This window comes from Trichosurus vulpecula, chromosome 8 (genome assembly GCF_011100635.1).
Source record: "Trichosurus vulpecula isolate mTriVul1 chromosome 8, mTriVul1.pri, whole genome shotgun sequence".
In the NCBI taxonomy this organism is placed as follows: domain Eukaryota; kingdom Metazoa; phylum Chordata; class Mammalia; order Diprotodontia; family Phalangeridae; genus Trichosurus; species Trichosurus vulpecula.
The window spans coordinates 52066368-52127315 of record NC_050580.1 but is presented as its reverse complement, the minus strand read 5'-3'; the positions used below and the strand labels follow the sequence as shown (position 1 = coordinate 52127315).

The 60948-nt window shown below is 46.8% G+C and overlaps 3 protein-coding genes across 7 annotated transcripts in view; 1 reads left to right on the top strand and 2 right to left on the bottom strand.

Annotated features, from left to right (window-relative positions):
• The first annotated feature begins 4798 nt into the window (after positions 1–4798).
• Positions 4799–40020, top strand: MAN2C1 (mannosidase alpha class 2C member 1). Of its 4 annotated transcripts, none has more exons than XM_036737019.1 (26): positions 4799–4955; positions 9583–9708; positions 14375–14498; positions 15460–15530; positions 17823–18000; positions 18692–18881; positions 25295–25401; positions 25933–26043; positions 28271–28363; positions 28580–28696; positions 29226–29321; positions 29491–29636; positions 30040–30163; positions 31691–31812; positions 32054–32139; positions 33572–33745; positions 34081–34163; positions 36323–36417; positions 37053–37157; positions 37249–37405; positions 37582–37725; positions 37874–37983; positions 38228–38307; positions 38711–38856; positions 39159–39268; positions 39323–40020. In XM_036737019.1, the coding sequence occupies exons 1-26, from the start codon at positions 4849–4851 to the stop codon at positions 39474–39476; spliced, it is 3156 nt and encodes a 1051-aa protein (XP_036592914.1). In that variant the 5' UTR covers positions 4799–4848; the 3' UTR covers positions 39477–40020. The 4 variants fall into 4 exon arrangements, with proteins under 4 accessions (XP_036592914.1, XP_036592915.1, XP_036592912.1 ...); XM_036737020.1 differs by having other exon boundaries at positions 4800–4955; positions 39350–40020; XM_036737017.1 differs by having other exon boundaries at positions 4810–4955; positions 37874–37941.
• Positions 40021–43280: 3260 nt separating this feature from the next.
• NEIL1 (nei like DNA glycosylase 1) lies at positions 43281–53934 on the bottom strand. Of its 2 annotated transcripts, none has more exons than XM_036737021.1 (10): positions 53875–53934; positions 51750–52184; positions 48772–48891; positions 48465–48528; positions 47672–47771; positions 47065–47189; positions 45390–45417; positions 44933–44994; positions 44336–44555; positions 43281–43903 (listed from the first exon to the last, which is right to left on the bottom strand). In XM_036737021.1, the coding sequence occupies exons 2-10, from the start codon at positions 52181–52183 to the stop codon at positions 43791–43793; spliced, it is 1266 nt and encodes a 421-aa protein (XP_036592916.1). In that variant the 5' UTR covers position 52184; positions 53875–53934; the 3' UTR covers positions 43281–43790. The 2 variants fall into 2 exon arrangements, with proteins under 2 accessions (XP_036592916.1, XP_036592917.1); XM_036737022.1 differs by having other exon boundaries at positions 43281–43900.
• Positions 53935–55312: 1378 nt separating this feature from the next.
• The window catches only part of COMMD4 (COMM domain containing 4), a 6337-nt gene continuing 701 nt past the window's right edge, over positions 55313–60948 (bottom strand). Inside the window, exons 2-8 of the mRNA XM_036735522.1 lie at positions 60067–60138; positions 58986–59051; positions 58435–58474; positions 57504–57623; positions 57196–57276; positions 56180–56356; positions 55313–55648 (exon numbers count right to left, since the gene is read on the bottom strand). Of these exons, the coding sequence (XP_036591417.1) occupies positions 55608–55648; positions 56180–56356; positions 57196–57276; positions 57504–57623; positions 58435–58474; positions 58986–59051; positions 60067–60138 (597 nt within the window). The 3' untranslated portion in view covers positions 55313–55607. The remainder of the gene's footprint in view (positions 55649–56179; positions 56357–57195; positions 57277–57503; positions 57624–58434; positions 58475–58985; positions 59052–60066; positions 60139–60948) is intronic.

Genomic DNA, 60948 nt, shown 5'->3' with positions numbered 1-60948 from the left:
AGATCCTGGCCAGGGTGCTTTAGTATTTGTGTGACTTATAGCATCCTAGCCCATAACAATCCTCCAAGAACTGGGGTTAGTGGGGGGTTCAGAATAGGATACAGGCCTCTGTGCACATGAGACTTTCCTGTTTTTATTTTATTTAAAATATCTTTTGTCTTAAAAACGTGGGCAAGGGTGCAGGTGGAAAGAAGATGAAGTGGATCCACAGTGTGGAAGACCCAGCCCTTCCCTAAATGCCTCATCTGGTGGAAAGGTTTGACAAAGGGACCTGGATTCTGTGTTTGGGGGTGGACTGGAGAGCCTCCTGCAGAGAGAAGAGAAGGGTGGTTCAGGGAGGGGGAGGGCAGTGGTGCAGAAGATCATCAGGAGCGACTTGGAATAAGGCCCTACATCGACTCAGGAAAGGGCTTTGGGGATGTGGCATCTCCCACACCTCCAAATTTTTTTATAAGAACATTTTATTTTTAAATATGTAGGTAACATGAGGAGGCCTTGTGCAAGCAAGGGTGGGTAATACACTTGACTTTTTCATTCTTCCTGAAGTCTGACATTGGAGCTCCAAGCTCTGTTCCCAGCCTGTAAGATAGCAAAACTTTCCTTTTATTTTAAATTGCTTTTTGTATTCTGTATTGTGACTTTGGCCACCTTTCCATGTGATTTCTATAAAAAAATGTTGTAAACTTGACTGTAGTGCAGTATTTCCATTAAAATATCAGGGCTAAGTGTGGTGTATAGATATATTTTTTTCTTTTGGTTTCCTAGTAGGCAGAGAAAACTGAGGTTACCTTCATTTCAATTCAAGTGAAGCTGAAGATTTGTATTGAAAAGCTTGCCATTGAATGGCCACTTCTTTTCCCAGACAGCCTTATTTTTTTTGGTTAGGAAAACACAATTGTTCATGTAATATGTATCTAATATGACGTTTGGATTGTTCCTTAGAATTTCACACTCTTGTTTTATTGTTTTGGATAGGAGTTGAGACACACATAACACACATTAAAAAAAACCCAACAAAAAAAAATATACTTCATCAATTTCTATGAAGAAAAAAGTACTGTCCTGCTCCCCATTCACACATGGAGGGTGTGAGGCTGAGAGATCCGTTTTGTTTAAAACTAGCTTTGTTTCGGCAAATCAAGCGAGAAGGGGTTCTGTTTTTATGGTGAAAAACCTGCATTGCTTAAACATGTGTGATTTTCATGAGTATGGTTACTTCTGTTGAAACAAAGAAGCGTCTCCTTGAGTTTTAACGGTTAGGGGCCAGCCTTTGTGAACTGATGCCAGCTGGTTCTTACTCAGCCTGGCCCGTATTCATAGTCCATTTTGGAAAGACTTGACAGAGGTTGTACTCTGTTGGCAACAACAAAAAAAAAACCAGTGTCAATTTTCCACGCCGTGGTCAATGATGTTAACGAAACACTTTTCTAAAATGAAGAGATTTGTTGGACAAAGAATGAAAATTAGATATATACCAGGTATGGTATGTTTGCTTGAAATAGCATGGGAAATAGGTGCTCCAACTTAGGTGGAGTCTTATTCAGGCCCATCTGCAGATCATGTGTTTGGCATTACGTAATCTGTTTTGAGTTACATAACACCATCCATACATAGATAATACCACCATAACATGAACAAGATGTTGTTTTTGAGCTAGAAATTCCTATCAGGTACCAGACACTTGTTGCATGTACTGTTGTGCATTGAACCTTGTTGGAGAGGTATTCTCATTCTCAAGTGTATCCTCAAGCTTCTTTGACCTGGGACTGAGTTACCCTGTCAAAGCCAAGGTAGAAGGACTGAGCGATGAGGGGCCAGGCTAGTTTTGAGAGGACTAGTGTTTCAGTAAACATGGGAGAAAAGGCAGTTTGTCTGGGGACATGATTATGGTTGCCTTCAGTGCCTAGCATAGGAGGAACTTAGATTTGAGATTTAGAATTACAAGTGTGGGGAGCTGGATAGGACCTTTAGTATCTCCTACCCTTACAAATTAAGCAACAGGATTAGATTAAGTAACTGATTAATAGGTCATATACATCTATAGAGTGACAGAATAAGGGCTAATCTAGGCTTGGCATATAGTAGGATATGGATAAAAGAAATGTTGGCCACTTGTTAAACACTAAGTATATGCAAGTAGATTGTTATCAGGCCCTTAAAGATTGTAGGCCCCTAAAGACTGTAGAAGTGTAGAGATGAAAAGAATCAGTAATAGAAAAGTCTTATTTTCTTACCAATCATCTTCAACCTTCAATAGCCTTTTGCTTAAAGACCTTAACGCCTAGGTTACATTAAACCATCTCCTGGCTCTGCCCTGTCCCAGGTACTAATATGAAGAAAAGGCTGCCCAAGAAGAACAGATTTTCATTTCCACATTTGACCTTTGCTAAAACTGACATAGGCATCCAGAGAGAAGTCAGGACAACTTAGGACCTTTTCCTAGAGACTGGCATACTTCAGTGAAAAGACTATGAGATGTGGGTCAATAAACCTGCCCAAGGCATTTAAATACTCCCTGAATTTAGACCATTTAGTCCCTCATCTGTAGAATAAGAATAACTTTAATCCCTGCCTGTCTCTGTGGGGATGGTGGGGGACAAATGAGATCATAGATTGGAAGGTGTCCTGCAAATAGCAGATATTGTTACAGAAGATTATCCCCTTAGAGGTTTAAATACTATGTGTAATGAAGCTTTAGAATGCTTGGGGGGGGGGGGGGAAGGGGAGAAGGTTGGAGAAATACATCCATTACTGAATTCGTATAATGATACTTTACACTTTTTACTTTACACAATCTTAGAATTTTAAGTACTCTTCCTGGTCATCTAGGCCAGCTGTCTAGACAAAACATTAGCTATCTCTCACAATTCTTGTGTTGGAGAGTTCTGATTATTCGAAAGGTCATTTTTAACGTTGGCTATGCAGAAAACAAGCTATTCTGCCTTGTTCTCACCCTCTGGGGGGCCCCATGGCTCTAAATGCACATTTGAAGACAACTATTCTGTGTAAACCTGGCCCTGGCCTCTTCCCCACCAGCACTTAACCTCAAATTAACATCTTCATCTACTGTTGTGCAGTGGAAAGAATGCAAGATTTGGAGTTGGAAAAATCTGGATCTAAATCCTGAGCTCTTGTGTGAGAAATTCACTTCTCTGGTTCTTTTGAGCTCTAAGCCTAGGATTCCAACACATGAGCAGGATTATTCCTGCCCTTTCCATCTCACAGAGGAGCTGTGAGGACATATGCTCTCACTGCTACTCATCTCTGCCCATTCCTCCTGTGAAAGTTTGTCCTCTTGCAGCATGGAGTGGATGATGCTGTGTCTACAATAAGGGATTCCTTTCTCCCAGCCCCCATTCCCTACTTTTGGGTTGACATGTTACACTTTTACTCTGAAACCCCCAGTCCCTCCTGCCCTGAAGTTGCCATGTTCACAATAAAAGGTTCCTCCCTCCCCATCCCCAACCTTTTGGATCCCTGACATCCCATACTTGTACTCTTACTCTCAAACCACCTGAATAACTCATTTTGACTCACCAGCCAGAGCTCTGACAACCTAAGGGGAGAAAGAGAACAGTGCAGTTTTTAATCCAAGGAGCCGGTGGTATAGGTGACAGGTTTCCGTAGTGTCACCCGTGCATTGGCTCCCGCTCACTCCTTGGGGATCTGATACCTTCATCTCATGGATGAGAAAACCGCCGCCTGAGGGTGACAATGAACCCTGGCCCTTGGGCTCTGGATGGAGACTCTGGAGGAAATGGACATTTCTTGGAAGAAGCGTTTTCACAACATGAGAGAGGTCCTGCAAAGAGATGGTGTGTGTACATGGTGGAGATCCAGTGGGCGGGTTAAATGAGGCCACCTTACTGCCCCGAGTTCTGGAAGAAAACAACTCGGCATTTAAGATAGGTCGTGCTCTAAGCACAGGGAAAATGGAATATCGAAGTGCTTCTTCGGAGTGAGCCAGCCCCGCCAGTGCCCATAAAAACGAGGGATTCAGACAAATCACAACCATGTCACGCTTTGTACCTTACGAAACCTTTCAGGCATGGCCTCCTGGAAAATGAATTGGACTTAGCAGGAAGATGGGATTTGGATCTCACTTCGGAACTTAATAATTGTGTGCAACATGGGCAAGTTACATCAATCCATATTAAGCACTTAATATGTGCCAGGCACAGGGGATACAAAGAAGCAGCAAATGTCCCTGCCCTCAAGGAGCCCCCAAAGGAATGGCGTACAAAGAAGCTTACCCCTACCGGGTAAGTGGGGAATAATTAACAGAGGGACCGAAAATGGGAAATAAGGGGGTCGGGGAAGGCTTCCTGCAGAGGGCATCGGCCGGGTCGCAGTGCCTCGGTTCCCAAAGAACGCTGTAGGCAAGTCCACTCAAGAGCTGCCCACGTGTAACTTCGGCTTCGGGTGGACGGCCATCGCGAATGCGCAGCCTGGGGTCCGAGCTGGGGTTCCACCCGCCCAGCTACCTGGGGAAGCAGGACCACCTGCCCCTGGCTGGTGCGAGGTGAACTGCAGACCACGCACAACCGCGGAGGGAAGCAGCTTCGTGCTTCGAAGGAAGCACACCTGGTTGTGAATCCACTCGCGACGCTTCCACGGGTGCACCGAAGGGCAGCGTACCTAGAAGGCCCCGGCGGCCTTTCCCGTTCCCTGGTTCCACCACCTACGAGGAGCGCCGAAGGCTCTCGGACTCCTCGAGGGTGGAGCCCAGGTAGCGGCGGGGCGGGGCGGGGCGCGGCGCGGCGCTCACGCATGCGCGCGGGTGCCCCTCCCTCCCCCCCGCCCCTGAGCGGAAGGAGCCGGCTGACGGCGGCCATTGCGGCTGCGGCGATGGCGGCGGCCCCGGCCTTGGTGCTGAAGCACCGCCGCACCACCTTGGAGCGGGTGGAGAAGTTCCTGTCGCCCCTCTACTTCACCGACTGCAACCTGTGGGGCAGGTGAGGGCCCGGACGGGCCTGAGGGCGGGCGGCCAGAGGCCGGGGAGGCCCAGGCGGGCTCCGGCCTGCCCTTCCGGGGCGGGCGAAGCTCCTGCCGCCCCACCCCCATCCCCGGGCGCCCCAGAAATGCGCGTAGTCCTGGAGCAATTTCCGCCTAACGACCCCGGCTGCCAGTGACGTCAGGATCGCCACGTCCCGCCCCCTCCGGCACGAGATGGGGACGGAGGTGGGGGCAGGCCCCGAGAGAGGGGAAGGCGCCGAACCGGGGCTGTGACCCGCGTCTGCGGACCGGCCGGGGGGCGGGGCGGAGGGCCGGCTCTCTGCTACCGGCCTCAGTTTCTCCTCCTCTAAGGCGCGGGGTGGTCCAGGCTTCCCACCCCAGCGCGGTAGACCTGGAGGGTGCTTCCGAGGGCATCGAGGACCCCTCGTGTCTTGAACCGCCGAGCTTGTGCCTTGTCCAAGGTCACGCTAGCGGCAAGCAGAGGCAGCCCAAGAGCGGGGGTCCTGTCCTGTGGCCCCCAGGGCCCCATCCCTTTCTGAGACCCAGAATGCTAGAGCCAGGTGTCTGGGAAATCAAGTCCAATGGTTCCCAACAATTTCTGTTTCAGCCATTTTCAACCAAAAAATATGATGTTAACCCCATGAATAATTTAATACTACTCTTAATTTTCTTTCATTCAACAAGTATTTAAAATAACCACAATCGTAAATCTTGCACAGAAAACTCCAAGTTAAAATTGTACATCATGTAATTACAAAATTTTAATTCCACCTGTAATTATGAAAGCCCTAACTATAAAATTTAAGTTGTTATTTACTACATAAAGTGCCGTTAAAGAATTTTTAACTCGAATACCTCTTACCGACTTTGCAACCCCATAGTGAACCACTAAATGGATGGGTCCAACTCTGTTGGCTCCCCTCCCAAGGGTCTGGCGTTAAGTGAAGCAGCAATGACCCTATAATTGAATAGTATTGTAGCATTGACGGTGCTGTATGAATATCTCATTTCATTGGCATCTTGACAACTCCGAGGAAGCCATCATGATCATTTCCCCTTCTTTATATTTCAATACTTGCCCAGATCCATTATATCATTGATACAGATATGGCCGTCAAAGACAACACCGCCTGCCTATGCTTTCTCATTCTGTGACTTGCTTCCATATATTTCCACAGATTTTTCCATAGGCATCGTATGCAACGTGCTCAGGGCCTTCCTCTAGGTATTTTCACATTCTGTGAACATAAGTTCAACACTCTAGCCGTCCATTTGTTATACCTTGCTCTGGATCCATGATGAACAAACAGCCTGTTTCCTTTGTTGGTCATACATCTTCTGGATGATAGCTTTACCTAGCTTCTGACACAGACTTGTTTATTGTTCCTACCCTGCAACCCACTTAGACCCATCACTCATGTCTCCGTGGCATTTTGAACCATGCATAGTGTTGATTGTTCTATTCCATGAAGAGGCAGCATGTATAGTGGAGAAAGTGACAGGCTTGGAGGCTCCCCTACCCCCAGATCACAGGCTTGTTTTTTTCTTCTGTAAAATGAGGATAATAAAACCTTTTTTGCCAACCCTACAGGCTGTTATGAGGATTCAAATGAGACAAGTTTGTGAAAGTACTTCCCAAACGCTAAAGCACAATACCAGTTATTCTTATTTCTTGGTTTGCAAAAGCTCTAAAACAACAATGGAAGAATCTTGGGGTTAAAATGATAGGTTTGGGATTATTGAGGAGGTCTCATGGTACAGCAGAAAGACTGCTGAATTTGGAATGAGAGGACCTGGCTCTGTCACCATCTGCTTTGTGAATTGGGGTATGTCAGTAATTTCTCCTGGACTTATTTTCCTCATCCACAAAATAAATAAATAGAGGGTGGAGTGGGTGGGAGGAATTAAATGATTTTGAAGGTCCCTACCACTTCCAAATTTATGATTTCTATGAGAGTCCTGCCTAATTTCCCAAAAGCAGTCCACTGTCTGTCTGTCTCTCTTAAAGATAACTTCTGGGTCCATTTCATTGCCCAGATCCTGACTCTGTCCATTCAGCTGCGTGTTGTGAGTCAGGCAATGAGTGGTCTTCATCAAGTTAGTTTTTCCTGTATATACTGTTAAGGCGAATGCCTTTGAGGAGTTGGGGATCTCATTTAGGAGGCTTTGTAGATTCCAGGGACTTAATATCACCCACAAACAGGAACATCTGGAGGAGCTTACCACCCATACAAACGTCCTCTTCTGTTTGGACTTTGTATTGAATGTTCTCCATGACAGGGAACATGGTTTGGTCCAGGATATTACTTTCTAGTATTGTGTCTTGTTGGCACTGATAATCAGAGGATCCTTAAGCAAAGTTATTTTTGTTGTTGCTTCTTCAAGGAATCTTCTATAACCTTACCATAGGAATAAAGTGACACCTTGGGGAGGAAGAACATTTAAGGCTGTATTTTGCTCTACTGAAACATATTCTTTGACAGACAAACACAATGGGATCTTAAATTCTAGCATCTTGGTGTTGTTTGTGTGACTGATGATATCTGTTGTAGAGTGTTGTTTATAAAAGCCTACTTGTTCTCATATTTGAATTGGATACCCTTGACATATGTGTAGATAATGCTCACAAAGATTTTATCTAGATGAGAAAATAGGCATATAGGTCAGTTATTATTGATGACAGTACCAAACTTGATTTTTTTCCAGTCATTCAGTATCTTCCCCTTGTTCAGATCCCTCAAAAGTTGATCCTTCAGCACTCTCAAAATTGTGTTGCTTCCAGGATGGAATTCCTCTCTGTACCTGGTCTGGTCCCGCTGTTCTTCATATCTTTGTCATAGGATTATAAGATCCTAAACTTAGAACTAACGGTAATTTATAGGCTAGGGTAAGTGGGAGCCAGCTCGTGTTGGCTCACAAGGGCTGGTAAATTTTAATTCAGTAAACATTAACACCTAGGTGCTGGGCACTATGCTAAGTGCTGGGGCTACAAATAAGAAAAAGACAGCCCCTATCCTCAAGAAGCTTACTGTCTGATAGGGGAAGACCTTACACAAAAGGGAAGCAGAAAGGAGGGTAAAAAAAAAAAAAGCACCATGAGGTCCCTGATGCTGGGGGCATGATATTTTGTGGAATTGAAATAAAGCTGAGCTGCTCTTGGAAAATGGAGAGTTCCCTGGGAAGTTCAGAGCCCTCCATAAAGGAAGGCTTTGGAAGGAGTTTGTTGCTCTACCCTTCAGCCCGCCAGGCAGAGAGGAGAGTTGAGAAGGTGTTCAGTATCAAAAACTGAGTCAGTCTGCATAGGGACGAGATTTCAGGAGATCGCCTTATCCTGGAGGAGACAGTTGCCTAGAGGGAAAACTAAGCAGAGGCACTTGATGGATAATGGAGAATTTCCTGAAAAAAGGTACATTTTCATTGTGGGCATTTACCTCAGCAAATGCTATAAATCAGGGCTAGAATTACTGTTTTGTTGATTGTCTAGACTTAAGAAAGTGATGGAAACATTACTGATGAGGATTAAACGTAAGTGTGTCAGGTATGCGTTTTTTTCTCCAAACAGCTGGTCCATAAGCACTTACCAGCACTTCCCTACTTCTGGGTCATCTTATCAACCCCCTCATTTGACAGATGATCCCCAAAAGGTTTGGTGACTTGTCCAGGCCACACAGGGTCATAAGCGGCAGGATTCAGTGACTTGAACTCCAATGTTCTTTACACTCTCCCCTTCCTCAGTCCAAATGTGGTATTAGTACTGTCGTTAATAAAGATAAGAATTTGTCACCAAAATGGTTCATTCTCATTTGTTGTCTTCCTAGATTCATCTTTCAGTGCTCTTGTGATGATCTATCTTAATTTGGTCTTATGCCAACCTTTCATCAAACTTTTTTTTTCCTCAAGGATCAAAATGAGTGTGGGTACTGAATCCATGGTTATTTCTTTCCCCTTACTTCTATAACTTCTCACTTTTATGAGATGATTCTGTTTATAACTTTACCATTTTGCTTTGTATAGTTTCACAAATGAATTTATATTCTAAACTAGCTTTGCCCTTGGCTTTCATGTTCTCTTCTTGGCAAGGAGATCGATAACCACACAAAGGAAAATAGAGGAAACTGAAAAGATTAAGAGACTTGCCCAGGGTCACACAGCTAGTCAGTGTCTGAGGTAGGATTTGAACTCACCTCTTCCTGACTCCAAATCCAGTACCCCATCAGCTGAATTGAATTTGATGATCCTATTCATACTTCCTTGGGACAGCAAGCATGTTGTGTTGTCTGGTCTATATTCTTAATCTTGCTAGTGTGATAGAACTTGCCAGAGGTGAGTACTCAGGGTAACTGTTGTGTCAGAATGAGGCATCAGAATAGGTCTTTTATCCTAACTTTATAGGTGAGGAAACAGTCTTGGAGAGGTGAAATGGGTGTTCAGTGCTCATTTCTACCACACCCCCTCCTGTGCATGAACGTGCATGTGATTGTTTGGAGAGGGGCTTTCTGTCCACGCGCCCCCATTCCCCTGCACTCTTGTCAGAGCTGGAAAGAGCTCTGAATTTTATACAGGCCCACAAATGTTTGATTACATACATACATACATACATGCACATGTTTGTGTCTCTTTTCCCAGGCTCTACGGAGACAGTTGCCCTGTGACTTCACTGTCTTGCTTCACGACACCGGAACGGATGCCATATGAACAGGCTATTCAGCAAAACTTCCACAAGGTCAAAGTTGGTGATACCTTTGGACCCACGTAGGTAACAGGGTTTGGGGACAAGGCAAAGTGGGGAAAACATTTTAAAAAATCAGAAATAACCAGTGGAGCATACAGTAAGCCCCTTTTTCTCTAGTGATGATGAAGAATGATTGAGAAAAAATGAAAGAATCTGAGAAGCTCCATTTTATGTCTTTGATTATCCATTGGTTAGAACAAAGATCATAGAATTGTAGATTTAGAGCCAAGATGGACTTAGAGATCATCTGGTTCATTTTTGCTTTTTATACTCAGAGCCTACAATAGTGCCTTGCACAAAACAGGTGTTTATTAAGTGTTTGTTTAATTGAAGTGAATTTTATTGATGAGGAAACAAGGCCAGAGAACAGGAAGTGATTCGCACTCGGTCACATGGGTGGCTGAGCTGGCGTCCAGATTCTCATTAGAGAATTAGAATTAGAACCTGTGACCATAAAGGATCCATTTAGTCCATCAAGTTAAGCACCTTACCTGATGCATGAATCCCATCTAAAGCTTCTTTTGCTCACTCCCACACAAATCAGCCCATTTCAGTATTAGGCAGTTCTAATTGTTAGCAAGTTTTTTCTTATCTTGAACTGAAATCTATCTCCCTGTCACTTCTCCTGATTGTTCCTAGTTCAGCTATCTAGAGGCACCTAGAATGTGGCTAATCCCACTCCCCTGTGAGAATCTTTCCAACTTTTGGGAACAGCAGTATCTTCCGCTGGTTAAACTTCATTGGGTTCTTCAAACACATCTGACGTGGTTTTGAATTTTCTCCCTGCCTCGACTTATGGCAGCGTTCCTCCTAAATTGGGACACCCAGATTGGGGCTCATATGCTTAGCAGCTGAATATTGGGAAATGATCACTTTCCTTGTTCTACATGTCCGACTCATGTTCAGTGGGTTGCCTGCATTCTACATAAGTGCAGTTTATTTTTTGAGTCTCAATATATAGACCTTTATATTTGTTCTTTTTAAAATAATAGGTCTTCATTGCTGTATTTTGCTTTTATATTGCTTGCATTTCCCCTTTATCCTTCCTATAAGCCATTTCTTATAACAGATTTTTTTTAAATGAGGAAGAAGAGAAGAAAAATTTCAGCAAAACATTCTACACATTGAAAAAATCTGATTCTATATGCAGTGTTCCATACCAATGACCCCAACCTCTAGGAGTAGGGCAGGGGGAGATTTATAGCTTTTCATTGGGGTTAAACTTGTTCTTTATAATTTCATAGCATTTATTTTCAGTTGTTTTGTAGTCATTCTTTGTAGTTATATAGTCATTGTACATAGTGCTTATATTTATTCTTGTTAAATTGCATTTTGTTGTTCTCACATTATTGTTCCAATGTGTCACAAATCACTTTGAATTTGGATTCTCCCTTTCAGTATTTGCTGTGTCACTTAGGTGAGCTAATGAGGTGGAGCAATGCAGCAGAAACATTTTCCTGGTCTATCACCAGGCCTGGTCTCTGCTCTCAAAGCAGCCTCAGTCATTTATCAGAATGTCTTCCTGAATACTTATATCCATTCCTGAATGTCAGATGGCATGACAAAAAGGGCTCACATTTTCTGACAGCTTGAGATGTCATGCCTACCTGTGAAATGGCTAGGTCAAGAGAATTGAGAGCTTTGTGCAAGGTCGTAGGGCAAGGGGCCAAATAGGATATCAATACCTGTGTTTCACTCTCAGGACTTTGTGTCTTGTTGAGCAGCTCAGGCTAACAGACATGAAACAGAGAGCAGAGATTGTCCCTGTCGGTTCATTCTCCTCATGCACTCCTCTAATCACATCATTCCATTGCTTAGTAACTTTTAAGGGCTCTCCACTGGCTTTGCATAAACTCCTTCAAACATTTGAGACCTCCACAGCCTAGCTCTATCTTACTCTGACTCGGCTGGCTTTATCCCATGCTTTTCTTTCCCATTCTCTGTGATTCAGCCCAACTGGACTGTTCACAGTTTGATGAACACACTGCAGGCATCCTTGCCATTGCTTTTGGAAGCACTGTTCTCTGTGTCCAGAGTGACCTCCCTTCTTCCCTCCCTCCCTGCTGAAATCATCTTTGTCCTTCAAGACCTTGCTCAAACCTACCTTTCCTGTGAAACTGTGTCCCCAGCTGGAGGGGACTTTCCTCCATTTTATTCTTGAGCATTTTATTCACCTCTCTCTTAGAGAACATATCATATTCTGTTTTCTATGTATGTTCATCCCCTCCATTTGAAGACTGTAAGCTGCTTGTGGGCAAGGGCTTTGTTTCTTTTACTGTCCTTTACCAGTCTTACGCTTATTAGACATTTGTTAAATTCAAGAGAATAGTACAAGATTTCTTGTTCTTTTCTCTCAAACTCTTATTTGAAGTAGTCAGGAAAGGGCTCATGAGAGGAGGGAGTGTGTGCTTTTTAAAAAAAAAATAAAATATGGTTAAATTGCTTGGAGAATTTTTGAGACATCCCTTAAGATCACAGTAGAGATCCATCCAGCATCATTACCTCCTTGGGTTGGGAATCCTTAGAATCTCTGGGACAATGCTTACTCAAATTCAAAAGTCAAAGACATGCGGACCACTGAATGGAAATCATTTGAGATTCAAAGCTAACGCAGATCACTAAATTCCAGGGCCTGGTGATAGACCAGGAAGATATTTCTGTTGGAAATATCTGGGGGAGAGGGACTCCCCCAAGTGACACAGTAACATAGAATCCAAATTTGAAATGATCTTTGAGAGACTAGAACAATAGTGTGAGACCAACAAAATGAAATTTAACAAGAATAAATAGAAGCAGCATGCACAATGACAATATAACTATAAAGAATGACTACAAAATGTTCAAAACTAAATAATCTCTGTGTATATATCATAGTTCATAGAAAGAGTGAAGGCCATTTTGGGGTTGTGGGCATGAGGAACAAGGCTGGCTGCTGAGCTTCAGTGTTTAAGTTTGTCAGCCATTTCACTACTCCAGACCTGCTCCTTTCTGCACTCTGCTGCCAGGTTATCCTCATGGATCCCTGGTCAGTTCCTTACTCATAAACTTTCCGGGATTCCTTATCACCTCCATTACACTCCTGAATCTGGTGCTCAGGACATCCCACAGTCTAGGCCTCCTGCCTTCCTTTCCAGTCTTACCTCTTATGTAGGAAGCTTCTTTTCTAGTGGAGTCATATTCCTAACGACATTTAGCATAGTGCCTTGACATAGAAGGTGTCTAATAAATGCTGGCTGATTATTCCTCTCCTTCTTTGAGTATGATGCCTTCTCCCCTTCTTTCCACTTAGGGTTTAGAACTGGGAAAGGCTTTAAAGAACATGCAGCCCCTTCCTTTTTGGATGAAAAAATTGAGGCTCATAGAAGGGACTTACCCAGTCATAGAGACAGTAAGGAGCAGAGCCTGGATTCAGACTTACCCCTCTGATTCTTTCTGCTGTGCTCAGCTCCCAGATTGCTGCATCAGAAGGCAGAGCTAACTTCAATCCCTTTTTTCCTTCCTAAGGGTGAGGCGATAACTTCTATGATTTGAGTAGGAGTGCTGGACTAGCCGGGGCAGGCAGCACTTCTCAATCTGAGCTGTTTTAGACCTGTATGCTCAGTGTGATTATTGTTGGGGAATTAGACCTGTCAAGGGATTTCTTCTCACTTATCTCCCTTTAGCACAGATTTTAATGTTGCAGACTTAGTGATCTTACACTTCTTATGCCTCTGGGACCACCATACTGTATCACATTTTTAAAGCCTGTTCCAGAGAAGCCCCATGGCAATCACATTTGAAGCTCAGAAAATGAGCACAGACTTACTAAGTGAACTTATTTTATATCTGATGCTCTGTCAGTCCAGTGATGACCCTGAACATTTCACCTGTCCAAATACTGTTCAAGGTTCAGAAACTCTCTTAAATTTCTTTTTTATCCTTCGTAGCATCCAGCACAATCCCAGATACTACACTTTTTCCCACATCAGCCTTTGTTCACACTCTTCCCTCAAATTTATGTTTTCTTTCTCTTTGTGTGCCATGGACTCTTTTGTCAGTCTAGTGAGACCTGTGGACCTCTTCTCAGAATCTTGTTTTCAAATGTGCGCGCATGTGTGTGTGTGTGTGTGTGTGTGTGTGTATAATTACAAAGCGAAGAAAAGGTTAGGGAAAATAAAGATGTCACTTTTTCCCTTCCATAGGTCCCCGGAACTCTCACTGTGCCTTCATTTCCTCCATGCTTCCTCTCCCAATTTTCAGATTTCAAGTCTTAGCTCCTTCAAGAATCCTTCCAGGGCTACTTGAGCTAAACTCATCAGACACTATCTGGTCCTTATCACCCTAGCCATGCACTCCACATGTTAGCATTTGACTGTTTTCTAGTTGTTTTGTGTGTGAATCTTCTCTTACGGACTCCAGAAAGAGTATTATTTATGACTTTTTTCATTTGTCCTTCCCAGTACCCAACATAGCCCTAGAATGCACTCAATAAATCCTTAGTGATTGTGCTGACCTGATATGGTAAACTCCTTGAGAGTGAAATTTACCAGCTTTTTCTCCATGCTCTGCAGTCTTGGTTTCATTGTGCCTGGAAGAGAAGCAGGTCTCTATTGACAATTTAAATTGAAATTGACTTTATGTTTCCCAAACCAAAGTCTCTTGGTCCTGTGCTCTCTCACCCTGGCCTCTCCTTTGTGTCTCTTGTAGATGGTGGACTTGCTGGTTCCGAGTGGAGCTGACTATCCCCAAAACTTGGATCAATCAGGAAATTCACTTTCTCTGGGAGAGTGATGGAGAAGGCCTGTTGTGGAGGAATGGGGAACCAGTCCAGGTGAGACAGCAAATATGAATCCTTCCTAGGCTTGTTTCCATAACTGAGTACTGCCAGAGGACAGTTTAAAGCTCCTGTCTCCAAAGAACATGGGAACTGGGAGGCCCAAAAGTCTTGCCAGTCCCCTCCCTGGTGGGGAATGGTCTGGATTTCTTTTGCCCTGTGGTTCTTGAGAGTCTGGAACGCAATCACTTTTTAAACACCATTGCTCAAACTGGCCCTCCTGAGACTGGGAAGTTAGGGAACTTAGTGAGCTCAAGGTTGGGGGACGGGGTGGCTCAGAGCTGTGGGTTCTGTACCCAGGCCTGCCTCTGACTGGCTGAAAGTCATAGACTGACTTTCCTTCTCTAATCTCCAGGTCTCCACTCCTTAGGGGAATAATGATTACAAACGATTGGGTATTGTCTCCATCAGTTAGCAGAGTCTTTGGTCTTTGACTTTTCAAAGGTTTCAAAACTGCTCCTAAACAGTTATCCTATTTGCTTCTCATAACCTTCCTGTGAGATACACAGGCCTGGGGGTAATTTTCCTATTTTATGGATAGAAAAAGTAGGACCCAAACCAGTTAAGTGACCTGCCAGGTCTCACAAAACATCAGTAGTAGATTTGGGACTAGAGCTAAATTCTCAAGATTCCTGGGACAGGGTTCTTCCTGTCATTACTACCACTTAGAAAGGCCAGTTGGTTTCCTTCTAATAAACTCTGACTTTTAAAGATGTAGAAACTTGCTGCTCAAGGGGAAGGTTAAGTGGCTAAGGAGACTGTGTGCATAGGTTCCTTGTTAACCACAGCCCCTGACTCTTGAGAACTACTGATCTAGAGCTGGAGAAAAGATGGATGGAAACACCCTATGGGGAAGAGGTGATAAAAGGACTCCCAATCACATCTGGGCCCCTGTCCAGTCATCTGCCTAAGTTGGTAGCTGAGGGGACTCAGGACCAGATCTCTCCTCCCCACTCAGGGTTTGACCAAATTGGGTGAGAAGACCAGCTACGTCCTGACTGACAAGATGAAGGAAGGAGACCCCTGGAGGCGAGTGTGAATCCCTTGCGGGGAGGGAGGGAGTACCTGAGGGAATCAGCCCCCAAAAGTAGCAAAGCTAATGGAATTTGGGGTTTGGCATTGCCAGGTAGGAATGGAATACCTGCTAGTTGAAGTTATAATAAACCTATGTGGGCACAAATTAACATACATGTATCCATCTGCATGCACAACAATACCAACCAAATTAACATTTCTTCAGAAATCTTCAGGTTATCTAACCTTTGCTCATTACCTACGAAATAAAATTCACATTGCTTAGCTCGGCATGCAAGGCCCTCTGTGGTCTTGCTCCAGTCAGTGTTTCCAGGCTTATTTCATACTACTCATCTTCACCTACTCTGCATTGCCAGACTAAACAACTAGGTATTCACCAAATCCATGCCACCATTTCCCACTTCTTTACATGTGCACACATCACCCCTTGAGCCTGAAATGAACACTTTCTGCATCTATCTGACTCTTCAAATCATTTCCTTCCTTGAAAGCTGCCTCAGCTGCCACGTCTCCAGCAAGGCCTTCCTGATTTCCTCAGCTACAATTTCTTGTGCCTCTCTGGCCTCCTCTTTGTTTTTTCTTATACTCACTTTTAGTATTCCCTGTAGGTTTTAGTCCCCTGCTAGATTGCAGATTCACTGGGGCAGAGCCTGGGAGCATAGATGTTGAATTACATTTGGAACACAATATGAAGTCACACACAGCCATCCCTTCAATCAGTTAAATAATGAACAAGCACCTACTAAGTACTTGTTATGGTCCAGACATCTGGATGATGTATAACTTGGATAATTGAGAAATGGACTAGATTTTTAGGCAAACATACAGCATAGATCACTCCCTGTGCCAGTGTCCACAGTGAGCAAGAACAACTAGAAAACTCACTAATTATACCTTTGTGCACATGCCTATTCTCAAGGCCACTTATTGGTTTAATCAGTGCCATCTGTTTTGGTCACATGAAAATGGTTGAACCTTGATTACTAGTCTAAAACATAAAACTCATGAAACCCAAACATCCTTGTGAAATACTGACGAGCTCACTCACTAGAACATAAGTGCCTTGGGGGTGAAGACCAAGTCTTATCTAAATGATCTATTTGTCTCAGCATCTAGCACAGCGTATTTTACACAGTAGGCATCCTTTAAATTGAATTAAAATACAAAGGTCTGTCTTTTTGTGGAGGGAGGAAGAGCAGTAATTTCAGCAGCCACTTAGGCAGGTGCTTCAGATTTCAGTGGGCTCTTTCTGCAGTTAGATGGTTCATGATTCTTCCAGGCCAGCTCATTTGTTTGACTCTTGTCCATGTCCTCTCATAAATCTTCCATAAAGAATCTGTTCAACTTCTAGAGCTTTGCTTCCTTTCTTTGAACATTCTATACCTTCTAGTGCCAATCTTAGACTTTCTCTTCATTAACCCTCCCTCTTGTTATGTGACTGACTCACTTCCTTTTCTGCTCATGTATTTCTTGGATGATGTCTTTTATGCCAATATCTATGCCCATCGTTTTTGGTAATATGCTGCTTCCATCCACCATTTCATTTTAGGTCCCCAGCAGTGTAAATTCTTCAGAGATTGCTCTGTTTTGTGATTTGCTGCCGTATGACATCACCAGGAAAATGTTGCTGTTTAAAAAGATGGGGTTTTGTGGCAAATGAATAGTTTGGGATAATTGACAATACTGTGCAGTTTCTTAAGTGCAATTTTAACATCCTCTCTTTGGGCCTCCCCAGTGCTCTGCCCATCCATGGGGCCTGACCAAGAGAGATTCATCGATATACTTTCAGTAGGGCACAGTGCAGGAGTTTGCTCATTTTTCTCCCCTACTGGAGGTTCATTAGCTAGTGGTCAGTTTTTAGCCATAAAATCTCTTAATTAGATCTATATCTGTGATTCCATTGGTGTAGGAACTCCTGATGGGGAAAACCCTACCAGTAAAGATCAGGCACTCCTTTTTTAATTTGTAGTCAGAGAATTGCCTGAGAGGTTAAACAACTTTTCTTGGGTCACACAGATTTTACTGACTTTGAAGCCGATGCTATCCATTTGGCCACACTGCCTCAATGATTTAAAGAAAACATTTGTAACAACAATACTTGTATATAACAATAGTGATTTGATGTTGGAGCTGTTTTATTTCCCTTTGCTCTGACTTATTAGGTATCCCTGGGGGTGAGAGGAAGCAGTTGGATGATTTCCCTTTTATCTTCAGGGTCCTGGGCCGCACTCTTTGCTTTTCCCCCTGAATCACTTTTTACAGTTCTGACAATTTCTCCTTCTGCAGCCTGACACTGTATGTAGAAACTGCCTGCAATGGGGTCTTTGGGGCTGGAAAAGGCAGCATGATTGCACCACCTGACAATGAGAAGAGATTCAGTGTGACCCGGGCTGAGATAGCGGTGTACCACCGGAATGTTCACGAACTGATGATGGATATGGAAATCCTCCTGGGCATGGCCAAGGTAGCTAATGGCCCCTTTGTCACATCTTTTTCCATCATTGAACAAAGAGATCTGAGCACCTACTGTGTGCCCACCCCTGTGACAGGAGAAAAGGAGGCCGAGAAAATAACACTGTGTCATACTCTAATTTAGGCCACATATTCGTAGAGTTAAGAGAAGGGAGAGGTGAGTGTGGGCCAGAATAGTCAGTGAAGGCTTCACAGAAGAGCTGGATGTTGAAGGATGGTAGAATTTGAATAGGCAGAGACGAGTGAAGGGAAAGGGAGAAGAGGAGCGAGGAGGAGGAGGACGATGGGCTGGGAGCAAGTCAGGCAAGGGGGAGCATCCTGAGCAAAGGTAGAGAGACAAACGAGCGTGGTGTGTACTTGGTTCATGGAAATCAAGCTGGCAGGAAACAGAAGGCATGTTGGGGGCAGCAGTGGGCACTGGGGCTAGAGCCACATCGAAATGGCTTTGAATGCCAGAGTGAGGAGCAGACAATTTCAGTTTTGAATATGGGAATAGCAACAATGAAAGCTGTTTTTTTAAGGTGTTTCTATTGGAGAAAAAGGAAGATAAAGAAGAAAATGTTTTGTCCGTAGACAGATCTTCTAAAAGGTCATAGGATGAAGTCAGACCCTCCTGAAAGCTTTCTCTGCTCTCTCTTGTATAAGCCTTATGTGTCCCTTTTCTGCCCTCCTGCCCCAACTAGTGCCTTGGGGAGGGCAGCCAGCGGAGCTTCCAAGCCCTCTACACCGCCAACCAGATGGTGAACGTGTGTAACCCGACTGAACCTGATACCTTTTCGACAGCCCGTTCCCTGGCATCGGGTATCTTCCGCCAGCGCAATGGGGACAGCCAGCACACCATTCATGCCATAGGGCACTGCCACATTGACTCAGGTATGAAGGGTGCTGGGCAGGGGGAAGGAAGGTCTGTGTGCGGAGGAAGAACTCTTTAGGGAGCTAGTGGAGCTGGGTAGGAATGGGGAGGGAGAGACATGGCCAGGATAAAGAGGCTGGACTGGGAGTCAGGAAACCTGGGTTCTAGGACCAGCTCTGCCACTTAGTCCATACGTGACCCAGTCAGGTACTTCGGCTGCCTGAAATGTCGTTTCCTCATCTTCCAAATGAGGGAGTTAAACTAGATGATTCCTAGGGTCCCTTCTAGCCCTACCGTCCTCTGTTCTATTTTCTAAAGTTGTTTCCAGCTCTAAAATTCTGTGATTTTGAGGTCTTTTCCACATTTACATTTATATTTCATGTTCTAGAGGTCCCTTCCAAATCTAACATTCTGTGATTCTTTGAACCCTCCTTAGTCCTGCACTAAGGGGTGTGCTGGAACCATCTCTGAGGGGCTTTCGAGACATTGTTAAATTTTCAGTGTGAGCTTTATGCCTCAGAAATCAGAAACTGCTACAAATCAGGCTTTGGTTTATTGTTTTGCTGATTGTCTAGCCTTAACAAAGTGTTCATAATGTAAATTAAACTCGATAGCGTACATGCACCTGTTTATCCCCCCTCCTCCTTGCCCCCCAAACAAGTTGTTGACCATTTCTCAGCACACTTCTATGTTGCCATATAAACTTGGGCTTTAGGGGCTTGAGCTCAGCAGGAATGCAGGAGAAAGGTCAGGGAACAGTCTTCACCAGACTAGGGGCCTGGTAACTGGGGACTAAAAACAACAAGAATGATAATAATAACAGGCATTTTTATATTCTTTTGCTTTAAATATATATATACAGTATATATAATATACAGTATCCCTGCCTGTACCAAAAGAAGTCTCTAGTTAGAGAGAGTGGTTAGGGAGCATGTTCATTTTGGGTTGTCGCCTTATTTCTTTAAGGATACTAGCATGTCAGTTAGCATTTTGGAAAAGGCTTATGAACAAATATGTATTGAATGCTTCCAATGGATCAGTAAGGCTGGATTAAAAGAAGTAAAAGTGATGGTTCCTGACCTTGAGAAACAGAATGCCAAGGAGTACTTTAATTCATCCATGCATTCATTCGTTCGGTGTCTACTGAGCCTGTTATATGTAAGGCTTCTTGGTGATTCCAGGATGAATGAAAAATGGTCACATTTCTCCCAGAAACTGTGTTCCCCCAGTGGCATCTTTGACTTCCATCCACATGGAGCTTAATCTATAATTGAATACTGATTGTAGAGCTCGGAGTAAGGGCAGCAGAGGAGGTCAGAGCAGGTAACAGATGGTGGAAGGCTAAGTTTGTGAACCCCTAGAGGAGACAGGACCTGAGCTGAAGAGCTGAAGGAGACAGAGGGCAAGTCAGCTTAGGTTTGGGAAGGTGCAAAGTCTGAAGACTTTGAGGTCAGTGTGAGTGATCATGATGTGTGCAGGAGAGGGTGAGAGCTGCCTGACTACCGGGGAAAAGGTGCTGCAAGCTAGAGAAGGGAAGGGAGGTCACACCATGGAGGGCATGAGAAACAGACTGGTTCGAAAAAGAATCCATGTGCCTCTTTTTCTGCTACAAATCTGTGATCTCATTGCTGTAAGTCAGTCCTTCCTCTGAAGGGCAGCTCCCAAACCCATCAGTGCCTTCTCACTCTGTGAGACTTGTCCGTATCCTAGAGTCCATCTTCCATCGAGCGTGTTGTCATGTAGATTGTCATTGTGTGTCAGTGGGTAGGGCCTCCTTCTCTGCTGTTTTTTGCCATTTTTTCCATGGTAATTCTTTTTTGGTCATAGCCTATTCATGCTTACCACCTATCTCTCCATTGGGTTTCCTAAAATTGAGAAATTTGATTTTTATTTATGAGCAAGAATAATTATGCGCTTTCTTTTTTTAAAAAATCTACTATGGAATATAATTAAATAATAGGAGGTTAATTCATCAATCAACAAATAGTTATTAAGCATCTTCTGTGTGACAGGCAGTGCGCTAGATTCCGAGCACACACAGACAAAAGTAAACTTTAGCCCCTGCCTAGAAGGAACTTACATTCTGTCCAAGAAGATGATGTATACAATACAGATAGATGCAGAATCAATATAAAAGAAATAAAAGGTAGTTTAGGGAGAGTGGATGCCAGTATTTGGGAGGATTAGGAAAGACTTCATGTAGACAGTCATGTTTGTGTAACAGGAAACAATCCAGTCTATCAGCAGCATATTAAAAAATGTTCCAAGTCACTAATAATTAGAGAAATCCAAATTAAAACCACTCTGAGGTTCTACTTCACACCCATCTGATTGTCAAAGATGACAAAAGAGGAAAATGACTACTGTTTGAGAGGCTGTAGGAAAACAGGCACAGGCACACTCATGGACAGTAGAGCCTTGAATTTTTCTATCCATTCTGAAAAGTGGTGTGAAACTATACTCAGAAAGTCAATAAACTGGGCATACCCTTTGACTCAGTTATACCACCACTAGCTTTTATCTCAAAGAGATCAAACAAGAAAAAAGGACCCATATATACAAAAAATATTTATAGCATCTTTTAAAAATGTTTTTATTTTCAATTCCAAATTCTTTCTCTCCCTTGACCCCTCTCACCCATCGAGAAAGCAAGAAAAAAATACATATATGAAGTCACGCAAACGTATTTCCTCATTAGCCATGTTCCTGCCTCCATCTCTCCTAAAAAAAACCCCAAGAAATATGAAGAAGAAAAATGCTTCAGTCTGCACTCTGAGTCCATCAGTTCTCTATCTGGAGGTGGATAGCATTTCATATCATGAATCCTTTGGCATTGTGGTAGTTCGTTGTATTGATCAGAGTTACTGAATCTTTCACAGTTGATTATCTTTACAATATTGCTATTACTGTGTAGATTATTTCCTGGTTCTGCTTACTTCACTTTGTGTCAGTTCATATTAGTCTTCCTGTAAAAGTATTTCTGAAACTATCTCCTTCATCATTTCTCATAGCACAATAATATTTCATCACAATTATATACCATAACTTGTTTAGCTGTCCCCCAGTTAGTGGGCATCCCTGTCTCCAATTCTTTACCACACGAAGAGCTGCTATAAATATTTTTTTCATATGGGTCATTTTCCTTTGATCTCGAGTATAGATCTAGTAGTTGTATTGCTAGGTCAAACACAGGGTGTGCACAGTTTTAAAAAAATTTATCTACTTTCAGTTTACAACATTCAGTTCCACAAGCTTTTGAGTTCCGAATTTTCTCCCCCTCCCTCCTCTCCACCCTCCCTAAGATGGCATGCAATCTGATATATGTACATTCACATTAAACATATTTTTACATTAGTCACGTTGCAAAGAAGAATTATAACCAAAGGAATGAACCACGAGAAAGAAGAAACAAAACAAAACAAAAAAGAGAGAGCAAATAATCTGCTTCAGTCTGTATTCAGACTCCATAATTCTTTCTCTGGATGTGGAGAGCATTTTCTTTCATGAACCTTTTGAAGTTGTCTTAGAACCTTGCATTGCTGAGAGGAGCCAAGTCTATCAAAGTTAGTCATGGGTGTGCACAGTTTTATAGTTTTTTGGGCACGGTTCCAAATTGTTCTCCAGAATGGTAGGACAAGTTCACAGCTCCACCAACAATGCATTGATTTCATCCTCTGAAAACTTCCTGTTCATATCCTTTGATCATTTGTTGATTGGGAAATGGCCCCTATTTTTATAAATTTGGCTCAGTTCTCTACATATTTGAGAAACGAGGCCTTTATTAGAAAAATTCGCTACAAAATTCCTCTCCCTCCTCCCTCCCATTTTCTACTCTTCTACTCTGGCTGCTTTGGTTTTATTTGTGCAAAAACTTTTTAATTTTATGTAATCAAAATTATTCATTTTGCCTTCTGTCACTATCTACAATTTTACCTAACCTACTTATCTGAAGCCATTTCCAATTAAGTTACTAAAAAACTATCTTACTGAGTTATAAAATTTGTTGTTAGAAAAAATAATAACAAAGATCATTTGGAAGAACAAGAGGTCAGGAACTTCAAAAAAAACAGGGAAAAAAGATGTAAAGGAAGCAGATTCAATAGTATCAGATTTTAAACTACACTATAAAGAGAAAGTATTGTTGAAGTGTAAAATGGATAATTTTGATTACTTTAAGTTAAAATTTTCTTGTATAAATAAAACCTATGCAGCCAAGGGGAAAACCCAGCACCCTGAAGTTCATAACATTCATTTAGTTCGGGGGAAAACAAAACCAGCACCCCAAACTTCAGAATAAAAGACAAACAAATTACAAATATCAACAGACAGACCCAATACAATTCATAGTTACCAACATCTAGGTTCAACCCGAGAGCTTAGGCTGACCCAGAGTCACGCTTGCTACTGCTGCCATGCCAACCGGAAAAGGAAAAAGGATCTTCAAGCCGTCTTCTCCCCTCTTATAGAGTTTTTGACATCATCAAGCACCGCCTGAATTACCAGGGCCGATTGGTTCTTGAGTTGGCCCCTCCCCCTAGGACCCTGGGAGGTTCACCTAGGTTAACACCCAATAGGGCATGGCTCTGGAGTCAACACCTCCCCTCAGCCAGCCCCATGAATCATCACACAGGAAGTTCTCTGCACCCAGGCATGGGTCTCTGGGCTTCCTGCCCTGGAAGAGGTCCAGCAGGCCCAGCACCCAGCAAGGCTCAATGAGATAAACTGAGTCACTCAAAGAAAACAAAGGCCACTCTGGTCACAGAGGGCCATTTTGTATTTCTCTTTGTTTCATGGATAACCGTTGCCAAAAATTTTGTCTCAAAGTGACCAAACTGCTGATGATGAACTTCTTGGTACATAACCAGGCCTGACCTCAGATAGCAAGGCATAGTCTTTTGTCTTGTGGCATAGATTTTCAAGAAACCAGTTTCACTTTCACACCAAGATAAGGAATCAAGACTAGGACTTTGTGAAGGATGTTACAACACCAGAGTAAAATTTTGTAAAGAGATTTCTTCAGTGCAACACCTAAAGCAATAAAATGTCATATTCAAAATTTATCCATAGGTCATATACTCATAATCATAGAACTTAGAGCTGACCATAACCTTAAGCGATCATCTAGTCTGGTACCCTGCCTTTAATACAGGTTTGCACAGCCTGCGGCCCACAGGTCACTTACAGCCTGTATGGACACACCAGAGGATTTCGGGCTGCCTGCAAAAAACATAGTGGATGTTTTCCTGTACACTTTTCATGGGCCACCTGAAATCCTTTGGCAAGCTGCAGGTTGTGCAGGCCTGCTATATTTAATAAGATAGTCTTGTGTATTTTGTAGCTGAAGCAACTGAGGCTAAATAACTCAAGTACTTACCCAGTCCAGTAAATTAGTGGTAGAGAGGAAGACCAGAACCCAGTGTATTGACTCTTAATGCAGTGTTCTGTATGACACCATGAAATATAAAAATATTGTCTTCAGAAAAATATACATTAAATTTAGAGTTCCTTAGCTTTTAGAGCTTGAAATATGTTGGCATCTATCATACTACCAGTTTTGATTCTGTCTTCCTATAAAAGGAAAACTCCTTTGTTATCTTTTTTTGGGGGGGGGCGCGGCAATCAGGGTTAAGTGATTTGCTCAGAGTGACACAGTTAATAAGTGTCTGAGGTTGGATTTAAACTCAGGTCCTCCTGACTCCAGGGCCAGTGCTCTATCCATTGTGCCACCTAGCTGCCCCAAAATTCCTTTATTATCTTGAAAATTCAACCCCTAAGTCTCTTCCAAGTTCTTTCTGAACTTGATGAATGATTTTTGTCAAAAACATGTGGAGAGAGAACGTTCCTACTTATGGTGAAAGAGCTCTAGGAGACGTAGACTCAGACTACTGTATTTGAGAGTTGGAAAGGCCACCAGCAGCCTTCTAGTCCAATTTACCCAAAAGGAATCCCCATACGACATTCCCAACAAGTAGTCCTCCAGCCTCTGTATCAGAGCTGATAACTCGGTATCCTTTCCAGGAGGCCGTATGATGTAATAGAGAAAGTGCTGGGCTAGGAGGCAGGAGACACTGACTAACTGTAGGATCGGAGGAAAGTCACTCAACCTCTCTGGGCTTCGGTTTTCTCGTCTGTAGTGAAATTAATGCTATTTACTTCTGGGGGGTTGTGGAGTGGGTGGATTTGAGATTTAAATAAAATAAGTGAGATAACGGTAAAATGAGGGAAAAGAAGTCACTATGTACATGGAGATTGCTAAGGTCCCCAAAGAAGCCTAGGTTAAGGGAAAATAACTGGCTGTTGTGTCTCTGTTATAGGTGAGGGAGGGTTGAATGCATTCACAGTGCTCTGAGCCTTTGGTTGACATTCTGTTTTGAGATTGGGAGAAGAAAGGGATATGATTTGCTAGGACAGTGTCCTTTCTCTTCCCTCTTAGCTTGGCTCTGGCCCTTCAAGGAGACAATCCGGAAATGTGCTCGTAGTTGGTCATCAGCCATCCGACTCATGGAGAAGAACCCACAGTTCACATTTGCCTGCTCTCAGGTAAGAGTAGGAAGATACCTGTGGTTCATTCTGTCATGGCCCTTTAGTGCTCTTCTCTGGGTGTAATCTTTAGTGTAGAGAAAGGTATTTGGGCTTTTGTTTCTGAAGACCTCCGTGATACAAAGGGTGGGAGCTTCTAATCATAGTCTAAGTCATTGGTTGGAGGTATCATTGGCTGAATCCTGGGGCCTAAATCTTCACCCAAAGGTTTTCCACCTTTATTCTTGCACCAAGAATATAACTTAATGGGAATCTACCTAGCCTACTTTATAGGAATCTGACATCCTTATTTAACCAGAACTTCACTCCAATTTGGAAAGGAAGGATAAGAAGCGGCCTGTCCTAACTTAGGGCTTTAAATCCAATTTGAGCCATGTTGAGTCAGGACAGAAGGCTGGAGGAATGGTGGATTCATTCATTCTCTTGCTGAAGCTTACATTTCTGCCCTCTGACTCATGCTGTCCAGGGCTGAGGGACAAAAAGCCTTTACAAGAGAGCTATTAATATAGTTTATTTATTCTCCATTCCCAGGCACAACAGTACGAGTGGGTGAAGAGGTACTATCCCAGCTTATATGCCCAGGTCAAGGAGTACATCCGAACAGGACAGTTTATTCCCGTGGGTGGCACTTGGGTCGAGATGGTAAGAACTAGGCACCTCCCTGGCTGGCACATACAAAGTTCTTTGCATCCTCCCTTCCTGATCTCACCCTTTCTTCCCACCTCCAACATTTCTGAGGACACTACTTGTGACAAGGACCCTCTATGGGCTGTCTGCAGGTTTCTGTCAGTCAGCCAGCCAGTCATTGCTTTCGCCCTTGATTATAGTCAGTGTAATCACACTGTCCTCCTCAACCAAACTATGTTCTCCATTGGGGTCTTTGGCCTTTCTTCCTCCTTAAATAAATACTTTGTTGAGTGGAATTGAATCATTAAGTTTAAGCCCTTGCTGAGCACCTCCTCTTTGTTCCTCCCCGTTACAGGTTAGACTGTTGGGGACAGAGAGGAGAAGCAGATCAGTCTTTTTATTTGGGAAGCTCATGGACTAATTAAGGAGATAAGACCCACACAGTCAGTCAGTCAGTCAGTCAGCAAGCATTTAGAGTGCCAGGCACTGTTGTAGGCTGCAGAGGTTACAAAGCCAGAGACGTAGGCCCTGCTTTCAAGGAACTTACCTCCTCTCAGGAGGGATACCATGAACTTTGGGAAAGAGTGACCCAATGGAAAGCCACTGAAATTTGTTTCTGTTGCCTCTTATCTCCCTCTATCTCCCCTGCCTTTTCACTCCTTTCTTTGTCCTCTTCCCTTCCCTTTCCAGCTCAGCTTCCCAATTCTCTTAGGTTGGCTTAGGCCTAGGGCATGAGTTATTGAAGGATTCTTTTTTCCAGTAGGGACTTGTAGAGAATAACGCCCTATTTTCTAGACAGGGAAAAGAGGCCTTTCCAAGTTCACGTCATACATATGAACTTCACACATCATACCTCGTAGGCACTCACCTACTCTGACCATACACAAACCTGGCCTTGATCGCTGTCCTCAGGGAACTTAGACTGTAGTGATGTGGACAGGCCAGGAGAACAGACATACATTAAAATCAGGTTGGGCAGATCCCATGCCATCCATTAGTCAATATCTCAAGGTTGACATAGATTCCATCAGTCCCTTAGGGGAAGAGTAAGTGATACTCACAATTGTCTTTGCTGAGTAGTAACATTCCATTTAGCAAACATTAAGTTCCTGCTGTGTACAGAGTACTGTGCTAGGTCCTAGGGGAGGTGTAAAGTTTAGATAACACATTTAGATACCTACATTCTTGGAACATCTAGCCTTGTAGGTAGGTAAGGATAATTATGATACATAACATTATATGATTAAGTGCATTTTGTTAAGTTGTTTCAGTTGTCTCTGTCTCTTTGTGACTCCGTTTGGGGTTTTCTTAGCAAAGATGCTGGAGGGTTTGCCATTTCATTCTCCAGCTTATTTTACAGATGAGGAAAATGAGGCAGACAGGGTTAAGTGGCTTGCCTAGGGTCACACAGCTAGGAAATATCTGAAGGTAGAATCAAACTCAGGTTTTCCTGACTCCAAGCTCAGCACTCTCTCTGCTACACCGCCTAGCTGCCCCCGTAAATGCATTAGAAAATTGCAAAACAAAATGCTGTGTGAGAGTGTAAAGGTACAGTCAGAGGGATCAGAGAAAGCTACCTGGAGGAAGTAACATTGGAGCCCTAAAGGAATGGTAGGGATTTAATAAGTGGGAAGGGAGGATATTCCAGGCACAGAAAAACACAGAGACTGTTCAGAGGCTACCTGTTAGTTCACTTGGGCTCTGGGGTAGTAATCTTGACATTGCAGAGGCAGCTGGCAACCAGATTGTGAAGGGCTTTGAACACTTGGCAAGGTGGCAGAACTTATTCAGGAGAAAATAGGGAGTAACTGCAGGTTTTTGAGTAGAAGAGCACCGTGACTAGGCCTTACTGTATAGGAAAGGTTATTCTCCATTGACCTGAAGGGCCAATTGGAGTTGGGCAAAGACCTATTAGAAAGCCAATGCAGCAGCAGCCCATATAAGTGGTAGTAGATGCCTGTGCTAGGGTGTGGCAATGAGGATAGCCAGGAAGATGCTGATAAAAGAGATGTGGAGGTGAAGTTGATAGGACTTGGCACTGGCTGAGTGATGGTGTGCCTCAGACAGAAGGCGTGAAATGCAAAGGATGAATGGGTTTGGAGGGAAGATAATAAACGTAGATAGATTACGTTGTGGAGTTTAAAGTAGAACACCCTGTCAGGGGACACCCATCCAGAGATGTAGGTCTGCCCCTCTGATGTAGAGAGAGTCAGAGATTGTGGGGTGACTTTTGCTCACTCAGGATGGGAATCTTCCCAGTGGAGAGTCCATGGTGAGACAGTTCCTTCAAGGACAGAACTTCTTCCTTCAGGAATTTGGAAAAGTGTGTTCTGAGGTAAGTCCTCCTCCATCCATCTTTCTGCAGCCCCTGGGCTCCATTCCCATCCCCTGTCTTGGTGACACTGGGCAGAGGGCAGCCCAAACTAGCCTGCATCGTATTGGCATTCCAGGGACGTGCTGGGAATAGGAGAGCAGTGACCCTCTTGGGTAGTGAGAGGAAGGGGTTTGATTCTGGTCTTGACAGAAACTAACAAACTCTTGTTCTTCACAGTTCTGGCTTCCAGACACATTTGGATATTCGGCCCAACTCCCCCAGATCATGCGTGGCTGTGGCATCCAGCGCTTCCTGACTCAGAAACTGAGCTGGAACTTGGTGAACTCCTTCCCTGTTAGTGAGAAAGACTTTGGGCGGGGGCGGTGTGCACTGTGACTCCCAGAGAATCCAGGGGATCAAGCTGGGCTAGCTGTTGTTTCTGGTGAATACAAGGGTCAGCTCAGTCATCACAGAACCTTAACTCAGAGCTGAAAGAAATCTCCTTCAAGAAATCATCTAGCACCAGCCCCCCCAGTCCCACCCCCCACACGCAGGGAGGTAAGCATTTGCTGATGAGGAGGCGGGTCCAGAGGCAAAGTGTCAGAGCCAGGACTCCAGCTTGTAGTCCTCGTAGTGCACTGCCTCTAGGCTTCTCCTCCCTCCAAGGCTGATTACCCCCACTGGGCTCAGCTGAGGGTGGCTATGACCCAGCAGAATATCCTTGCATGCTCCCTAGGCCCTGACCTTTCTTCCTGCCTTGCCTTAAGAGTTCTTAGCCACCTACACCAAGGCCAGAACCCATAAGGCCAATCTTTCACCCATCCTCTATATTCTCTGCACTGATTTACCCCTCCCTATTTGTCTCCCTACTCTGTCCTGACAGCATCATACCTTCTTCTGGAAAGGAATTGATGGTTCCCGGGTATTGGCCCACTTTCCTCCTGGTGATTCTTATGGGATGGAAGGCCGTGTAGAAGAGGTGAGCCTGGGAATATGGATATAGGGAATGAGGAGGACAGTACAAACCTCCTGGTTCTCCTGATGTTTGGGTGGGAAAAGGGGATAGTGGACTGGCTTTTCAGGGTATCTCTGTCCCTGGGCTAGGCTTGGGTGTGATGTGTTTGGGTAGGTGTGATGACTTCTTCCAGGTGCTGAAAACCATGAACAACAACAAAGAGAAGGGGAGGGTGAACCACAGTGCCTTCCTCTATGGATTTGGAGATGGGGGTGGTGGCCCCACCCAGGCCATGCTAGACCGGCTGGAACGAATGAAGGATACAGATGGACTGCCCAGGTTGGAGACCCTGTTCCCTGCCCTTCTCTCCCCTTTCCTCTTGGCACTCTCAAGGCTTTTGACCTCAGAATCCTGGTGGAGGAATCAAATAGAGCAGATCACATCTTGGCTTTGAGAAAGGCTGAGAACCCAACCAAGGGAAAAAACTTGTTCCAGAAACATTATGACTAGAATCCCACTTGGGTGAAATGGAGATTATGGACCTTTGCTTGGCTGGGGTGGGTGGAGTGAGAGCTACTCTGAAATGGGACACATACTTACTGGTTGACTTGTCCTTGCCTAGTGGGAGGGAGCTGGACAAGATGAGCCCCTTCAGATCTCTTCCAGGTAGAGACTTCATGAAGCTGCTGGGGCCCAGGCACTTGCTTCTCTCACAGCCGTCCATTTTGTCATCTTTCCACAGGGTGTATTTCTCTACCCCAGAACGGTTTTTCTCATTACTGGAGAGGGACACGGGGCAGCTTTGCACTTGGGTAGGGGAATTGTTCCTGGAACTTCACAACGGCACCTATACCACCCATGCCCAAGTAAGCCATTTCTAGCAAAAGGTGGGGGAACTTAGAGAGAAATCCTTCCTTCACCCTGTTTCTCTATCTTTAGGGAACTCACAATCTAATTGGGGGAACAAGAGGGAAAGAACATTATAAGACAGTGTAGAATCAAGCATTGGACTTTGTTGTTAGGCTTCAAATATGTAGAAATTGAGAGGAGATGAAATCAGTGTGGCCTCAAAGGGCTGGTCATGTGAGACTTCCTTGAGGAAGCAAGACATGATTTGGGCACTGAAAAGGGAGCAGGGTTTGGACAGGAGATGAGCAGAAAAGGCATTCTGGGTGGGCAAGGGACATTAGGAAAGGCACAGAGGCAGAAATCACTGACAGTCAGCAAGCATCTGTTAAGAGCTGAGCATGTGCCAGGCACCATACTAAGCAATGAGGACAGAGAAAGGGCAAAGACCAACTCCTGCCCTCAAGGAACTTATGGGTAATGAGGGGACAGCATGTCTGGGAGGACCAGAAGAGGCCTGCGGAAGGCAGGACTGAGGGGAGTCTGAGAGGTGGAGGTTGAGAGGGAAATCGTTCCAGCCTTGGGGAGCAGCCAGTGCTGCGGTGGTGAGAGGAAAGTCGGCCTAGGACATGGACAGCTGGCCTCAGGTCCTGCATCTGAAGCCCACCTACTGCCTGCCCCTGAGCAGTTGGCTGAACCTCTCCAGGTCCCACTTTCCTCATGTGGACTCCCAGGTCCCTTCCAACTCCAACCCTGTGATCTTTTGAGAGCGAGGCTTGTGTTCAGGGAACAGCTAGTAGGTCAGTGGGGCTAGATCATAGAGTTCTTGAAGAAGAATAGACTCTCAAAAGATTGGAAAGATAGGAAGGGGGTTAGCTTGTGAAATAGACATGGTGTATGTAAGGAAATGTGAGGGAAGGCCATATGTCAAGGACAGTGCAAAGTCAAGTTTTATAAGTCTTTTGTTCCTCTAATCTTCAAAAGGTTTGTGATATAATTATTGTACATATTCCTTCTATTTCTTAGTAAATAGTTTTCATGATTTGTTGTAACCAAAACCCATTCATTTTCTGAGGTCTAAGCCTTCTGATGATGAGCCTTTCCAAACTTAAAACTGTCACATCATGTCTAGGTCACAATGAGACATCAGAGTCAGACTTAAAAGGGAAAGGGTGGGTGTATATCATAGAATTATAGAGTTAAAGTCTGTAAACTATGGCCATGAGGGAGATAAGACTGGAAAGGTCTGTATGGCTAGATCATAGATGCTAAGGAGTTCAGATCTGATCCTGTGTGAGTAATGAAACTTTGAAGTTTTTTGAGCAGTGGAATATTCCTTAGGAAGATGGTATGCAGAATTGATTGGAGTGAGGAAAGACTAGAGGCAGAGAGAAGGAGAGAAGCAATCCAGGTGGGAGACGAGGATTCAGGTCTGGTGTGACATAGGGTACAAGTGCAAGAGAGACCTGGAGCAGAGACTGCAGCCCAGGGCTAGTCCACAAACCCCAAAGGTTTCCTTGGCCTTCTGACTCACTTTCCCCATTCAGATCAAGAAGGAGAACCGAGACTGTGAACAGATCCTGCATGATGTGGAGCTCTTGAGCAGCCTGGCCTTGGCGCGCACTGAAACATTCCAGTATCCTTCTGCTGAATTACAGCACCTTTGGAGGTAAAATGGTCTCCCTTTGGTGCCTTTCCCTAGGTGAGGCCAGGATCCAAATGCGGTCTGCCTGAGGGCCCATCTTGCTCCCCTGGCATAGCATATTCCCCTTTCTTTTGGCTCTCCCTAAGAGATCATTTGAGAACCACCATGTTCCTGTACAAAATTTTATCAACCTCATCTGACTGGTATGGCTTCCACTCTCCTGCTCTCAGATGGACTGACCTCCTTTCTCCTCTAACGTCCACAGGCTTTTGCTTCTAAACCAGTTCCATGATGTGCTTCCTGGGAGCTGTATCCAGCAGGTAGTGGATGATGCGATGAAGTACTACAGAGGTGAGAAAGGGGAGAGGCAACAGCAGCTGCACATATCCATCTCCCCACCCAAGAGCCTGCTGGCTCTCCCATTTCTAGCCCCAATTTCCCCAGCTGTTATGTAGAGGTAATAATGCATCAGGAAGATGAGTATGGAGTTGGGATGCAGAATGGGTCGGAGTGGGGAGAGACTGGAGGCAGGGAGAGCGGCATCCAGCTCTGGCCACCTCTCAGGGCTCGTGTGAAGATTTCCAAATGGGAAGTACCTTTGACATCAGAATTGACTCTTCCTCTTATTCGCTCTGGGAACTTAGGCAAGGGCCTTCCTCACTCCGAGACTTTGTTTCCTCACTTATAAAATGAGACAGCTGAACCAGATGGTAGATATCAAAGGTCACTTCCAGATCCAGCAATCTGAGGTACTTCATTTTTCATGGGCAGACCTGTTATTGGAGGGCAAGCAGAGACTCAAAGGTCATCATAATTTGTCTACTTTCACCTGTGAAATTGTCAGAGTACCAAGTGTTAGAAAGACAGGACAGACTAGGAGAGGAAGAGCTCTCCAGAACTTGTGAAGGACAGGAAAAATCTGGATGTGGGTGGAATGACTTCAGTATTAGCCCACCTGGAATGGGAGACTGGACCAACTGCCCTTAGTTCAGCACATAGCAAGTGCCCAGCCTTGGTGGTGGGAAGGTAGGAAGAGAAGCTCTGGAGACTACCCTCAATGATCACAGGCTAATTTAGGAGAGAAGGTAGGCTGTAGGAGTTCAGAGGATGATGACAGCAGTCTGGGTTCAAGTGGTCAGGTGGACACGAGGCCTAGGCTGGCCCTTGAAAAAGGGTGGGATTTGCATATAGGGAAAGTCAGGAAGGTCAGTCTAGTTGCAGTTTTTTGTGTCTTGGACCTGATGAAGCCTGTGGACCCCTTCTCAGAATCATGTTTTTGAATGTGTAAAAAAAGACATAGGATCACAAAGGAAACCAGTTTAGCAAAATGTTTAAAAAACAGGCTCATAGACCCACGGTGAAGAGCCCATGCATCAGAGGGGAAAATGTGAGCAAAGGCTGAGAAAAGGGAGAAGCGAGGTGCTCTTTGAAGGTCCTGAGGGTCTCCTCGGGCCAAAGCAAAGCATCCCAGCCAAGAAGCCTGGGGGTTAAGCCTGGAGAAGCTTATGAAGAGCAGGCTGAGGATTCTGGGTTCTGTGGGCACTGAAGGTTGTGATAGTAGCTTTTATATAATGGAATGGTAGGGATGGGAGCAGAAGAGAAAAAGGAAAGATCAGCTGGGCTGGGCTGTTTTGAGACAGCTTCCTTAAAGGGGTGCTATGGAACTGAGCCCCCAAACTCCTTCACGGGCCCAGCTTTAGATTCTGTGAATGCCTTCCTGGCCCATTTCCTGTCGTTTGCCAGACATGATGCAGATGTCATTCTCTGCCTCCATTCTCCACAGAGATTCGAAGCACTGGCTCCCGCCTTCTGAAAGCTGCAGTTAGGTCTCTGTGTGGAGGAGAGCCAGGCCTTCGAGATCTGAGCCCACTACGCAACTTCCTCATCTTCAACACACTGTCCTGGGAGCGCACAGAGGTGGTGGCTCTGCCAGCAGCCAATGGCGCCGAAAACCTGGGTACATAGACGCTGTCCCTGACATCCCCGTCTTGGGAGGGAAGAGCCCTCATGTCCTGGAGTTAGGGCTCCACCCTTGGGAGCCTCCATTCTGATGGAAGAGGCACAGATTCAAGGAATAGATGAGAGTAAATAACACCAGAGAGCAGTCAAGCCTGCACATGGTATCAGGAGAGAAAGCCTTTCCTCTTCCCAGTGGTCATCCTCTGTCCTACCTGGCCCCTGAATTCAGCCCCAGCTTGGGGGTCCTGGCCCTAAATTAGGTATGAGGACAGTGATGGACAGAGAAGGGTCTCTAGAAGCACTAACTATTTTCCGTTCCCTCCCCGAGTCCAGTCCTGGTGACGGTGCCTAGTATGGGTTACACCCTCGCCCCATCTCCTGCCCTGCCTCCTCATGCTGTCAGAGTGGTGCAGGAGGTGAGTAACTCCCTGGAACTGGAGGTGAGAATGGGGGGGAGGGGGAGTCAGGAGTGCAGGCTGTCATCCTGTCTTGAGACCCAGTGTGGAGGGGTCTCTTGCTCAGGTGTGAAGGAAGCGATTGGGCAGTCACATCTTCTGGATCTTTCTGGATCTGGACACCCAAGTCTATCCTCTATCCCTGATCCCAGTCACTGATGAAGTGTTGAGTGGCATAGGACCATGGACACATCTCTGGGGCACTCCACCAGAGATTTTCCTCTGAGTCAACTTTAACAGACATTTATTGTGTGCAAAAACAAAAAGCCCCTGTCCTTGGGGAACCTACATTCCACCGGTGAGGAGGCTACATCGTGTACACAGATAAGTACAACACAGGCTAGTTTGAGGAGGGACAGAGCACTGGCTAGCACAAAGCCGAGAAGGTGCCCCCAAAGGTGGGGGACTGGCTTGGAGCTGTCAGGCCAGAAAGTAGATGGAGCCAGACTGTGGAGAACCTTGAATGCCAGGCCAAGGGGTGCAATGGGGAAACTCTGAAGGAAAGTGCTTGCTCAGGGGAGTCACAGATTCAGCTCAACCAATTGTGTTCAGTGCTCCATGCTAAGCACCAGAGATACCAGGAAACAAAACGTGCCCCCAAGGAGCTTCTATTCGGCTGAGTTGGCCTTGAACTCTCCTAATGAACTACTCTTTGGATCTGATCATGCAGTCAGTTCACATCCACCCAACTGTATTGTCTTCTAGCCTATAGCTATACATTTGATCCATAGGCACAGCTTGAGAAACTTTATCGGGCTCTTTGCTGCATGGCACAGTGGAAAGAACACTGACTCTAATCAGTTTGAGAAGCTGGTTCAGATCCTCTCTGATGCTTACTACTTGTGTGACCTTGGACAGGTCACCAACTAGCTGTGCCTCAGTTTCCGCATCTGTAAAGTGAGGGGATGGACTAACTTGCTTCTGCTTCCCCGCACCACTGGATCTATGATCCTGTCAATCTTGTAAGAGGAACTGAACTCAGTGAAGCCTTAGATTTTGTCAGCATCACAAGTCAGACTCACTACAGTTTTTCACCTCCCTTTTTTTTGTTTTTTGGAATTTTCGGTGACATTTGCCCTTCTCCAGTCCTGTAGCATTGCTTTCATTGTTCACAGACTTTCAGAGGTCACTGCCAGTGGCTCAGTAATTACCTTTGCCGGTTTTTTCTTTACCCTAGGATGTTGTTCATCTGGGGTGGGTGACCTGAACTCATTGAGGGAAGCTAGAAGCTGTCTGACCCCTTTCTTGCTTGTAGTGGGCTTCCCTTTTCTGCTAACCACTTTTTTTCTAGTCTTTCTAGTCTAAAGATCATTTTCCTTGAAAGAAAAAAAAAACCAAGAGTAATATACGAGTCAACTAGTCCCTCCTTGTCATGGCCATCCATTACCAAGATGCTGTCCCCTGCAGGCTGGGCCTCATCCTTTTCTCATTCTCCTTTCCCTCCTAACATAGATTTTCTAAAACACCCTTCTTATCATCCTTGGTGTCAGCTTCTTCTGTCCTTTCTCCCTCCTGATACAATCCCATGATGGATCCTGCTTATCTCACATTGTTCCTCAGCCACTTGCCCTTCTTCCTTAGAGGGCTTTTGAAACCCATGTTGGTTGATGAGTTCCCTGTGCAGCCATATTGGTCTTTTTGAGGCAGCTACCTTTTTTCCTCTTCATTGGAACAATTTCTGCTGGTGTTTTCAGGATTTGACTGAAAAACTTTACGTGCCTTTTGGGTCAACTTGACCTACAAAAAATAGGCTTATTCTTTTGCTGAATTCTTTGAAACTTGACCTTATTTGTCCTACTACGGTGCACTCACACTATTGGCTGCCCTCTCCTTTTCTATCACGAACTCTAGGATGGACCGGTCATTTTATGGAATCGCAGAACCATGGTGGAAAAGGGCAGTTTCCCTTGTTGCTTCTTCACTGATACAGGTCACAATTTGATCCACTGCTTTTGGCACAGAGAGCCTTCCGGTTACAGTATCATGCCTCTGTGCTAGGTTCCCCTGTCTGTGGGTTTTCCCCAGGTTTCTCCCCATGTTTCTACTCCAGTTCCCATGATTTTTATGCCCCCACAACATCTTCATTTCTCTTTTCTCCTTCACCCTGCCCATCTGCACAGGCTGACGGCTCCGTGACGCTAGACAATGGCATTATCCGAGCGCATCTGGACTCCATGGGCCATTTAAACTCCTTGGTTTTGGTTTCGTCAGACAGGTACCTTTGGTTCTCCGTTTCCCTTTCTCTGGGGTGGCTGACTGTGCCTGTTGGGTCCCAACCTGGAGTTGGGCAGAGGCTGAAAAGCTCTGCCCCCACTTTCATCATTATGAACAAGAGAGTTTCTTACAGATTGGATCCCTGGGCCCCTTATCTCAGTGAGAAGGAGGAGCTAATCAGTTTTATTAATTTTATTAATAATAATAGGAAATTAAAATAGTATTGGAGAGAAGAGAGGAGGAGAAAGAGCCAGAATTTGCCTAGAGAAATCAGGGCATCAGAGGTCTCTCACTCCATCATTGCTAGCTCTGTGTGTACTTCAGTTTTTGTCCAACAGGGTACAGTGGCCCTTGGGGAAGCCCCCTCCTTTTTGAATCACATAGTGAAAAGACATTAGATTTTCAGGTATTGTGGAAAGAACACAGGCCTTGGAGTTAGCAAACCTGTGTGTAAGTCCTGGCTTTGCCACATAATACTCTGTGACCATGGACAGGTCCTTGTGAAGGTTGTGCTTGGGAAAACTTAAGGTCTGTAGAAATGAAGTCTCTCTTCCTCTCCTTCCCTGCACCTACCCTCCCACCCCTTATAGCCCTAGAGAGATATGGTGACTTATCCCTTCTTTCCGTTCTGTTCAGGGAAACCATCCCCCGAGGTGTTGTTGGCAACCAGTTTGTGATGTTTGATGACGTTCCCTTGTACTGGGATGCCTGGGATGTGATGGATTATCATCTGGAGACCCGGTAAGACATATTGTAGGACTTAGCACCCGCTCCCCCGTCCCTTCTCTGGAATCCTGCTCCTTGACCTGCTGTGACCCCCTGTCCCCTGCAGGAAGCCAGTCACCAAGCTCGACCAAGCCCTTGAGGTGGGGATTCCCGGAGGCCTTCGAGGCACTGTCCATTTCTCCCTGCAGCTCAGTAACAGAAGCATCCTGACACAAGAGATTGTGCTGGATGCTGCCTGTCCATATCTCCGGTTTCACACTGAGGTACTGATGGGGGTCCTTGGCTTGGGGACAGGGAGGCCCTCATCTCCGGCACCGAATCTTGGGCCCTGTCCACGAGCTCTTCCTGGTGGGAAGGAGAGCAAGCATTTCCCAGAGTGAGTCACAGAACTAAGGAGGCTCAGTTGTCTTCCCTCCCACCATCGCATGTTATTCCACAGGTGGACTGGTATGAGTCTCACAAGTTCTTAAAGGTGGAATTCCCTGTCTGGGCCCAGACCACCAGTGCCACCTACGAGATCCAGTTTGGCCATATACAGAGACCTACACATTATAATACCTCTTGGGACTGGGCTCGATTTGAGGTGGGTTGGGGAAGTGGAGGACTGGAGGAAGAATTAATTCAGGGTTTGGGGTTGGAAGGCAGGGGCATAGAGGCTGGGGAGAGGAGGGTGCTAGTAGCAGGGAGGGGAATGTAGGAGTGACTGGGGCCTGCCTTCCCTAACCCCCAAGGTGTGGGCCCATCGGTGGATGGACCTGTCAGAGCATGGCTTTGGGATGGCGCTTCTCAACAACAGCAAGTATGGGGGCTCTGTTCGGAACAACGTCCTCAGCCTCTCCCTGTAAGTCAGAGAGGGGAGAGCCAAAAGAGAGGGGCGGGGCAGGGGAGGGCTCTGTCCAGGCTCCTCCCCTAGTTCTGAGCCTCACTTTTTCTCTGGACAAAATTGGCATTTTCACGAAAGGCTACATGAGTGAGGAGTTGGGATCGGCCTCCTTCTCCCCTCTCTGGTGGGGGTAGGGAGGGGGTAGGAGGGTTCTTCGCTTTCGGGGAGTGATCCTCCAGCTGCCGTCTCCCCTTCTCCGTAGCTTACGGGCGCCCAAGTGCCCTGATGCCAGTGCAGACATGGGTCATCATCAGTTCACCTATGCAATAATGCCACACATGGGTGAGTGCCTAGGGATGAGATACGCTTCCTCTTTTCTCCCCATCCACGTGTCCTTAGGAGGGGCCTGATTCTAGATCTGACCCTACTATGTCATCTTGAACATTCAAGTCTCTTTTCTTTTTAAGGGCCCAGGTAGCCACACCTGCCCTGCCCAACCTCATAATAAAAAATGAGAGGAGGGGCAGGAAAACTCTTGGAAAATGATGTGTTCTATAGACATAAATGATTTAAATGGATTGAGGAGGAAAGGGTCTTACGGTGGGGTTGCAGTGCCTCCAAGCAGGGCCGAAAGCTGCTGGGCTTGTCCATTTGCTGACTGAGAGGGGCAGAGGATTCCCTGGCCTCCCCTCCCCACGTCAGGCTTCTGTGATTGCCATTCTTGGGGGCACATCTTATTCCATAGGAACATTCCAGGATTCTGGAGTCATCCAAGCTGCCTACAACCTCAACTTCCCCCTACATGTTATACCCGCTGGACCATCCCTCTACCGGACTTGGAGTGCTTTCTCAGTCTCATCATCAGCTGTGGTGCTAGAGACTGTTAAACAGGCAAGTACATGTTGCCCGAGTTCACTGTTTCCCCCTATCTCCAGGGGAAAAGGACCAAGGCGTCCAAGGTAAGGGGCTGGCCAGGAAGAATTTAATCCAGAGGAGAAAACTTTGGCTCCCCATTCCCCAGCCTCCCATCCTATCCCAGGCAACTGAGTTTGGAGTCAGGATTATAACCTTGGTTATGTCACCGTCCTACTCAGTCTCTGTTTCCCTGTCTTTGGGGCTCAGGGGGTTGCTCCTTAGCTTGGGGTCCCCGAGGAGTGGAATAGGCCTGGCCATCCTTCTCTCTCTTCCCCCAGGCAGAGGCTACAGCCCACCCTTGTGCTCTGGTACTGAGACTGTATGAGGCACACGGCAGCCACGTAGACTCGTGGCTCCAGACGTCACTCCCTGTGCAGGAAGCTGTCATGTAAGTGTACTGATCTGGGGGAGGATGGGAGACACCAAGATGAAATCCCTCAAGTGGCCTCATTTCCCTCCCTTCTTCCAGTTGTGATCTTCTGGAACGCCCTGACCATCGGCAGCGCTTGACCCTAGAGAGCTCCCGACTAAAGCTTTCCTTCTCCCCCTTCCAAGTGGTTTCTCTACTCCTTGTGTTGGCGTCCCCAATCCCCTGATCAAGAGATAGGACCAGCACCTTGGGCCTCATTACCCTGAAATTCCTGGCCCCAAGACCTCAAGCCAGTAGGAGCCCCCACCAGGATCCTGACCACTTCCATCTTAGTCCCATCCAAGCATCAAGCTCCCAAATCCCTGTCCTGATATGTTTGCTGCTGGGGGCATTACTGTTCCCCTGGGGCTCGGAGGGAAGCCAGACGTGCCCTCCTGTCTAGCTCCTGGGGCAGTGCCGCATCTCAGTAGCACAAACATCTGTGGAGGGATGGAGGAAATGGGATGGGCTGCAGCCCTGTGGAGTAAATCTACCTAGGGAGCTAGTGGCCCGACTCAGACTGTCCCCCTCTCAGCCTCTGGCCCTTCCTGAGGAATTCCAAGGAGCCATGGGTGAGAGCTCATCTCAGCCCCTACCACATCTCAAAGGCATGCCCTTGTCTCTTTTGGCCTTTCCTTCCTGTACCTGACCTTGGCCCTAGTAGCTGGTTTCTGATATACTGGATAGTAGACACATTTCAATCGACCCAATAAACATTTTCATTAGCCAGCCCCATTTCCATTTCTCTTGGCTCTCTCTCTAGCTCGGTAATCTCCCTTAAGCCTCGTGGCCTATCCTCAGGAGTCCAGGCCACTTTGTTGGGAAAGACTGTGTTCCCCAGGATGCCTGTGAGCATGTCCCTTCTTGCCCCCTTTATGTCAAAGTAAATGGAGATTTCTTTCCAGGTTCAGCCTCTGCCCAGGGGCCTCTAGTTCAGGTGTCCTGTAACCCATAGACCTAGACAGAAGCATTAAGGGAGTAGTGGACAGAACTAGAAAATGACATTTAGTAATCTTAGGATCCTAGAATGTTAGAATCAGAGGAGGGCCTTCAAGACCAAGTCTGCCCCTGGGGGAGGCAAAGATAGAGACTTTGGGGAAAAGTGACCACTCCATCTATGGACTTGTAGAGCAGAGGAAGACCTCATCAGGATGGCCTGAGGTGCCCCTTAGACTGTGGGAGAGCAGATTTTAAAGGGTTCTGAAAAAGGCTATGTAGGCTTGCCTCTGAGGGATAAGGTCTCAAAAGTGAAATTCTGAGGACAGAAAGAAGCAGTTCTGAAGAGCAGAGTTGTCTAAAAAGGCCCCCAGGGAGGCCCACAGCACTAGATGCACGGAAGGTGGCAGCAAGCAGAGTTCACAGATGAAGACAGGTCAGGAAGGTTCTTTTAAAATGGTGTCAGGTGTGAGGAATCCCAGAATGAGGGAGCCGCTTATGGCTTACAGTGCAGCTGATTAGCAATCTTGGAGTGGAGGGGCCAAGTTAAAGAAGGGAGAGGATGGCCGCTGGGTGCAAATGAGATCAAATAACTGAGGAGGGGAAGAGTGGCTCTGCCTTTATTGTGTTTCTGTTTCCTTTGCCAAGGAGAGTGATCTTCACACTCAAAAGGACAGAATAAGAATGGCTAATGAGGCCTTGGTACCTAATAACTAAGGCCATTGTAAGAGAGCGACTGGCTGCCTGCACTGAAATCCGAGGCCCCTGGCCCAGATGAGCAGCATCAGAGAGGCCTCAGAGACCTGGTAGATGTGACTGCAGAGTCATAGCTTTAAGAGGCAGTGGAGAAGAGTGGAGGTGACCCAGGTTTGGGGTAGTTTTCCAAAAAGCCAGTTGCCAGTCTTGAAGATTGTGCCTCTGGCTGCTGCTTCTTCCCACCTCACTGGTCTCCCTGCTTCCAATCTGTCCCTTCAGAGGAGAAGTGAGAGGGAAAGAGACTGTCTGTCGGGGCAGTGGGCTCTCCTGGGAAGGGATGGAGGCCCCTTCCATGAGGCATTAAAGAGGGGAATCCGTCAGGTAGAGGAAAGAGAGGATTCCTGTACTGGGTGGGAAATGCACTTCGCCCCCCACCTAGCAGAGCACTTCATGGTTTGCTAAGTGCTTTACAAAGATCATCTCATTTGATCCCACAACAACTCTGCAAAGCAGGTGCTGTGATTGTCACTTCCATTTTACAGTTGAGGATACTGGCAAATGGGTTAAGTGACCTGCTCAGGGTCACACAGCTACCGTCTGAGGCTGGATTTGAACTCTGTTCTTCCTGACTCCAGGCCAGCGTTCTGGGAACTATGGCACTACCTCATTGCACTTTATAGATAGGACCTTGGTTGATCATGGCTGGCTTTGGAATCAGAGGACCTGAGTTTAAATTCTTGTACCATCTCTTACCACTTGTGTGACCTTGGAAAAAGTAATTTAACCAAAACCATCTATAGTCATGTGAAAAAAATGCTATAAATCACTATTGATTAGAGAAATGTAAACTAAAACTACCCTGGGGTACTATCTCATACCTGTCAGATTGGCCAATGTGACAGAAAAGGAAAATGACAGATGTTGGAGGGGATATGAGAAAATTGGGACACTAATGCATTGTTGGTGGAGTTGTGAACTGATGCAACCATTCTGGAGAGCAATTTGGAACTATGCCCATGTGTACCCTGTAACCCAGCAATACCACTGCTAGGTCTGTGCCCCAAAGAGATCAAAAGGACCTATATGGACAAAAATATTTATATTAGCGTTTAGTGGCGGCAAAGAAATGGGAACTGAAGGGATGCCCATCAATGGGGGAATGACTGAACAGTTGTGATGGAATACTATTGTGCTATGAGAAGTGAAGAGCAGGACAGTTTCAGAAAAACCTGGGAAGACTCACGTGATCTGATGCACAGTGAAGTGAGCAGAACCAGAGCAGCGTACACAGTAACAGCAACACTGTACAATGACCAGCTGTGAGCGATAGCCCTTCTGGTCAGTGCCCTAATCCAAGGCAGCTCCAAGAACTCATGATGAAAAATGCTCTCTGCTTCCAGAGAAAGAACCGCTGAAGTTGGAGATGGACGGAACCACACTGTTATTTTACTTCCTTTTTCTTGGTCCTTTTTGTCTGTTTTCTTTCACATGATAACATGGGAATATGCTTTGCATGATTGTACATGTATAACCTTTATTAAATTGCCTGTCTTCTCGAGGGAGAAGAGGTGGGAGGGAGAGAATTTGGAACTCAAAATTGTTTTTAAAAAAAGTTAAAAATTATTTTTACGTGTAATTGGGAAAAAAACAAAATACTAAAGTTCAAGGGGGAAAAAAAGTCATTTAACTTCTTTAGGCCTCAGTTTCCTCACCTTTTAAATGAGGGGGCAGAACTCAGTGGCCTCTGGGACCCTTTTCAGCTCCAAATCTGCAATCCTGTGATTCTCACAATGACTGAAGTAGGCCCCACTGCCACCCCCATTTTACAGATGGACAAATGAAGGTAGGAAGTCCCTGCTCTCAAGGAGCTCATGTTCTCATGGAGGAGACAGTGCCCATGGAAGGTCTGAACTGCAGATCAGGTGGAGGGGTGCCCTGCTCCTTGGGGTGCAGTGGCAAAGAAGACGTAATGCTGCTTCTTTACTGTCATTTCCACGGATAAAATGGGATCAGTTTGTATCACTTTCTGATGGTGAACTATTTGTCGGTGCCAAAGACTCATGTGAAACTGAGGCTGGCTGAGGAAGGGTTAATGACTTGCCCAGGGTCACATGGCATATCTGATGCAGGATTTACACTCAGGTCTTTCTGACGTGAAGTCCAGCTCTGTCTCCTGTGTCACTTAGGATGAACCTAAGGGTTTTGTTTTTTTTTTTTTAGCTCTAAGATTCTACAGAGTTAAGAAGTCCTGAACAGAAGGTTCCCCTGTCCTTTTCTTTCTGGTCCCTTTCCACTAAACAGTGAGATTTTTTGCCATCTTGCCAAGGAGATGTGAGTCATAGGGTGGTAACAACAGAGCTTAGGGTTTCTAGTCAGATTTTATTGTCAATATAAAAAATATAGCATCTCCCAAACTGGTTTAAGAGTTCTAAAATGATCCTGGATTCCCAGCTCTGTTGGGATAGGAGCAGTTGGTGTGAGGGGCAGAGGGCAAGGGCCTGGGATACCTGATTGGGGTGGGAGAGAAAGGAGAGGGGTGAAAGGCATCTGGGCTTCCTTCCCACCTTGGGATGGGGTGGGGCAGAGAGGAATTGGGGTTCCAGAGTTCTAGGTGCCTCACCTGACACCAACCCGTTGCTGTCAGTTCTGGAAATCAATCATTTTCAGACACCAATTACTGAACCTTTGGGCAGGATTGTGCATCATATGAAAAGCATTGGATGCTCTAAGATCTGAAGCACACCGCTTGTGCCAGGGTCTCCCGGCTGCCCTGATCCTGCTGTGGCCACATTCCCATCTCAACACTGGGTGGGACTAAGAACAGGAGGACCCAGGGGGCCCTTTCCCACTCTGGGGCTGAAAGAAGACTTCAAAGAAGAGATAAGCCAAGGGCACCAGCCCCTTTGTGAGACGAAGGAGGCAGGGAGGAAGGGGGAGAGAGCCTGGCCTTGGAATTCGCCTTCCCTTTCCTGGCTCTGCCTGCTGGAAGAGAAGAAACAGGACTGTGAGATCAGAGGAACTGCTCCAGAAGGACGATGGAGACCCAAGGAGCCTCTCACTGTCATTCCTGCCTCTCCCCAGCTCCTTGATTACACTCTTGCTCAAGACCTCTTCTCCACCTGGGACCCTCTCTCCATCTTCTCTTTGCCTGTCCTCAATTCTTCCTTGATCTTCAAGGTCCAATCAAATCCCATTTCCTCTAGGAATCCTCTCCTGACTACTTCAGGCCACTTCATGCCCTTCTCTCAGAAAGGGACCCTGAGTCTGGACACATCTCACCCAGCTCTAGTCCCAGTAATTCCTCCCTGAGCCATCTAGATATCCTTGCACTCACAGCCCTGTCCCCCACTCCAAACAAATCTGTCCCCTCTAGTACCCCAAAAGGGAAGCTGGGATCCCACAGAGAGTTCCTACCTGTTCGTACTCGGGTCACCAGCTGCTGTTTTCCTTCCAGAACTCCCGGATCATTCTCTGGGGATGTTGGAGCAGAACTCTTCAATCGGGGTTGGGATCTGGGGCCTCTGGTTGATTCCACATTTCCCTTGGCTCCTGGGTCAAGAGACCTCTTCTGTGACTTCTTGCCTGGTTTCCTTGCTCTGGTGGGGCCCTTCTTCTTTGGTATAGACATAGGGTCCTGGACAGAAGAAAATCAGGCCTTTATCTGGGTCCTGTAAGGGCTCAAGGAGAGAAGAGCAGAACATGGCAAAATAGAAAGGGGGGAGGGCTGCCTAATGCCTCTGAATCGTAGATTTGGTGGTCTTAAAAAGGTCATTGAACTGAGGTGATTTGGGAGGCAACAGCACGGGTTGGGAGGCCCAGACATTGCTTGAACGAAGGAATGTAGTCAACTTCCCCTCAAGGGTGCCAGGCTTGTTCCTAGGAAATGTGTAGGTTCTCAGATGCTCAATACTCCACTTTTTGAAGGGATACTCCCCTTTTGCCACACCAGAGTCAAGGACAGAAGAGGGATCCCCCTTGTGGGAGGGTATTGTTAGGGGATGGAGGCCATACCTCTAAATCAGTAACACCAGGGATGGATTTTTTCTTCACATGCTTCTTACGGGATTTCCCTCCTGTAGGAAACCAAGGGTGACATGGAGCTCTTCAGGAATGGGGGTGAGGGGATATGGCCTCAAGGGCTGACTTCTTCCACAAAATTCTAATCCCTGCCTAACATGTCCCACCTAGGCAGCTGCTGTGAAATCCTGGGGCATCAGCAGAGGAATCAGAACTTGGGGTCTCTGAAGACCTCAGCTCCTAGTGCAAAGACCTCTCAGGGAGGTGGAGAACATTTAGTGGTGGGGGTGGAAGGTTGGAGAAAGGAAGAAGGGGTGAAATCAGGGTCCTGCCCATGTCCTACACACAGGAAGTCTGTGTGCCTGAATTTCCCGTCTCTGAAGACAGCAAATAACCCATCCTGCCGAGATAGCTGCCGTTTCTTAACAGCACATGGAGGCATGACCAGTACCTTTGGGGGCCAGAGGTCCAGGATCTCCCTGAAATGAAACAGGACGTAATTCAGATCAAAATCTTCCCACTCTCTGGCCAGTCCTCATCCACTCTGAAGCTTGGTCGCCTCCTTCCTTGCTGGAGGGATCTCTAGGAGAACTGGAAAGCTCCTGCCCCAGTCTGGACCCTCCCATTCCCTAAGTGGGGCCAGAGAGGAAGAGCAACTTTCCATGAAAACAATTCCATTGTCTCCCCAATATACGCAACTGCTTCCAAGTCTTCACTTACACTGTTGTCTTGGCCTGGAGTGCCTTCTCTCATCTCTGCTGCCTCTATCCAAATTCTACCTAGCCTTTAGGGTTTAATTCAAGCTCTCTCTGGGCAAGCCTTCCATTATGACCCTCAGGAACCTTGTCAGGTACCAGATTTAATTCACTCAGACAATTATTAAGTACTTATTATGTGTCATGCATTGTGTTAGGAGGCAAGGATACCAGGACAGGAAAAGAAAACATTCTCTGCCTTCAAAAAGCTTATTCTCCTGGGTGCAGGGAAGGCAAAGAATCTGTACACAGACAACTAAAAACAAAATATATACAATATAATTATGGAAGGAAACACTAATAAATATATACAAAATATAAATAATTTGGGTGGATGGAGGAGAATAGGAAAGGCCTCTTGTATAAGATGGCACTGGAGCTGGGCCTAAAGGGAACAGGAGTCCTGAGACAGAAAGGTGAAGAGGGAGGTCACTCCTGGAATGGGGGATGGCCCTGTCCAAAGGTACAGATGTTGGAGGTGGGATGGTATGTTCTGGGTCTCCTCAAAGCTCCCTACCAGGGGATGAGTCAGATGACAGGAGCATGGAAGACTGAGAGAAGTCAGGTCTCAGAGACCTGAATCAATCAACAGAAAGTGTTTATTAAGGACTATGTTAGGTACTAGGATACAAAGACAGAAACCAAACAGTCCCTGTCCACATAGAGCTTATAATCTATCTAATGTGTGTGGTGTGTGTGTACAAGATAAACACAAGGCAATCTGGGGGGAAGGCAATAGCTTCTGAGGGGATGAGGAAAAGTTTCATTGAGAGGTGGTATTTGCAATAAACCCTGAGGGAAACAAGGGATTCTAAAAGGTGGCGATCAGGAAGGAGTGTACTACCTGGAGGCAGAGAAGGAGCTGGACAGTAAGGATGATGGTTTGATTGACCTACAGAGTGAATTTGCCCTGGGATCCAGAGGTCCCTTCAGGCAAGGGACTGGGAAATGGTATGGAGTGGAATCTGGGTTCCTTTAAGGCTGTGGCAGAGATCTCCCAAATCACAGGCCAGCCCAACCACCAAGTGCCAGCTGCCCCATGAAAGACACTTCCCAGATGGTCTTTGTTGGCACAGCCTGCCTTCTTCATCGAGATTCTGCCTTCACTCATCTGTTCATCCGATCACTGCCTGGCTGGCATGGGCATAACTAGGAAAGGAAGAAGTGGTTCCCAATTTCTCCTCCCTGACTCTACCACTCATTCAGTGCATAACCTTGGGAAGTCTCTTTGGGCCTCACTTTCCCAACTTATCAAACAGAGAGGCCTATTGACCTCACCCAGCTGTTGGGAAGGTTCAGGTGAGATAACGATGAATAGAAAAGTACCCGGGAAAGCAGGAAGTACTGCAGAGATGTGTTATTTCTTATTACCTGGAACCAGATGGTCCTTCCACGACTGTCCCGGAGGCGTTTCATGCCAGACACAGAGTAGCAGCGCAGCCATGCCCGGAAAGCTGAAAAGTCATCCTCCCGGTCGGGCCCATAGCCCTTACCCCCTTGATGACAAGGAAGGGAAGAGGGAAGATTTGAGATCAGGCTTTCCTAATCAAGTCCACCCAGCCCCACACTCTGTCCTGGGGTGACAAGAGTGTGTTTTAATGCTAGCTCTTGGGCCACCCTGCAGTGAGAACACAGACACATGACTTCCTTTCCCTCAGCCTCAGTTTCCCCATCTGCGAAGAAGGGATGTCAGAAAGGACAGTGGATTTGAAGTTGAGACCTGAGTTCAAATCCTGCCTTGGTTTCTTATACTCTGAACCAACTCGGATCACTCACTTTCCTTCTCTAGGTCTCACTCAGTCAAAAGGGCTTAAGGCTCACATGACCTGTAAGGTTAGTTCTGATTCTGATGCTAGGACTCCTGCCTTATCTACCCCATAGGGCCACGGAGAAGATGGGCAATGGCTACAAAGAAAACCACCGCTGCCTTCCCCTTGTCCCAGACCCTGGCAGAGCGCCAGGGCACGCCGGGCCTCACCTAGCTGGATCACCTCCATGGGCACCAAGTGGCACAGTTCCAGCAAATCTGGGTTCTCTAGTTTTGCTTTGATCTTCTTGCTCAAGCTCAGTTCTGGGTTCTGGCCAGGGCAAAACAGACACCTGCTTGGTAACCCTGAGCTTCCCGCCTCTCCCCATCCCCCCAAGCAGTTTACCCAGGGTTCAGTCATGGTCAAGATTTATCGTGCATGGGGGATCATACGTCCAATTTGTGGAAACGGCCTCATCTTCCCCAGCCACAAGCGTCTCCTGCTGTCTGAAATGCCATCGTTTGCCCTTTATTTTTTTGGTCAGGCTCTGTCCCCCTACTCCCACCCCAAAACTTTGCTGACTATTCACAGAAAGCTGATTAGCTAGTTAGCACTTAGCACAGTGTAGGCTCACAGTAGGTGCTTAATAAATGCTTGTTGATTTGACGTAGGGGTGATATAGTACAAAAAATGAAGGATGGATTTGGGGTCAGGAGAGGCCTGGGTTCTAATCCCTGACTCGCCCATGGACAAGTCACTTAAATTCCATTTGCCTCAGTTTCCTTACCTTAAATTGTGGTATCACAATTAATCACTGGTCTTTACCGTGGTCCAGCCCTTTCATTTTACAAGAAGAGAAAACAGACTCCAAAAGAGGAAATGTCTTGCCTCAGGGCACACAGTGCATCAGTGGCAAACTTAGGATGAGCCATCAGGTCTCCTACCTCTCAGTCAAAGGCTCTCTGCTCTGTCACAGTCTCAATGCCCATGGCCTAGCCTTGGACCTACCCCCTTCAGTCTTACCAGCTTCCGATGCTTCAACGCCTCCAGGACAGTTCGGGCCTTCTCAAAGGGAGGGATCTTCAGTCTGGGGAAGGGGGAACCATATGAAGCCAAGCAGGGAGAGAGGTCAGTAGAGACAGACACTCTCCTGAAGACTCATAGCTTCAATGTAGCCAAGGACCTCCAGACACTTAGGGAGATGGGAACCCAATCTAGTCCAGGTTCTCCAAACATTTACTCTTCCCTCCTCTTTTGCCTACAAGGTAGGTGATCCCTGGAGCACATGCCTGGATGCCTACTCCTGTCCCATCCTCCCCCTACCACTGACCGGTGAAGAATCTCTGCCCGGAGGTAGTTGCCAATGCCGTTGAAGAATTTCTGGTCCAGGAGAGCTTCACAAACAGGCTTGTCAAAGGTCTTGTCAGCCAAGTTCTGGAGCACATTCTCCCTGGAGAATAGGGGAGATATAAGGGGACCAAGGTGATCCCCTCCATGCAAATGACCCCTTTCAACACTTGGTTTCACTTCTCCCAAGATTTGAACATGTGATCAGCCTTAGGGAAATACAGGCAAAGGGTGAGTCAGGTTAGAGGTGTATTCCTTGACCAAGAGGTTAGAGGTATTTTTGTCCTCAGCTTAAAAGAACCTCCACTCATGTCCTTTCTTCTAAGGCCTCACTGGGTTGTAGAAGTGGCCCTGGGTTCTAGAAGGTTATACCAGCACGTTGAGAACATCTGGCGGGTCTTGCCAACCTGGAAGAGCTTGAAGTGAAGCCCCCAAATTTTACTCAGACAGTATGTCTGCTGCTTCAGGACTAGCCCTGCTTGGGGCACGAAGGCACACCTCTAGAGAAGGCTGTTTCCCAGGCAATGGTGCTTTTGGCCACCACTCCTCATGAAACATGGGACTGTGACATGGGGGGCCTGAGACTGAGAGAAGGACTCACCCCAAGGAAAGTAAGGCCTTGGTAAAATACTGCAGTCCTTCAACACAAAGCCTGGTGTTTTGTACATAGTAAGAGCTTGATAAATGTTCAGTCATTCATCCATTCCTTTCCATTTCCATTCTTGAACACTAGCCAGGCACAGGGCACTGGTGCCAGGACAGAAATCACTGGAGCCTGCAGAGCACACACAAACTGGACTCTGCCCCTTATGCTATTACATGTTCACAATCATAGCCAAAGGACACAGAAAATGAGGGAGAATGGGGGTCAACAGTGAGGGGGAGGAATGTGTGGGAATGTCCTGTAGGTGCCAGAAGTCAGAGCCACTAAGAAGGAGACCAATTATGTGTAAATTTAAGCTCAGACCTGGCTCTAAAACTACCACAAGTGGCATCAGAGAATGAGAGAGCTGCGGGGAGGGGGTCTGAATTCACTGATAGAAGCTATATGGTATCTTTGGTGCAGTGGACAGAGTGCCAGGCCTGGAGTCAGGAAGACGCATCTTCCTGAGTTCAAATCTGGCCTCAGACACTGACAGGCTGTATGAGCTTGGGCAAGTCACTTAACCCTGTTTGCCTCAGTTTCTTCATCTGTAAAAAGAGCTGGAAAAGGAAAAGGCAAACTACTCCAGTACCTTTGCCAAGAAAACCCCAAATGGGGTCAGGAAGATTCAGACAAGACTGAACAACAATAAACAACAATGCGGCATCTTGTGATCTCACTTATTTTGAGTTTCAGTTCCTTCTTTGCTATTTTGGTTCTTTATATTCGTGTCTTAAGAACATTCTCCTTGGCAGAAAACAGAAGCAGGAGCAGCCAGCGCTGCCTTCTTTTCTTTGCCCATGTTCCTGGGAAGAGGGTTTGAAGACCACATAACCCTGTGTGATGCTGGCATCATGATATTCATGTAAGCAGCTGGGCAGAGAAACATTGTCATGGATGAGAATATCCAGAAGGAAGCAAATAAGACGGTGGGGGGCTTTGAGTTTCTGCCATAAGAAGATGGGTTGGAGGAAATGAGGGTGTTTAGCCTGGAAAGGAGGAGGCTTAGGAAGGAAGTGGCAGCTGTTTCCAGGTATCTGTCCCAGGGAAGAGGAATTGGGCCCGCTCTGCTCAGCCTCAGAGGAAAGAACCAGGGTCAATGATCACAACTTCAGCCTGGAGGCAACAAGCCTAACCATGAAAGGTTTTCCAAGTGAAGTGGGCTCACGAAGCAGTGGGTTCCCCCCTTATTGTAGGTCTCCTAGTACAAACTGGATAACCATATGCCAGGTATCAATCAATCAACAAGCATGTATAAAGCCCCTACTATGTGCCAAGCACTATGATACAGATGAAATTCTTGCTTGGGTATAGGTGAGATGCGATGGCCACTGTGGTCTTTTTCAACTCAAAAATTCTATGATTCTGTGTTTATGGGTGTCAGGGATCATTTCCTCAACTGGCCCTTTATGTGAGCCTGGATGGCTCCTACTGGGTCAAAGCCTCCAACATGGACCCAACATGGCAGACATGTCATATATCCTGGTGGTAGCATCCAGGACAGCAAAGACCCTGGGGAATGGGGTGGTGGGGTCAGCCTTTTTCAGTCAATCCAGGGGCTAAAAGGGCTTGGGGAACTCTCCTGAGTTGAACTAGGCAGCTTTCTAGCAGGGATGGATGCTGCTGAGGCCTGTACACAGACTGGGGTCCTTGGGCTCTGGCTGACAAATGTATCTTGGAGGGTCTCCACCGCCTGCTGCTTTAAAGCTTCTCTAAGGTGCTTTCCCTATTTAGCCTCATAAAGACCCCATATGGGGTAAAGACTGCAGGAGTCATCATTCCCATCTTATAGATGGAGAACCCAAGGCTCTGGGCTTGGGTTGGGTTCATTGTGCCATTCCCAGAGAGAGAAGAGTTTCCTTTCCATCCTCCTGTGGAATGTTTTCTTCTTCAACCATAGGAGAAATAACACTAGGCTAGGAGTCAGGAGGCTGGGATTCTAATCCCAGCTCTGTCACTTACTAGCTAAGGGACTTTGAGCAACCACTTACCACAATGAGTCTCGGTTTTTTCATCTGTAAAAAAGAATTAACAAATTCCCTGTCCTGAGGACCCAGTTATATGGTGGAGCAGATGGGGGAAATGTATGTGAATGTAAAGTGCTACATGAATCCTAGGGTCCACTTTCCTTTTCTCTCTCTTCTGGGCCAAGATGGGAAAAGGCAGAAGAAGGGGGAGATCTAGGAACTTGGAAGGGTAAATCTAACAAGAACAGCCACAAGCCTCCTTCCCTTGCTGGAGAGAGACAGGACAGAGGAAAGGCCTGGGATTGGGGCTTTCCCTGGGGCTCAACTCCCCACCTTGGCCAGAGACCCTACCTGAACTTCTCATACTCCAGCAGAACGCAGGGGCCTCGCCCAGGCTGCCAAGTGCCCTGGACCTCCCAGTGGCCAAAGCGCCGGATATCTACAAAGCAGAGAGCTCGGCTGGGCGCAGGAGAGATTGTGTAGAAGCGCAGGTGGGCATGCTTGGGCAGGGAGTCCGCTGGGACCAGCTGGAAGTAGCCGGACATGCCAAAGCGGAACACGAGGTCCAGGGGTGCCTGTGGAGGGTGGGCCTCCGGCAGGGGGCTCAGTGTCAGCCGTACTTCCTTGCCTCGAGAGGTGGCCGTGATCGTGTAGGCGCTGCTCTCAAAGGGCACCTCAGGGTTTCTGCTCACCTCGGACTTCTCCACCGGCCCGGCAAACACCAGGTCCTTGCACATGGTGTTCACATAGCAGCTGGCCAGGTGGAGCTCTGGGCCCTCAGGCATCCTGGAAGCAGAGAAGAGAGCTTTGCCGTGTTGTCCTTTCCCATTTCCCAACTTCCCCTTACTCTGGTGAGGATGTGGATGATAATGTTCTAGGTGATGATTCCCTCAACACATTTAGAACAATGCAGAGGTTCAATACAGACGTAGTTAGTATGCCTGAGTTTGGCAAAAATACTGTAGCATAGACAATGCTAAGGGTGGTAATATCGGAAAACACAAAAATGAACATATGATGGAAAATTCTGATCATTTTCTGCTCATTTCACAAAATGTTGGAAATCCACCAGAATTATTCCCTGGTATTGAAGAAAACCGATTAAAAGTTTTTCCCCCAATTTTCAGAATCAAAAGCATTTTAGTAGGTTTGCAAGGCTACCATGGGTCTTCTAGATCTCCAGCACCTCCATCACTCTCTCTATGTGGATTTAATCCATTATAAACAGCAAGACCTCCCCCTGGAGGTAAATTAGGGATATTTTCTGCAGACAATATGCACATGACATGGGCATGACCGGGCATGGTCTGGGAGCCAGGAGACCTGGGTTATACCTGGCTCTGCCACTGACTCACCTTATGCCCTTGGACAGGGCCTCAGTTTCCCTATCGGTAAAATGGTGAGGACCTGACTATAAGATTTCTAAGGGTCCTTCCAACTCTGACAGTCATTCACCTATACTGTGTATTTCGTTTTCTAAAGCACTCTCATATTCATGAGAATTCTAGTCCAAGCAGGAAGAGGCTTCTGTTATTATTATTACAAAGGAGGCAGGTTTGGTAAATATTTCTAAATTCAAATAGATACTCAAAACAAGTTCCGGACTTTGTGGTCAGATGGGGGTGGGGGAGACTAAACATCAAGGAGTCGAGAAGTGGGTATTTTAAGTTTTCTGTAAAAGGAGGAAGCTGGACCAGATGGTCAGCTAGTCAACAGGCATTTATTAAGCACTTACTGTATGTAAAGCACTGTACTAAGAAAGGCAGAAAACCCAGTCCTGTCCCTTCCCCCTCGAGTCAGCAACCTTCGCTGAGCACCTACCACAAGCAGACACCGTTTTAGAGGGGGACAGGGTCCTTTAGTCAATGGACAAGGTCCACTCAAATGACAAACAAGGGGAGACGTTAAGCGGGCTGGCTTCGGCATTAGGCTCTGTCGCTTCCTAAGTGCGAGCTCCGGGACAGTTCCCAGGGCTCGGATTCCTCCCTAGTACAATAAAGGGGCTGGTCTAGACGAGCTCCGAGGTTCCTTTCCAATTCCAACTCTACCATCCCTGCCCTCAACGGTGCTTAAATTCGGGGTGCGGGTGATCTGGGCGAAGGAGAGATCCGGGCGCCCCAAACCTTTCAGGTTCTAGGAGCTCATTAAGAAAAAGTCATTAGCCTGGGGGTACGAATGCCTGTCCCCACGCCACCCTGTCAGTAGCCGGAGGATGTGCCCTCTCCCAGTCTCTCCCAGATTCAACCTCCAATGCGAATGTACCCGCCAGCCTCCCAGCCCTGAAGCCAGCCGGAGCCCTGGGAAGAAGCAGTGTCAGCCAGGGGCAGGGAGCCGGGGACCCTTCCCCACCCTGGACCTCCGGTTTCCCTGGGAGGCAAGCACCGCTCCCCCCACTCCATGCTGAGCCTGGGGCCGGGCGCCCTCCGCCGCAACGTCCAGGAGGAGCGGCGCCTCCTCCGCGCATCAAACTAGGTACCTGCTCGCAGATGCGCTCCACGCAGACTCCAGCCACCACAGGGTTACAGCAGAGGCTGGGGCTTGGCCCAAAGGCATCCTGGGAGATGTAATCGCTGTGCCCCACAGCCTCATGGGAATTGTAGTTTTGGTGGAGTCATAGCTTCGGAGCTGGGGCTTGGAAGGAGCGGAAGGGAGGGGGACAAGGAAAACAACGTGGAGGGTGGTAGGAGATGGGAAGATGGAGGAGAGACGGAGAGACTAAGAGAGAGAAAACGAATGGCTGAGTCCGGATGGGGTGGCTAGAATGGTGGTACCCGTGGCAGAGTGATGATGGAACTTGGTGCTGGCCGTTGGGGGAAAGGAAGCTTCGAGGATTTGGGGAGACAGAAAAGGGAGTGAAGTCCTGGGGGTGTGGTAGGGGGGACGGTCCGCTGGGTTTTGAGTTACAGAATGAGGGCTGGGACCCAGGTCTGGAGATCCAGTATCTCTCTGTCAGCACACCACGTCTTCCAACAGAAGATCCGCACTCTGGCTCTTTCCTGCCCTGGACAGCTCAGACACCAGGCTCAGCTGCCTTCCCCAAAAGGCTGCTTCTTGGTCATTTCCAAATGTGCGCCTGATGACACAAGGATGCAAAAATACCTGCACCCAGGCCCAAATTTCATGGGATTTTGGTATTGTGGGGTTTGGCTAATAGAACACATTTCTATTAGGAGGTGTTTCATTCTTTGTCCTGGCACAGTGTGGGCACTGAATAAATGTTTGTTAACTGGCTGCCTGGTTCTCAGGGCTGATGTAAGGAAAGCATTTCATAAGTTTAAAAAGCTTTAGAGAAAATTGTTATTCAGGGAGAAAGTGAGTCTTAGGCAAGTGATCTCCCTTCTCTGGGCCTCAGTTTCCTCACTTGTCAAACAGAACATAATTGTAGCCCTGCCTTCTTTTCTTCTCAGTGTTGTCTTGAGGCTAATATGAGAAAGGGACGGGAGATGGCCCAGGAAAGGCTAGATGACCAACTTCTGAGTATGAAAGCTGGTTTTAGAAAAGAGGAGGCCCTCATTGCCCTTCTGTCCAGTCCTGTACCTCACCCTCCAGCTTCCTAACCCGGGCTTTTTGCCCTGGCTAGGCTGCTTGCCTCTCTGCCTCCAACACGTCAAGTCTACAACCAGTTCCAAAGCCATCTTCCTGATCTGGGATGAGGCCCTGGCCCTTTAGTTCACCCATCCACATTCTGCCCATCTTTCAAGGCCCAAGCTCAAGCTCCACCTCTTCCAGGGAGCCTTCCCTGACCATTCCAACCAAAGGCGAGGTCTCTCTCCCTCCTGACTTCCTAAAGGCACCAGATCTCAGTACCAGACTCAAGCCTCGATTCTCTTCTCTTCTGCAGGGGTAACCTCTTCTTGGATGGAGTCTTCTCTTGTCTCCTTCAGAGGGATGGCAGCATCTCACAAAGACATACACAGGCTTGACAGCAACATTTATTTCTTCCATCCTTCAGTAAAATGGTACAAAACTGGGGCAAGGCAGTGGCAGGGGTGGACATCAGGAAGGCACCTTACGGGGTCCCCAAACCAACCAGGTCCTTTTGCTGAGCTCCCTGGGGCTGAGCTGTCCTGAAGATGGGGGCAGGCCTGGTGGAGAGGTTGAATGGGTGCTATAGACAGAGGGAAGGGGCATCAGCCCACACACTGAGGTTTGGGTCTCAGCTGAGCCAGCCCCACTCCTTGGCTTCCTTTTCTTGCTCTCCAATAGCTCTCAGCCCAGGGAACCCATCAAGGCTTGTGCTTGTTTGAGTTCTGAAAGACACAGAGATAGGAGCTAGGAAAAAGGGAAGGAGCTTGGAAGAGGGGCAGGGATGCTGGGCCCTGGAGGACAGAGCAATGGGAAGTTTTCAAGGAGGCAAATTGTATGGTTGATATAAACTGTACCAATTAGAACTACTCCAAAGGAGAATGGGCTAGCTCAGGAGGCAATAAGTCATCCTTTCCTGAAGGTCTAAAAGCCAAGGCTGCAGGGCTGCTTCATGGGTGTAACGCAGAAGGAATTAGCATAGTACAGTGGAAAAAGCAGTGGCTCTAAAGCCAGAGGACCTGTGTTCAAATCTCATCTCTGATGCTTACTACCTCTGTGACCTGGAACAAATCATTCAACCTCCCAAGGCTTCTGTTTTCTCACCTATAAAATGAGGAGGCTGGACTAGATGGCCTGTGAGGGCTCTTCCAGCTCTAAAACAGTGATCCTATGAATTCTCGTTCAGGTATGAATTGGACTAGGCAACCTTTGGAATTCCATGATTTCCTGAGCGTCTCCAATCTCCTTCCCCTTACCTGCCAACAGAACTTGGAACTTCTTCACTGACATCGTCATGGCGATGGGCTCTGCTGGACCACCTGGGTTACGCCGAACATCCAGCCTCAGGTGCACCTCTGGCTCATGAACTTGGCAGAGCTGGCTGGAGCTAACCGTGTAGTCCACACGCCAGCCAACACTATCCAATCTGCTCACTGCAGGGAAGGAGGCAGAGCTTTAAAGACCTCATTTGTCACCAAGAGCCACCAGGGGTCCCAGCTCTGCCAATAATTCACTATTATCCCCTATTAAATGGGGATAAAAATTCACTAAACAAGCAATTATTAAGCACCTACTATATGCAAAGTACTGGGCTAGGTCCTGGGAATACAAAGACAAAAATGAAACAATCTCTGTCCTCAGAGAGTGTACATTCCATTGGTTCCTGTCTGCTAACCTTGCAGGGCAGCTTTGAGGATTAAATGGAGTTCTGGGTCTGAAAGAGCTTTGAAATGTACAGTGTTGAGCACATGTCAGGGTGATCATCCCCATCCTTTGTGACTTGTTCAAGGCCTGCCTCCTCCAAGAGGGCTCCTTTGACTACTTCAGTCCACGTGTCTTCTTCTACTGCCCTTAGAGTCCATGCTACTTATCTGACCCCTAGCCCATATTGTCTGGTATTTCTGTGTTTTCGTATGTGATTCATGGCTTCCTAACTAGACTTGGGGTGGGATGGACAAAGCTCTCTCAGATCAGGACCTGAGGTCTTCCCAACATCACAGCTGTGCATGGGGCCGAGTATTCTGGATATCCAAACTGGCTCAATTACTACTTGGGTGGATAAGGGTTGGTCCATAGCCTCTCCCACGTTCTGCTCCCTCTGCCACGGCCTGGACTAAATTCAGTCACAGAATCACAGAACCAGAGCTTGAAGGAGCCTCAGAAGTCACTAAATCCAGCATTCAGGACCCTAAGCTCCTGGCTCCTCATGAAAACCTCGAGCAGGTCCAGGGTTGAGCCCAAGGCCATTGGCCTGGTCCCCAAGTCAACTTACACCTTAGGCTGCTGCCCCTCAAGCTCTCCTGGAGGGGCCCCTGCTTCTCCTCGTAGGAACGGCACAATCCTGAGGCATGTTCTAGGGGGGAGGAAAGAGAAGGGGCGGAGGGGTTAGTAGCTGAGAAAGGCAGGGCTAAGAGAGTTTGAAGTGAGACACTGAGAGGCAAAGCTGCCCACTACCCCTCATCTGCCACCCCAACCCCATCTTACAGCTGGTGAAGGCTCAGAGGGGGAGGCTCACGCAGCCAGGGGTGAAGGCCCACAGCCCGAGACGGGGCCATCCCTGATGTCCACCCTCACCCATACCTTTGGGTAGCCCCAGCTGCTGCAGCTCACTGGAGAGGGACTCACTGTCCACGTTGTGTTTGGCCGCGCTGGAGAGGATGAAGCTGAGCACTGCCACTGTGGCCTTGACATCGCCAGATTCTGGGAGGAGCGGAGGGACATGGAGAAGATGTCCAGAACTTCCCCTACCCTACCTTGGCCTGGGCCGGACCCTGGGACAGGAGCCTGGACATCCGCATCAAGGAGCTCTCCTCGATGCACTGGGATGGGGGCTTACTGCCTGGGGTGGGGAGGGAACAAGGTCACAGGGAGCAGAGGGCCAAGCTGGGAAAGCCAGATCAGTTCTCTTCCACATTGTGAATGCTTGAGGATTTTTTCATACATCTGAGTCCTGCCTCTCCAGGCAGACTAGAAGCTCTCGGAGTGGGGCAGGGATAGTTTTCCCCTACTCCCACCTCCACCCCTTCTTCTCCCCTTAACCCAGGCAATCAACCAATTAGTTTTTAATACTATTTAATATTAATACTACTTAATTAATTTAATATTAATAATATTTAATGCTATTTAATATTTATTTCAGATAAAAGAAAATTTTTAACTATCTATATGTACATAATTGTTTCCATTAGAATGGAAGCTCCATGAGGGTGGAACTGTTCTTTGTCTTTGTGTTTCCAGAGCTTAAGCACAGAATTTGGTATACAGTAAAAGCTTAATTAATGCCTGTCAACTGAGAATTTTAGTATCAATTTCACTCAGCCAACAAAGGCAGTGTGGCTAGTATGATATTTGTAAAATAAACACACACTGCCTATTGTACATGCGTGTGCTAAGAGGCTTGGTGTGTGGCTCAGACGATGAGGGCTGAGGTGGTCAGGGAAGGCTTCTGGGAGGTGACTACCGTGTGGAAGCATGCAAAAGATATGAACCTGGGGGTGGCATCCAGACTCACCAAACTTGGCATCGGCTGTAAGTTTCAGGATTTTCTCAAACTGCGAGAGAAGATACCCTGGTCACTGCTCTGGGTCCCACCCTGGCCCCCATCCTACTCAGGGGTGTGCTGGTTAATGTGAACAACTAGTTTTCCCAAAAAAAGTATACACAACCCACTATTAAATTTAATCTGAATTATTAACATCTTGTCCACCACTCTCTTAAGCCTAGACAATCAACAAAACAATAAACCGAGCCCTGGTGGGCAGCGTTTGCCGATTTTTCTGAGAGTTTCACAATGAAAATTTAACATTCAGTTTCCCCAGTAAGAGCTGGATTCAGCCCTTTCCTGATCCCACTTCTACCAATCCAGCTTCTGGACTCTTTCCTGAGAACTCCATTCTATCCCCTGGCTTCCTGGTTCCACGGGGAGGGCCCAAGTCTGGGCCAGAGGGTCCAAAGCTGGTGGAACCAAGTGGCAAAGAATGATGCCACTGACCCAGAAAGACTTCAGAAATCCCCCCAGTCCAGGAGAGGGGACCCCAGGGCCCAAGATGGCGGCTGACTTACGTCAATCCCCTGTCCCAGGAGGTCTTTCAGAACCTGGCTGCAGATGAGCTTCAGCTTGACAGAAGACTGTAAGGAAAGCACAGCCATGTACGTCACCTCATCATCCACCATTCGCCCGATAAATGAGCTTTCTCCTGCCCTTTCTGGTTTATAAAACACTCTGCATGCCCTCTCTCCTTGGATCCTGACAGCTGCTTGGAAGGTAGAGGCTAGGACTGTCTCCATTTTACAGATAAAGAATCTGATATTCAGGGGTTGTTAATGGACTTGCTTGTGTTTGTATAATCAATTAATTAGTATTTATTAAGCATCTACCACAACTGCCAGGCACTGTTCTGGAGACTGGAAATACAGATGCAAAGAATGAAATGGTCCCTGCTCTCTGGGTGTTTCTATTCTAATGGGGAGAGGACAAGGACACAACTAAGTACATACAGAATAAAAATCAAGAGAATGAGTAAGTGCCAGGTTGTTCAATACAAGGTGGTTTGGGAGGGCAGGCACTAATAATTGGGGGGATCAGGAAAGACGATTCCTGAGCTGCAAGGAGAAGGAAGAGGGGTTTTATGTTGAAGTAGGAGGGAGGGTGTTTCAGGCATGTGGGGTCAGGCACTGCAAAGACAAGGAGGTGGGAGATGGAGAGAAAGTATGAAAGAGAGAGACAGTGTGTGTGCGTGTGTGTGTGTGTGTGTGTGTGTGTGTGTGTGCATGTGTGTCCGTGTCCCCAGCAGAGAGGACACAGAGTTGGAATCACAGAGCACAGGAGGGAGAATAACGTCCAATGAGGCTGTGGCTAAGTGTCAGAGGCAGGACTCTAACTCAGGTCCTTCCTGTCTTCATGTCTATCACACTCTGTCTCACCACAGTCTCTTGCCAACTCCTGCCCACCCACCTCCAATCACAGCCAGGGAGACTGAGGCTAAGGAGATACAGCAATTTGGGTTTCAGGGAGGGGCCAGCCTGGGGACTCCGGAGTCCTGCCACCCCACGCTGGGAGAGACCATGCGACACCCACATCCTTCCCTCCCGCATCCTCAAGCATCCCTCTTCCTTCCCAAATACAGGAGCTGAAATACTCAACAATCTTGGCCAATGTGCTGATCTCCGCTAGGACCCAATCTGGACAGTCCAGGTCGCCACAGAACCGGAACCTCTGGAAAGGGGAGAACCATATGTCTCTGAGGGGGGAGAAGGGAAGGCTGAAGGCAGTGATTTACAACCTACAAAAGGATAAACCAGAGAGGAGAGGGACAGATCTCCCTCCTGACTTTAGGGAGCAGGAAAGCCGGGCATTGGACGAACGTAGTTAAGTGGAGATGGTGAACAAGGCGGGAGGTGGAAATTCCTCTTGGTCTTGGGTGCCTTAAATAATGGGGGGTCAGTTGCCCTGGCCTGAGAGGGGATGAATCATAGGATCACAGATTAAGAGCTGGAAAGAACCTCAGTGCTAATTATAACCATAATAATGATAATGATGATGTAGATAACATCTGGATAGTGCTTTCAGATTTGCAAAGCACCTAGCATACGTTATTTCATCTGCTCACCTAGTCCAGTCTTCCAACGATGAGAAAAATGAAGCCTAGAGAGCGGAAGGGCCATAACTATGCAGGTGTCTAAGGAGGCCACCTTCAGGGTGGGATCAGACTCCCTTCTCCTTCCCTAGGCCTGACGACACTGGGGCCTCATCTCACCTCCCTCCCTCAGCCCAGGCATGGTGGGGGCTATCCTTGAAGCCTCCCAAGATCCTCAGAGCTGAGGACCCATGAGGTTGGCCCACCCTCTTCCCTCTCTTGAAGAACTCTCCCTGAGTTCAAATCTGACCTCAGAGGCTTACTAGCTGTGTGACCCTGGGCGAGTCACTTAACCCCGTTTGCCTCAGTTTCCTCATCTGTAAAATGAGCCGGAGAAGGAAATGACAAACCACTCCAGCATTTTTGCCAAGAAAACTCCAAATGGGGTT

What these genes read in the sequence shown, in the direction of transcription:
- MAN2C1 (XM_036737019.1), top strand. Translation starts at nt 4,849, where the DNA reads ATGGCGGCGGCCCCGGCCTTGGTGCTGAAGCACCGCCGCACCACCTTG. An exon ending in GCACTGCCACATTGACTCAG is followed by an intron (nt 18,882 to 25,294) that starts GTATGAAGGGTG and finishes CTTCCCTCTTAG; the next exon opens with CTTGGCTCTGGCCCTTCAAG. An exon ending in CCTGTGCAGGAAGCTGTCAT is followed by an intron (nt 39,269 to 39,322) that starts GTAAGTGTACTG and finishes AAATCCCTCAAG; the next exon opens with TGGCCTCATTTCCCTCCCTT.
- NEIL1 (XM_036737021.1), bottom strand. Translation starts at nt 52,183, where the DNA reads ATGCCTGAGGGCCCAGAGCTCCACCTGGCCAGCTGCTATGTGAACACC. An exon ending in CGGGCAGAGATTCTTCACCG is followed by an intron (nt 48,529 to 48,771) that starts GTCAGTGGTAGG and finishes CCCCTTCCCCAG; the next exon opens with ACTGAAGATCCCTCCCTTTG. An exon ending in GGTGACCCGAGTACGAACAG is followed by an intron (nt 43,904 to 44,335) that starts GTAGGAACTCTC and finishes CTTCTCTTCCAG; the next exon opens with CAGGCAGAGCCAGGAAAGGG.